The 72089-nt window shown below is 44.3% G+C and overlaps 2 protein-coding genes across 2 annotated transcripts in view; one reads left to right on the top strand and one right to left on the bottom strand.

Annotated features, from left to right (window-relative positions):
- Positions 1-30320: 30320 nt before the first annotated feature.
- LOC143942086 (uncharacterized) lies at positions 30321-41965 on the top strand. Its single transcript, XM_077463388.1, has 4 exons — positions 30321-30644; positions 33822-34124; positions 38367-38484; positions 41554-41965. Exons 1-4 carry the CDS (start codon positions 30416-30418, stop codon positions 41558-41560), a joined length of 657 nt encoding a protein of 218 aa, XP_077319514.1. The 5' UTR covers positions 30321-30415; the 3' UTR covers positions 41561-41965.
- A 25187-nt stretch (positions 41966-67152) lies between these two features.
- LOC143942087 (uncharacterized) overlaps positions 67153-72089 on the bottom strand; it is a 15533-nt gene continuing 10596 nt past the window's right edge. Inside the window, exons 3-4 of the mRNA XM_077463389.1 lie at positions 68392-68688; positions 67153-67633 (exon numbers count right to left, since the gene is read on the bottom strand). Of these exons, the coding sequence (XP_077319515.1) occupies positions 67623-67633; positions 68392-68688 (308 nt within the window). The 3' untranslated portion in view covers positions 67153-67622. The remainder of the gene's footprint in view (positions 67634-68391; positions 68689-72089) is intronic.

Below are 72089 nucleotides of genomic sequence, written 5' to 3' on the forward strand. Positions count from 1 at the left end.
TAAAAAACCCTTTTCAGATAATCATTCTGAGAGGAGGTTTCTACACCTTTAACCACCTCAATACAGTGCACTTACACCTCCTTCCTGACCAGACCAATTTTCAGCTTTCAGCGCTCTCACAGTTTGAATGACAATTACTCATGCAACACTGTACCCATATGAAACTTGCATACTTTTTTCCACACAAATAGAGATTTCTTTTAGTGGTATTTAATCACTAGTGGGTTTTTTATTTTTTGTGCTATCAACTAAAAAAAACTGAAATTTTGTGAAAAAAATGCCCTTTTCTTAGTTTCTGTAATAAAATTTTGCTAATTAGTAATTTTTCTTCATAAATTTTGGCCAAAATGTATACTGCTACATATCTTTGGTAAAAATAACCCACATTATTGGATATTATTTGGTCTTTGTGAAAGTTATAGAGTCTACAAACTATGGTGCCAATCACTGAAAATGGATCACATCTGATCAGGCCTTCAGTACATCTGGTGTATCTCATTTCTTGAGACACTAACAAGCCAGAAAAGTACAAATACCCCCCAAATGACCCCTTTTTAGAAAGAAGACATTCCAAGGTATTAAGTAAGTAGCATGGTGAGTTTTTTTAAGTTGTCATTTTTTCCCACAATTCTTTGCAAAATGAAGATTTTTTTATTTCTTATTTTTTTTACAAAATTGTCATATTATCAGGTTATTTCTCACACACGGCATATGCATACAACAAATTACTAGTGATGGACGAACGTTTCGCCCGGCGGTCGTTTCGCGGCGAATTTCCGACATTCGCGGTCCGCACGTTCGAACGCCTTTTTCCGTCGTTCGCCGCGGCGGACTTACGTGTTTAATGTATACAAGAACTTTAACCTTTGGTGACACGTTTATCATGTGATACAGGACAGCCAATTGAGACATGACAGCACATGGACACTTGGACATTCCCCCTAACCTATAAATACACCCGATCCGGTGGCCATTTTACATTCTTTCTTCTGTTACGATAGGGACAGGTTCCTGTGTGGAGTAGGGAGAGATAAACCACTAGCTATTTGGTACACAAAAGTTCTTTTCAGGACTGGTATAGGTGTTAGGTGTTGATAGGTTTGCTGTGCTGCTGATTCTTGCAGCAGCCTGAGTGTCTTTTGTTAGTTTAGAGAAAGGGAAAGGACGGTGTATGCTACAGGGACAGCCAGATTAGTCTTTCATCATCATCATCATCATCATCATCATTAGCTGTTACTATCAAGGTCCACAAAAGAGCTGTTCCAGTAACCACTAATCGTTCTCTTTTTTTGCCAATTTGTATAGGGACAGGAAGGAAGCAGTGTTGTCAGGCAGTGAGGGTAATTTTAAAGACTTGCTGTTATTATTAGTTCCACAAAGGTTCTTTTCAGGACTGGTATCAGTGGTACAGTAATAGGCTTGTACATGTATAATATTCTTTCTTCCAAATATAGAAAGGATATTATACTTGACTGCTGCCCTTCTGCTGCAGTCTGCTAAACATTCACAACTCACTTGTTCCACAAAAGTTCTTATAAGGACTGGTAACTTGGTATAGGGTGCTACGGTACATAGGCTTGAGTGCGGTACAGTCTGCTGTTCTGTAAGGACCGCTATCGGTCCACAATAGATAGGGTTGACGTGCACCACTGCTGACCGCTGCCCTATACTGCAGCAGTCCTTCAGCGGTATAGGGACTGACGTACAGTCTGCTAATCACTAACACACAACCTGCTTGTTCCACAAAAGTTCTTATAAGGACTGGTAACTTGGTATAGGGTGCTACGGTACATAGGCTTGAGTGCGGTACAGTCTGCTGTTCTGTAAGGACCGCTATCGGTCCACAATAGATAGGGTTGACGTGCACCACTGCTGACCGCTGCCCTATACTGCAGCAGTCCTTCAGCGGTATAGGGACTGACGTACAGTCTGCTAAACACTAATACACAACCTGCTTGGTCCACAAAAGTTCTTATAAGGACTGGTAACTTGGTATAGGGTGCTACGGTACATAGGCTTGAGTGCGGTACAGTCTGCTGTTCTGTAAGGACCGCTATCGGTCCACAATAGATAGGGTTGACGTGCACCACTGCTGACCGCTGCCCTATACTGCAGCAGTCCTTCAGCGGTATAGGGACTGACGTACAGTCTGCTAAACACTAATACACAACCTGCTTGGTCCACAAAAGTTCTTATAAGGACTGGTAACTTGGTATAGGGTGCTACGGTACATAGGCTTGAGTGCGGTACAGTCTGCTGTTCTGTAAGGACCGCTATAGGTCCACAATAGATAGGGTTGACGTGCACCACTGCTGACCGCTGCCCTATACTGCAGCAGTCCTTCAGCGGTATAGGGACTGACGTACAGTCTGCTCACTTCCTTGACCCAAAAAAGCACACCGTACTATATGCCCCTACCCTCCTCTTTGAAGAGGTTGAGCGGTGTCATATTTCTACTGGGGCTGCTTATGATATCCCTGTGCTGTGCTGACTTCCTCCTGGGGGTTCTTATTATGAAGGGATCACACTATCCCTGTGCTGTGCTGACTTCCTCCTGGGGGTTCTTATTATGAGGGGATCACACCATCCCTGTGCTGTGCTGACTTCCTCCTGGGGCTGCTTACGGTGCTGCTGTCAGTGCTGTATGTCACAGTGCTGCTGTCAGCGCTGTATGTCACGGTGCTGCTGTCAGCGCTGTATGTCACGGTGCTGCTGTCAGCGCTGTATGTCACGGTGCTGCTGTCAGCGCTGTATGTCACGGTGCTGCTGTCAGCGCTGTATGTCACGGTGCTGCTGTCAGCGCTGTATGTCACGGTGCTGCTGTCAGCGCTGTATGTCACGGTGCTGCTGTCAGTGCTCTGTATTACGGTGCTGCTGTCAGATGCCTCTATCACGGTGCATGTGTCATTCCGGTATGTCACGCTGCTGGTGATCATCTCCTGCACCCTCTTCTTTGCCTACCCTGGTCCCTGACCTTCCCTCTCCTCCATTGCCTTCATTAGCTCCATAGTCCTGAATTGTTAGAACAATTTCCCAAATAAAATAAAAATGCTTGTAGTTATCGATCCCAAATTCACCTCATACATGTATTATGTCATTGTCCAGATGGTGGGACTACGTTTTACCCCCTAATAATTACCACGTGGCCGCAAATTCGACATGAAGGTTTGCAAAGTTCGCCTCCCATTGAAGTCAATGGGGCCCGCGGCGAACGTTCGGTTTCGCGAACGTTTGGGTCCGTTCGCATTTCGCTTTCGCGAAACGTCCCGTCGGAAGTTCGTCCATCACTACAAATTACACCCCAAAATACATTCTGCTATTCTTCCCGAGTATGGTGATACCACATGTGTGAGACTTTTACACAGCCTGGCCACATACAGAGCACCAACATTGAAGTAGTACCTTCAGGCAAAAATGATACATCTCATTTCACAGCCACCTATTACACTTTTGAAGGCCCTGGAGAACCAGAACAATGGAATTGCTCATAAATGACCCCATTTTGGAAAGCAAACACCCCAACGCATAATCTGTGAGGCATAATGAGTCTTTTGAACGGTTCATTTTTTTCCAGAAGTTTTTGGAAAATGTGGAAAAAAATTAAAACGCATTTTTTTTTACACAAAGTTGTCAATTTATAAGATATTTCTAACACATAGCATGTATATAGCAAAAATGACACCCCAAAACACATTCTGCTACTCTTCCCGAGTATGGTGATACCACATGTGTAGGACTTTTACACAGCCTGGTCACATAGAGGGGCCGAACATTGAAGTAGTACCTTCAGGCGTTCTAGGAGCATAAATAACACATCTCATTTCATTCCTACCTATCACACTTTTGAAGGTCCTGGAGCACCAGGACAATGGAATTACCCCCAAAATGACCCCATTTTGGAAAGAAAACACCCCAACGTATATTTTATGAGGCATGGGCTGCAAATAGGTACTCGGGTACTCTTATGGGCTGCAGATAGGTACTCTGGTACTCTGATGGGCTGGTGACAGGTACTTGAGTACTCTGATGGCCTGGTGACAAGTACTTGAGTACTCTGATGGCCTGGTGACAGGTACTCGGGTACTGTGATGGCCTGGTGATAGGTAATCGGGTACTCTGATGGCCTGGTGACAGGTATTCGGGTACTCTGATGGCCTGGTGACAGGTACTCGGGTACTCTGATGGCCTGGTGACAGGTTCTCTGATGGCCTGGTGACTGGTATTTGGGCACTCTGAAGGGCGGTGATAGGCACTCACGTACTCATATGGACTGTGACAGGTACTCGGGTGCTCAGATGAACTGTGACAGGTATTCAGGTACTCAGATGGACTGGGACAGGTACTCGGGTACTCAGATGGACTGGGATAGGTACTCGGGTACTCAGATGGACTGGGACAGGTACTCAGGTACTCTGATGGGCTGGGACAGGTACTCGGGTACTCTGATGGGCTGTGACATGTACTCGGGTACTCTGATGGACTGTGACAGGTACTTGGGTACTCAGATGGGCTGCGACAGGTACTCAGGTACTCTGATGGGCTAGGACAGGTACTTGGGTACTCGGGTGGACTGTGACAGGTACTCGGGTACTCGGATGGACTGTGACAGGTACTTGGGTACTCTGATGAGCTGTGATAGGTACTCGGGTACTCTGATGGACTGTGACAGGTACTCGGGTACTCAGATGAACTGTGACAGGTACTCAGGTACTCCGGTAAACTGTGACAGGCTTTCAGGTACTCAGATGGACTGGGACAGGTACTCAGGTACTCAGATGGACTGGGACAGGCACTCGGGCACTCAGATGGACTGGGACAGGTACTCGGGCACTCAGATGGACTGGGACAGGTACTCAGGTACTCTGATGGGCTGGGACAGGTACTCGGGTACTCTGATGGGCTGTGACAGGTACTCGGGTACTCTGATGGGCTGTGACAAGTACTCGGGTACTCTGATGGGCTGTGACAGGTACTCAGGTACTCTGATGGGCTGTGACAGATACTCGGGTACTCTGATGGGCTGTGACAGGTACTCGGGTACTCGGATGGACTGTGACAGGTACTCGGGTACTCGGATGGACTGTGACAGGTGCTTGGGCACTCTGATGAGCTATGACAGGTACTCGGGTACTCTGATGGACTGTGACAGGTACTCGGGTATTTTGATGGGCTGCGACGGGTAGTCGGATGGACTGTGACAGGTACTCAGGTACTTTGATGGACTGTGACAGGTACTCTAGTACTCTGATGGACTGTGACAAGTACTCGGGTACTTTGATGGGCTGTGACAGGTACTCGGATGGACTGTGACAGGTACCGAAGGAACAGGGATGCGCGGGCACGATTGCGCGCATTCCCTGTTTAAATGGGAGGATGTCATATGACGCCCTCCCGCCATGATAGGTGTGCCACCTGGCCGTCATTTGGAAGTCCCACTCATTTTTTTTCTCTATTGTTTGTTTCTACTGAGATATCTGCTGACATCATAGTGCAGTGATTACTACTGTTTGTATATCACCTCTGGGACTTTTAGAAACCAGAGGATGTTTCTGTCATGCTGCCCACATCCAGGGGTGCAAATACTGATCCTTTGATTTTTAAAAAATGCTGAGGACAGCTGGATCTAGATATCTCTCCTGGTTTTTGGAATAAGTGGCCATTTTCTGCTACAGTCCTAATTGGTTAAACATACAAATTAGGAATGGCAGCACGGGTATGCTAATTGGTGATTAATCATCTCTAGGCACTTGGCTCCAGGTATTTCAGGTGTACTGAAGGAACTATTTTCATATAAAACAACCCAGCAGTAGGGATGAGCCATGCTGTGAACTATTATATCAAGAATTGTAATTACATGCCATTGTTGAACAGTGGTAGAAAATTTGGACCTTTGGCGGTGGTGTGGTGGTGCCACAACACTGTAAGTCCTCACAGTTACTCTTGGTGGGCACTGGAACAGGCCCTGCTGTGAAATATTATATCAAAAATTGTAATTACATGCACCTGCTAAACAGGGGCTCAAAAATTGGGCCTTAGGCACTGGTGCCACAGCACTGCAACACCTCACAGAAACTCTAGTTGGAGAGCAGGAATGAGCCCTGCTGCACAGTATTGCATCAAAAATTGTAATTACATGCCCCTGTTAAACAGGGACTGAAAAATTGGGCCTTGGGCACTGGTGCTGGTGCCACGACACTGCAACCACTCACAAATATTGTAGTTGAGCGCAGCAACGAACCCTCCTGCAAAATATTGCATCAAAAATTGTAATTACACGCCCCTGTTAAACAGGGGCTGAAAAAATGGGCCTTAGGCACTGGTGCTGGTGCCACGGCACTGCAACCTCTCCCAGATACTCTTGTTGGAGTGCAGGAATGAGCCCTGCTGCAAAGTATTGCATCACAAATTGTAATTACAGGCCCCTGTTAAACAGGGACTGAAAAATTGGGCCTTGGGCACTGGTGCTGGTGCCACGGCACTGCAACCTCTCCCAGATACTCTTGTTGGAGTGCAGGAATGAGCCCTGCTGCAAAGTATTGCATCACAAATTGTAATTACATGCCCCTGTTAAGCAGGGGCTGAAAAATTGGGCCTTAGCCACTGGTGGCGGCGCCCAGAACCAAAAATGTTCTTCCAAGCTATCAGCAGGATTATTGAGGAGGAAGAGTATAGTCAGTCAGCATAACAGAATAGTCATTTAGCATCAGCATAGGCAGTCTTGAAGGGATGTGACATTTCAAAAAAAATTATTCGGTTACATCAGCTTCAGGTGCTTGGTAGCTGGTGGTGATCCAAGACTGATTCATCTTTATGAAGGTCAGTCGATCAACCGAGTCGGTGGACAGACACACCCTGTGATCGGTTACAATCCACCAGCAGCACTGAAGGTGCGTTCCGAAAGAACACTGGATGCAGGACCCGCCAGTAGTTCAATTGCATACTGTGCAAGCTCTGCCCCGTGATCCATCCTCAAGACCCAGTAACCCAGAGGATTTTCGGTGGGAAAGGTGTCCAAGTCTGACCTTGCCCCTAGGTATTCCTGCACCATGTAAATCAGACGCTGGTGATGGTTGCTGAAACCTATCATACCTTGGGGCTTCGGACTAAAAAATTGTCTGAACGCATCGGTCAGACGGCCACCTTCTCCACCGCTCCTTCTGTGACTGACCGAAGCCTCAGCAACACGTTGTCCAGGATCAGGAATTTGTAACCTCCCAGTCTCTGGGAACGCGTTGCACAGACCTTTCTGCAAGGCCTCCCGGAAATGTCTCATCCTCTGCTCCCTCTGCGATGACAAGATAAAGTCTGCAACCTTACCCTTGTACCGTGGATCAAGGAGAGTTGCCAGCCAATAATGATCCCTCTCTTTGATCCGAAGAATATGAGGATCCTTCCGCAGGATTTGCAGGATCAGGGAGGCCAAGCAGTGTAGGTTAGCTGAGGCATTCGGTCCAGAGTCACTAAGGGTGACATGATCCGCAGCCACCTCCTCCCAGCCATGTATAAGTCCATCGGTTTCTTGGGACTGTAAATCATCCCTACAAGACTGCTGCTGATGCTGAGTGCCAGCCTCCACCTTCATGCTGACACAATCCTCCTCCTCCTCTTCCTGTGTGATCACCAGGACAGCAGGAACACTGTCTGGATAAAGGGGGCCTTGAGAGGCAAGGAAGTCCTCCTCTTCCTGCCTCTGTTCTGCCTCAAGTGCCCTGTCCATTATTCCACACAGAGTGTGCTCCAACAGGTGGACAAGAGGTACAGTGCCACTGATGCATGCACTGTCACTGGTCACCATCCTCATGGCCTCCTCAAATGGTGATAGGACAGTGCATGCATCCCTGATCATGGCCCACTGGCGTGGGGAAAAAAACTGAGCTCCTCTGACCCTGTCCTGGTGCCGTAGTCGCACAGGTACTGTCACAGATAAGGCGGTTCTTGGTCAGGTTCAATTCCTTTTGGAGCTCAACCAGCTGAGAACTGGCAATATATGACCACCGGAAATGAACACAGACTTTCCTGGCCTGCCTCAGGACATCCTCTAAGCCTGGGTACCTGCCCAAGAACCACTACACCACCAAGTTAAGGATGTTAGCCCCACAGGGCACATGGGTCAGTTGTCCCTGTCGGAGGCGGAGAGAAGGTTGGTGCCATTGTCGCAAACCACCATTCCTGGCTTAAGCTGGTGTGGTGTTAACCACCTCTCAACCTGCCCCTGCAGAGCTGACAGAATACAGTATCTGCCCCAGTGTTGCTCCTGTCCCCCAAGCACACCAGCGCAAGCACAGCATGGCACCTTTTTGCCTGCGTACTTGCGTAGCCCCTTGAATGCCTACGGAGCACCGCTGGTTCCGAGGACAAAGCACAGGAAGAGGCCATGGAGGAAGAAGGAGAGGAGGGGGTGGAGGAGAGAGGTGTGTCATAACCAGTAGTAGCATTTTGGAGGCGTGGTGGTGGAACAACCTCCAACACTACTGCACCTTGTCCTGCATCCTTCCCAGCTGCCAGAAGAGTCACCCAACGTGGCGTGAAAGATAGGTAACTTCCCTGTCCATGCCTGCTGGGCCATTAGTAAGTGGTAATATGCACCTAACCACTGACCGCCCTGTCCAGCGAGGCATGGACATTGCCTTCCACATGCCGGTAGAGAGCCAGAATCGCCTTCTGTGAGAAAAAGGTTTGGGAACCCCCCACTGAGGAACTGCACATTGCACAAACTCACGGAAGGGGGCCGAGTCTACCAACTGAAAAGGTAGCAGTTGAAGTGCTAGCAATTTAGCCAAGCTAACATTCAACCACTGGGCATGTGGATGGCTGGGAGTGAACTTCTTTCGACGGTCCAGCAGTTGGGGTAGGGAAATTTGCCTGGTACAATCAGACATCGGTGTACTGCTAGCAGAGTGCCCGCAAGTACTTGGCTGTGACACACCTAATTCTACATCTTCATTCCTCTCAGTGCAGGTTTCAGAGAGGACTGAAGGTATAGTGGGGTTGGAGATCCCAGCTGATGAGGAGCAAGGAGAGGGCCGCTTTGTTCTTTGGTGTGGGTCTTTAAGGTATGCTTGCTAATGAACTGCATATGTCTGGTCAAGCATGTGGTGCCCAAGCGGCTGATGTTTTGGCCACGCGAGATACGCTTGAGACATATGTTGCAAATGACAGCGGTGCGATCTGATGCACTTGTCTCAAAAAAGGCCCACACCAAAGAACTTTTGGAATAATGTGCAGAGGCAGCGCCCTACACAGGCAGAGCTCTGCGGTGTGATTCAGTCATTGTGCTGCCCTTAAGCTGGCCACTGGAGGGCACCCTGCCTCGTTGGAGATGTCCCTCCTCCTCCTCTCTCCTATCAGGCACCCACGTGGAGTCAGTGACCTCATCCCCTCCCCCTCTTCATCACTGGAGCAAACCTGGCAGTATATTGCAGCAGGTGGAACATAAATGCCACATTGCTGTCATTCTTGGGCATCCCCTCTCTCTGGGATCACGCTACTGCCTCCCTCTAGCTGGGTATCATCATCAGAGCCTTCAAACTCTGAGCATCCTCCTGGAGCATGTACCCAACACTGTGCTCAAACAGTTCGGGGGACTCCTCAGGGGGACATGGTGGGTCTAGGGAAAGAGTGACTGATGCCATTGAGACGAGGGAAGAAGCTGCGTTGGCAGCTGCTTTGCCAGTACCCTGAGCCTGGGTGAGAGAGGATGAGGAGGATGAGGAGGGCTTGGTCATCCACTCTACCAAGTCTTCGGCATGTTGAGGCTCAACAAGTCTAGCTGCCGAAAATAAGGACAAGCGTGTCCCATGGCCATGTGCTGGTGACGATGCACCGTGTCCATGACAAGCACTATTGCCTCTAGACACAGAGCCTGCTTTCCTTCTTTTATTGTCTCATGACTGTCTGCCTCTCCTTGTTGGACTTCCAGACATACTAATGGCCTGCAGGGAGATGAGAACACCAGCAAATGGGGTAGCTTTAGGTGCACACTAAGCAGATGACACAGTACGCCGACTGTAAGTACTGCAGCTGCCTGCCTGTGGTATAGGATCTGAAGAACATGAGTAATTGGGGTAGCTTCGGGTGTACACTGTGCAGGGGGCACAATACACCGACTGTAACTGCTTTAGCTGCCTGTGGTATAGGACTAGAACAACATGAGCAATTGGGGTACATTCAGGTGTACACTGTGAAGATGGCACAATGTCACACCTTCAGGCATGTAAACTGAAGGAGTAACATCTATAAAGACTTCCTGAAACCAAGGATGGAATTATGTCCCTACAACAGGGCAGTTCCTAAATGTTCACATCTCTCACTCTGTTCTTGGGAAATAATATTTGCCTATCCATGGTGACTGTATTGTCTTGATGCTACCTGTGTGAATATAAATGCTGGAGTATTTTAGAATTGAAGACGTGGCATTAATATCCTACAAAATGTCTTCAACAGGGCAAGTCTAGTTGAATGTAACTAACTACTACTAAATACTCTGATTTGTTAGTATTTTTTTCACTCATACTGTACATTTGTTCCTCGTGACCATTTGTAATCAATATCTAAAGGAAACTGATACACTTGCTTTTATAAACTGTTTGCTTGTCCACATCTTGAGTGGTATACAAGTTCCTGTCAATCTTTTTGCATGCTGTGGCTGTGGTTTGTCAGATGCGCCTCTTAAAGGGTCAAATGACTGAAGCATGAAGGGAAATGATAGCTGACCACCAGTTAACATCTTTCTAAGGTATCTCTGAGTCTGTGTGTGGAAGGGGGTGGAGGTATAATCTCATTACAGAGTGATATTTCTGAAGCATAATCAAGAGTTTGCAGTTTTCTAAGGTTTTATTTTCTGCAGCTCCTGTGCTCAGGGCCGCTGATAGGCCAGTACAACTGGCCCTGTTGTACCGGGCCTGGCCAGCAGGGGGGGCCCGGGAAACCTGTCCACAGAACTAATTAATATGAAAAAAATCCTCCAGCCACCATGACCAAACATCTGTCTGCTTCATCCTCCCCTTCGCCCCCCCCCCCCCCCCCCCCGTTACTTTTTGAGTTTTTTTTTATTTTTTTATTTTGAGCTCAGTATCTGCAGATGGCGACAGGGGGAGGGACTATTTTTTCTATTTCGGGCGTGGAAGAATGTCTCTTCCGCACCCGCTCCTCATGCTGGCTCAAGTCCCGGCCAGCATGTCGTTTCCTGGCGCCACGGCGTGATTCCTCTCCCTCTGCTCTGAAGCAGTGAAGCGAGCGGGGCCGCCAGTGGCAGAAGAAAAAAAGAAGCAGCTGGCATGACTGGAGTAGTTTATGGACACCGGCACTCTAGGCAGCAGCAGGATCAGGGAAAAAGTGACTCCTGGGGCCAGGTGTGTGGATTCGATATCTACTAATACTAATAATTATAATAATAATAATACTAATACTGCAGCAGCATATATATATATATATATATATAATGTATGTATATGTATATGTATGTATATGTATGTATATGTATGTATATGTGGATATATATATATGTGGATATATGTGTGTATGTATATATATGTATGTGTATATATATATATATATATATATATATATGTATATCTATGAATGTATATGTGTGTATATATATATATATATATATATATATATATATGTGTATATATATATGTGTATATATATATATATGTGTGTGTGTGTTTTTGTTTTTTTTTCAAAATAGTTTTTATTTTTTTGTTTTTTTTAAAAGTAAAAACCGCAGAGGTGACCAAATACCACCACAAGAAAAATAAATATCACTTGTAGACAAGCCTGCACTTTTTTTCAAGGCGAGGTCTGGGGAGGGGCCAGGGGTGGGGCTAAAGGAGGGACCAGGGGCAGGGCCAAGCGTGGAACTGAAGGGGGCCCCGTCAGGTAGGCTGTACGGGGCCCCATGATTTCAGTCAGCGGCCCTGCCTGTGCTATTTAGCATGAGACTTGTGTACTTACTGCTGATCTCTGAAGGTAAGGCAAAATAAAAAAAAGCACGATTTTTTTAAATACATATAATTAGTACTGTATATAGTAAGTTTGCTTCGGTTTTAGGTAAATGTCAGTGGTCTCAGTCACTTTGTATATCTCAAAGACTGTGTTCTGCTCACTTTCATGTTTTTTTCTGCGTTGTATTAAACTCCATGATATTATAATTTTTATGTATTATGCCAAAATCTAGTGACCATCCAGTGACAAAACCCTCTATTTCTTGCATGTTCTCTTAGTCAGTGTTATTAATTTGCATAGACAGGGCTTAGGAAAGTCATTGTCTTTTTACGCTTCAAAAGACTGAAAAAAACATCCTCTGCAATTAGCTGAAGTGAAATTGCATTGGGTTAAAATTCTGCGTCTTGTTGAAGAGTTAAGCTGCCTGTGGATAGTGACCATGCTGTCTAGACAGACTGGTTCTAAGGCGGTGTGTCAATGCCTAAACCAGAATTTGAAAGAGAACAAATAACTGTCTCATCTCACCCATCATTTTTAGCGAGGATTAAAATTGAACTATAGGCAAAACTTTTTCACTTTGGATAAAACAAGGAAGAGTTATAACCCCTGTCAGTTTATTTTTTGCCATCTGTGTCCCATTGGGGAGATTTCCCTTCACTTCATTTCTCATAGCCAAACAGTAGAGGAAATCCAAATTAAGGGGATCCCTTGGGGACCCCCAGGTCACCAGAACTAGTGTGCTCATTAGAAGATTTCCCCTCTATTGCTTTTTTTGGGGACAACCCAAAATGTGGGCTTTTCTTTACTTTTACTTTCAATGATAATGATAAACAGGACTAAAGAGAGGGTAAATCTCCCTAACAGAGGCACAGACAGCAATAAAACCCTCAGGCCGCGTACACACGCGGGGACTGTTCGCTCAACTTTGTTCGTCAAACAGTTTCAGCGGACAGTCCGCTCAAAATTAGCATGGACGGACTTGGCCACACACGACGAACGAACAGTCCGCTGAAACCGTGCGCGATGACGTGAACGGCACGTACGACGGGACTAGAAAACGACGTCCTATACACTGCAATGCAACCTTCGGCGTATAAATTCTTTCTGAGCATGCGCGGAACTTTGTTTGACGAACAAGCCTACACACGAGCGGACTGTCCGCTCAAACCAAGTTTCAGCGGACAGTTTTTCGGGATTTCCGAAAAACTTTGTTCGTCAAACTGTCCGCTGAAACTGTCCGCTGAAGCCCACACACGAGCGGACTGTCCGCTGAAACACTGTTCAGCGGACAAAGTTGAGCAAACAGTCCCCGCGTGTGTACGCGGCCTCATAGGTGTTCTCAGTGGTGGCTGGTTACTCAAAATTATTGGGGGGGAGCAAACAAACTGAAAAATTCTGAAAAAAAACCCATCGATTTCAGCCTCACTGTACCATCAATTGCAGCCACTGTGCCATCAATCACAGCCACTGTGCCATCAAACGCAGCCACTGTGCCATTCAATTTCCGCCACTGAGCCATCAAAATCAGCCACTGTGCCCATCAATTGCCACCACTGTACCATCAAACGCAGCCACTGTGCCATTAAATGCAGCCACTGTGCCATCAAACACAGCCACTGTGCCAATCAATTGCGGCCACTGTGCCATTAAACACAACCACTGTGCCATCAAACACAGCCACTGTGCCCATCAAACGCAGCCACTGTGCCATCAAACGCAGCCACTGTGCCATATCAAATGCTCCCACTGTGCCATCACATGATGCCACTGTGCCATCAAACACAACCACTGTACCATCAAACACTGCCACTTTGCCCATCAATTGCTGCCACTGTGCTATCAAACGCAGCCACTGTGCCCATCAAACACAGCTACTGTGTCATCAAAGGCAGCCACTGTGCCATATCAAATGCTCCCACTGTGCCATCAAATGCTGCCACTTGACCATCAAATGCTGCCACTGTGCCCCATCAAATACAGCTACTGTGCCCATCTTATGCAGCCACTGTGCCTCATCAAATGCAGCCACCGTGCAGCATTGAATGAAGCCTCACTGTGCCCCATCAAATGCAGCCTCACTGTGTCCCATCATATGCAGCCTCACTGTTTCCCATCAAATGCAGCTTCACTGTGTCCCATCATATGCAGCCTCACTGTGCCCCATCATATGCAGCCTCACTGTGCCCCATCATATGCAGCCTCACTGTGTCCCATCATATGCAGCTCCACTGTGTCCCATCATATGCAGCCTCACTGTACTCCATCATATGCAGCCTCACTGTGTCCCATCATATGCAGCCTCACTGTGTCCCATCATATGCAGCCTCACTGTACTCCATCATATGCAGCCTCACTGTGTCCCATCATATGCAGCCTCACTGTGTCCCATCATATGCAGCCCCACTGTGTCCCATCATATGCAGCCCCACTGTGTCCCATCATATGCAGCCTCACTGTACTCCATCATATGCAGCCTCACTGTGTCCCATCATATGCAGCCTCACTGTGTTCCATCAAATGCAGCCTCACTGCATCCCATCATATGCAGCCTCACTGTGTCCCATCATATGCAGCCTCACTGTGTCCCATCATATGCAGCCTCACTGTGTCCCATCAAATGCAGCCTCACTGCATCCCATCATATGCAGCCTCACTGTGTCCCATCATATGCAGAAAAAAAGATTACAGTGCACATATACAAAAATTACATTTATCCTGCAAGGCTAGTTAAAAACACCTGAATATATTCAAAAAAAACGGGGGTTTGGTCACACTATATGGTCATATAGTGCTAAGCCCACTTACTGCAACAAAGAACCCCAAATTAGTGGGTCCTACGCTATCCATAGAATGGGAGATCCTGCTTCTCTGAACCATGGGAGCCATACACTCATCTAAATGGGAGAATTAAAAAGGACAGCTACTGTGCCCATCTTATGCAGCTACTGTGCCCCCATCAAATTCAGCCACTGTGCCCATCATATGCAGCCTCACTGTGCCCCATCATATGCAACCTCACTGTGCCCCATCAAATACAGCCTCACTGTGCCTCATCATATGCAGCCTCACTGTGTCCCATCATATGCAGCCTCACTGTGCCCCACTAGGTATGCGTTCTACGGAGCTGCCAACATCACTTCCAGTGTCCCTGTTACTGGAAGTAACCTCTTAACTAGAAGAACAAAGCTCTCGCCCGCAGTAATACCAATCAATCACCTCACTAATCAATCACCACTCTCTGTTAAGCAGACAGCACCTAAATTTGCCTGTTTGCTTCTCTGTTAAGCAGAAAAGCCAAAAACAATGTACACTCTCTAGCACCTACTGTACCTAGGAGGGTGCTACACACTTGATATGTACTTCAAGCTCTGCACTTCAGCAATTGCACAAAGTGAACCTACATAGCAAACTACACTGAAAAGCACCTAACAGGCTGCAGGTGACCATGTCTCTCCAGCTCTCCTTCCAATCAGCAACACGCACTCTCTACCACTCCTTCTGGCAGTTATGTCCTCTCTTCTCAAGCTCTCTTACCTTCCCCCCTGTTCTCCATCCCACAGCTTATATATATATAAAAGAGCCTTGCTAAAGGCCAAAAAGCGCTGCTAAAATGACATTGAAGCACAGCTAAAACTAGAGGCACTTCAACATCATATACACAAGTATACAGGCTCAGAAATGTTTACTGTCAAAAGTTGTATGTGTACAATAACGTATTACCTGCCTTTTGTGACATTCTATGTGGTCCACATTGTAGATAGAAAATGGGTCTTTTCTTGAATACCAACATGTATGTTTATTGCCTATTATGGCCACCATTGTACTGTACCCTTCCTGCACCCCTTTTGAAAATTCAATAAAACTTATATTTATATATAAAAACAGTGGTGCTTTAATGCAATCACGGCCACGCTGTCAGCGTGAAAGGGGTCTAACACATTCTCATCCAGTCCCTGTCAACTCTTCTCTACCTTTAACTCTCTATTTTGTCCTCCACTGCCTCCACCCACTAACTCACTCACTGCCCAGGAGATCGCCAATCACTTAAAAAATAAGATTGACACAATTCATGAGGAGATCTCCAATATGCAGGGATATCCCCCACTTAACACCCAATGTCCACAGGTACAATCGTTACTTCCCTCATTCAACTCTGCTAGTAGTAACGAGGTTGCTACATTTCTTTCTAACACCCATCTAACCACCCTCAACACTAAAATCAACTAACACTATTCTGTACTATTCCACTTGGACCTCTCTGCTGCCTTTGACACAGTGGACCACCTCCTCAACAAAAAAACTCCACTCCCTTGGTCTCCATGACTGTACTCTTTACTGGTTCTCATCCTACCTATCCCACTGCACCTTCAGTGTCACTTACAACTCTACTTCCTCCTCTCCTCTTCCTTTCTCATTCGGGGCCCCCCAAGCTTCTGTTTTTGGACTTCTCCTTTTCTCAATTTACACCTCCTCTGTGGATCAGTTGATTGCCTTCCATGGCTTTCAATGTCATCTCTATGCTGACTATACCCAAATCTATCTCTCCACCTCACGCCGTCAGTCTCCTCACGCACCACCAACCTACTAATAGATGTATCAGCCTGGATGTTGCATTACTTCCTCAAACTCAATTCAAAACCAAGTTCATAATATTTTCTCCCCCACGTGCTTCTTCCCCTGATTTCTCTGTCAAAATCAATGGCTCAACTAGCAACCCGTCCCCCAAGCCAAGGTCCTAGGTGTAATCCTAAACTCTGAACTCTCCTTTCGGTGCCACATTCAATCGTTGTCTAAAGCTTGCCTCCTCAACTTCCGCAACACCTCCAAGATATGCCCCTTCCTAACCAATCACACCACAAAGCTTCTAATCCACTCTGGTCATCTCTCAATACGTAAATTATGAATTTACAAATTTTCGAATTTCGAATTTCCAAATCTTAGAATTTAAAATTTACGGATTTTCATATTTGCGGATTTTTGAATTCACGAATTTATGAATTTCAGTCATAACGAATGACCTGATAAAATAACAAATAAAATGAAAACAAACATTTTTTTCGGCAGTGCACATGTCTACTCCCTGGTCATCTCTCACCTTAACTACTGCAACTCCTTCCTCATTGGCTTACCTTTATATAGGCTATCCCTCTTCAGTCCATCATGAACGCTGCTACTAGGCTCATCCACCTTACAAACTGCTCTGCCAATCCCTCCATTGGCTGTCATTCCACCAGCAAATTAAATTCAAGATACTAACAATAACGGACAAAGCCATCCCCAACTTGGCTCCCAGCTACATAACTAACCTGGTCTCAAAATACCAACCAAATTGTTTACTTCATTCCTCCCAAGACCTCCTGCTCTCTAGCTCCCTTGCCACCTCATCCCATGCTCACCTCCAGGACTTCTCCCGAGCCCCTCCCATCCTCTGGAATGCTCTTCCCCAATCTATCTATCTCCTACTTTGTCCACTTTCAGACGATCCCTGAAAACTCATCTTTTCAGAAAAGCCTATCTGGCCCACACCTAACAAATGTACATTTTTTTTCTCCATCAGTTCATTCCCCCACAGTTATTACCTCTTGTATCTCTTGACCTTCTCACTTAGATTGTAATTAAACTCTAACTAGCAGGGCTCCCTAATTCCTTCTGTATTAAAGTGTATTGTAGTTGTACTGTCTACCCTCAAGTTGTAAAGGGCTGCATAAACCGGTGGAGCTATATAAATTCTGTATACTAATAATAATCCCTCTCCACTTTATCCAAAACTAAAAACAAAAAAGTTTTGATTTAGGTATACTTTAATTGACTCCCTTGATTGCAAGTAACAGACAGCAAACGTTACTTGTAATTCAGCAGTGTGAAAAATTCCTGTGGATGTGCAACCAATGTTACACAACATTTTCATAGTAATCCCTCTTAGTTCAGGGGAACTACCCCAAGATATAATGTACTTTATATGTAAACCTAATCAATAAACTCTCATATAAACTTTAACATGTTACTTGACCAGTGTAGTCTAAAGGTCCCCTTACTCTCACCCTGTTATCCATTCTACTCCAACCCTCTACCTTATCCCTGAAAGATGAGACCACACCTTACTTTGGAGTAAAATGGCCATAACTGCCTTTATTAACACAAGTCAAAACACTCCAATCAAAAAAAACAAAAACAAATATATATATATATATATATATATATATATAAAAAATATATATATATATATATATATATATATATATATATATATATATATATATATATACAACCATCAAGTATAACAAACAAATTGCATATAAATAACATGCCCAGCCTGGTGATATCTGACGGTGACCCATAACTTTACCAAACTACCAACTTACTGCGGTACCCGTTTTAACTTGATTAGGCCCCCCAGCTGTGACTGCTCGGAGACAACTTCCGGCAGTGATAGCCATAACAGTATTCCATCCAACGTTCTGGAATACACCGGAGGGACCCATACTAGTGATGGGCCCCCCACCCCTTTCAGATGACCTCTGATTTACCGCCAACCGTCAAAGACCACCAGACAAACACCGCCACAGCCCAAAAGGGTGAATTCCCTCAACCTTGAGGGCAAGCCCACACCCGCAGGGCCTTCTGAATACCGTCCTGTAACCCCAGGGACCACAGGTCAATCCCAACATCTGAGAGGTGCACCCCATTCTTCCTCAGGTACAGACCCACGTTACACTCCAGCTCCCGATGCCGAATGACGATGCCGCCATTTTGAACCACAAACCTCCCCACCACTTTGTTGACTCTAATATGGGTCTTGTTAATGCTCTCAACGGATCTAGCCCACCTCCACACCGTCCTGGCCATGATGTCCGACCAGATCAAAATAGTACCCGGGAACAGGAACCTTAGTCTTATGAAATCGGATTTTATGTCCATGATCGGGTCCCTGACCCGCATGAACCACTAGAATATCCGGGGGCCTGTCCCTTCCTGCGTATCTTTCCACCTCTCCCAACACTCTCTCCCACTTCATCCCTGGGATCCCCAACCACCTTAAACAAGCTTCCCTCCTAGAAATACCCAGTTGCCTGCCATCTGGACTTTGGTCTCCTCTCCTGGCCCCCCAACACACGTAGGAGTGCCCTACGATTCAGGCGAAGTGTGCCGCACCTCCATCTGAAAAGAAAACACCAAAACAGCATAACTTAAGCAGGATACGAACACCACACTATTTCTCCTTTCTTTTTTTTTTTTAAATTACAGTTCCCAACAGAAGGACCCCCCCATCTTGTTGTGTTTTTTATTTTTTTTAAAGAAACCAAACCTAATCCACTGCCAACTATGGCCTCACATAAGTACGGAATCGGCGAGATTCCCATCGGTCGATCCGACGGATGGCCGCCTCATCCAGCTCACACCTGGCAGCCTCCGTGGTTGCCCCGATGTGGAAGGAGTGCGATGCATAGTCCTTGCTATCCAAACCCACATCCCGTAAACACTTCCTGAAAACTGACACAAACTGGTACCTGGACAGAAAGGACCCATCCTCGTTCCGCAGGAAAGCCCACTCCCCCCCGCCTCACCCCCCTGAAGTCCCAAACCGCCACCACCAGGCATACCCTGGATCCAGGGAGCGCAAACATGGTCACCAACGTCCCCTTGCCCTGCAGGACCGTTTTTGGCCTGCGCAACCAGAGCCCAACCCAGTCTGCCCCCAACAACCCCCTGGCTGCACTTTTTGATGGGCTCACCAATTCCCCAATCCTGAAAGCCCCATAAAACACCAGCGAAAATGCCGCTGTGAACAGCCGCACCTTGTAGCCTGATGTACAGATTGCGCTCACCCAGGCACACATCGCCTGGAGATTCGTAAATGTGACCGACCGCCTTGCATCCTTCTTCCTGTTCTGCTTCCGATACCCCTTCAAAGCCTGACATACCCAAAAGTCCTTGGTCCAATCCTCCACCCTCAACAACTTAAATAGGAAAGTCAAACCCGCCAGTTTCCGTTCCATGGCGGATACCGACAGCCCTTTTTCAATATTCCTGGTCACAAAGGAGTACCAGCAGACGCCTATCGGATCCCCGATCACTTACCCCTGCTTCACTAACCAATCCCGACCACTCTGTCCACACCTTCGAGTAAGCCGACCACATGGATGCACTAACTGACTGGTGGATCCATCCCGCGGTGATTCCAATGGCAGCTTCCAAATCCAGTCTGGGCAAGGGACCCCCGTCGCCTCTGCGCCCAGTGCCAGCTCCCTGAACTTGTCCCACTGAAAATGAGACAGGGAGTCAGCCAATGCATTGTCCACCCCCAGGATGTGAACGGCATAAGTTAACACGTTTAACTGTAAACACTGAAACACTAATGACCGGAGGTGATGAAGCTGACATGCAGTTAACAACCTGTACAACACCCATGTTGTCGCAATTTATGCATAGTTTCAAATTCCTGCACTCTTCCCCCCAGAGCTCCAAAGCCAGTACCACTGGGAAAAGTTCCAGCAGAACCAGATTTTCCAGAAAACCTGCTGCCCCCCAAGACTGCGGCCAAGGCCCCATGCTCCATCTGCCCTTAAAGAATGCTCCGTAACCTGTAGAGCCTGCCGTATCCGTGACCAGGTCTACATCAAAATTGCTGACCAGGCCGGCCATCCACATGGCCCTACGATTGTAGGAGGCCAAGAACTCATGCCACACCCATAAGTCCTCCCTATGTTTGTGCCGCAGCCACACAAAATGAGTCGTAACTTTGACCCCCACTGTGGCTGCCCACAGCCGCCGGCAGAAAATCCTCCCCATGGGGATGATCCTACAAGCGAAGTTCAGCTTACCCAGGAGCGACTGTAAGGTCCACAACGGCACCTTACGCCGCCCCTGGATCTCCCTGATCTCCCGCTGCAACTCCTCCAATTTGTTCCTAGGCAACCGGCATTCCATCCCCCCCGAGTCAATCACTATACCTAGGAAACTCAGTTCAGACGTTGGACCTTCCGTTTTATCTGCCGCTAAGGGGACCCCAAGCCTGCCTGCGATGTGCTGCAACGTGGACAGAAGAATTGCACACATAGCGGAGGCAGGTAGGCCCACGCAGAGAAAGTCATCCAAATAGTGGATAACCAACTCCAGGTCCGAAACATCCCTCACCACTTATTCCAAAAAGGAGCTAAATGCCTCAAAATAGGAGCATGAAATTGAGCAACCCATAGGCAGACACTTATCCACGTAATATTGACCGTGTCAGTGGCACCCCAATAGTCAAAAGCTATCCGGATGGACCGGGAGCAGCCGGAACGCTGATTCAATCGAACGACGTGTAGGACACCGTGCACGCCTCTGGGTCAATAAAGTCATTGACCGAGCCCCCTTTTGGAAAGGACAGGTGATGGATCAGGCGAAATTTTGCCACCTCCTTCTTGGGGACTACCCCCAATGGGAGCACCACCAAATTGGGCCAAGGCTTTTCCACGAACAGCCCCCCCATCCGCCCGAAGGCCACCTCCTCCCCCAGCTTGCCATCCACCACCCTTGGATGTTGTAGAGCCGACTTCAAGTTATCCGTTACCGGCGGCACCTCTGCCAGTGAACAGGGTATCCTAAAGCCGTCCCAAAACCCTGCCACCAGCAAACGAACCGCTTCTATATACTTAGAAAAGGGAGCATCCTTTCCAGTGTTACCAGCGTCCTCCCTTTTCTGAGCAGAGTCTCCAGCCGGCTTCCCCTTCCTGAAACATCTGGACAGCATGTGCGCTCCCCCACACCCGGAGTACTCATGCTTAAACTTGCATGCCCCCCAAACTTGCAGGCGCCTTCATTAAATTGCCAGCATACCCCCCATTTTTTTCCGGCCGGCAGTCCTGAGGCAGGTGCAGAAGAAACTGAGGCGGGGCCCGCGCCGACGACATAAGCCTCATCCAGAGGCTGATGTCATTGTGATCCCAGCGCAATTCAGGTCGCACCGCCTTGCGCTGCCTGAATTGCTCGTCATACCAGAGCCACGCAACCCCCCCGTACACTCTATGGGCCTCCCCGATGGCGTCCATATAACAGAATAATGCCGAGCAGTGCTCGGGGTTCTTCTCTCCTATGATGCTCGCCAAAATGACCTGCAACCAATTCGAAAAAGTGTGCAGTATCAACCGATACCGCCGCTTTTCCTCGTCCTCCTTCTTGGAATAATCGGGCTTCACCCTATCCAAGTTGAACTTCTCCAATGGGAGAAGCAAGAAGATATTCACATACTCACCTTGGCAATCTTCTCACGCACCTCCTGCTTCCAGTGCGACCCCAGCGGGCCCTCGAAGAACACGTAGGCCTCACACCGCGCTGTGTCGGGCAGCCTAACTATGTCTGACCTTGCGGCCACTTCCTTGACCCCCTTGGCCACTACCGTCTGCGCCACCCCGGTACTGGCGCAGACGGTAGTGCGGCCCCGGGAACCCCCCGTGAACCCCGACCACAGGAACTGACCACGGGGTGACCTGACTTGGCTGCCCTTGCCCCCGCTCGAATCTCCCCACTAATGCCCCCAGCCCCTCGAGAAAATCCTGCATCTGTGTAGCAGACTCCGTCACAGCAGGGGCATTCACGCTGTCTGCTGCCCCCCCCCCCCACGCCCGCCTGGACTACCCCCAACAAACCCTGCAAAGCTTTAGTCAAAGAAATGGAATCATGTGACTCACCAGGCTATCCAAGAACTCTCCCCACAGCCGGACCGATGTCTTCCCTCGCTGGCACCTGTGGTTCTTCATCGTCTGAGATCTCCCCTTACAAACTCTCCCGTCCCAGGTAGGCGGGGGTGTAAGCCCCCTGGGGGAAGAGACCCCGTAGGCCGATGCCACTGCCCGCAACGGTGCCGCCACCCCTCCGGCTGAAAACTCCATGGCAGACTGACGGTGCGCAACAGACCTGCCAGCCCCTGGAGATGGGCGCCCCTTCCTGCCTTTGCTGCTGAACTGCCTGCAGGTGGTCCCCGGCCCCTCACAGGCTGCATAGCTCCCATACTTCCGCCAGTCACCTCATCCACCACAGCTCCATCCCTCTTGGCCATCCCTCCAGTGCTGCTGGGCCCTGTTAAAGCCGCCCCCTCTCCTTTCTGTCTCTCCTCACCTGCGGGGAGTGTCACGTACCTGGTGGTGAGAGCCCGGAGTGCAGGGAGCGGCCTCTCGTAAGCCTCTGGCTCGAGACCCCCTGGGAGTGAGAACAGGGGTTCTGGAGGGCAGAGGGCACAAGTGCCAAGTCCGTGTAGGAGGGCCTGGTCCAGGAACTGGCGTCAGACAGTAGTGGAAGAAGACAGGTGACTTCTGGAACGGCTGGGGGTCAGCAGCTGGCAGCGAGCAGGTGGGCACACCGGGAGAGCTGACAGGCAGGCGGTAGGCAGCGGTGGTCACAGAACACGGACTGGAACAGCAGGCAGAAGCTGGGTAAACACAAGCCGGGTCGTCAACGGGCTGGCAGCAGAGGTACCGAAGGAGCAGGCAGAAGAATAGTCAGGAGGTCCGAAGGTCAGGGCTGGCAGCAGGCAGGATAATCAGGAACAAGCCGAGGTGGATCAGAGACAGGAACAATCAGGTAATCGGAGGCAACTCTCAGGAACGCTGTAGACAGGACAGCAACGGGCCACTAGAATGAATCACTTAAGAAGCCTTCTGGGCGCCAAGGGCGGTCGCACGGCACGTCCGTTCGCGCCCACGTCAACCGTGCAACCGACCGTGACCCCGCGCACCCGCGTGCGCACGTTTGCAACCCTGCGCACCCGCGTGCGCCCGATCGTGCCTGCTCGCACCCGCGTGCGTCCGTTCGCGTTAACGCGCGCCCGGGAAGACCTATCAGCGCTCAACGGACCAACATTGTGGGTAAGTCTTCCACGGGCTGCTGGGACTCGGGACCGACCATGACATTGCCCCCCCCCAAGGGGCAGCCTCCGGATGCCCAATTGGGCCATTTTACCAGGATGGGCCCTTCTGAAGGCGAGAATCAATCTTCTGGCATGAAGGTTGGATTCAGGTTCCCAAGAATTCTCTTCGGGTCCGTACCCTTTCCACTTTACCAGAAATTGGACTTGATTCCGTCTACGCCTGCAGTCCAAGATAGACTCCACCTCGTACTCGATTTCACCGTCGACTACCACAGGTTCAGGTGGGACAATTCTCCGACTGACGAAGGGGTCCGGGACGGCTGGCTTGAGTAACGCCACATGGAATACGGGGTGAATCCGGAATGACTCAGGCAATTTTAGTTCAAAAGCTACATCGTTAATCTTTTTTACAATAGGGAAGGGACCCACGAACCTTGGCCCCAACTTCTTAGTAGGGCAGGCCATCTTCAAGTTCAATGTGGAGAGCCACACCTGGTCCCCAACCTTAAGTTCAAGTTCCCCCCTTCTCTTCCTGTCGAAAATTTCCTTATTACGTCTTTGGGTCTTTGCCATGGTCTCCTGCAAAAGCTTGTTATTGGCACTAAAGAAGTCGATATTCTCCTGGACTGCTGGTACCGGGCTTTCAGGCAGGTCTTGGGACAAGAATGAGGGATGGAAGCCGTAGTTGGCGAAGAATGGAGACTGACTAGTGGCAGAGTGGATGGAGTTGTTATAGGCGAACTCCGCTAACGGGAGCAAGGAAGTCCAGTTGTCCTGGGAAAAGGACGAGAAACAGCGTAAGTATTGCTCCAGCGTCTGGTTCGTCCGTTCTGTTTGCCCATTGGTCTGTGGATGGTAGGCCGACGAAAGACAGAGATCAATCTTCAAAGCCCTGCAGAGCGCTCTCCAAAACTTGGACGTGAACTGCACGCCCCGATCTGAGATAATGTTTGCGGGGACACCGTGCAGCCTCACGATCTCTTTAATAAAAACCTCAGCGGTCTCTGCAGCGGACGGGGTGCCCTTCATCGGCAGGAAGTGGGCCATCTTGGTTAGCCTATCCACCACCACGAAGATTGTGGAGTGGGCTTCTGATGGGGGAAGCTCTACGATGAAATCCATCGAAATCATTCGCCAAGGCCTCTCTGGAACAGGTAATGGTTTCATCAGACCCCAGGCCCTGGACTTGCTGCTTTTATTACGGATGCAAATGGCACAAGCCTCCACATACCTCTTGCAGTCGGATCTCAGCTGGGGCCACCAAAAGGTGCGCTGGACCAACTCGGTGGTCTTGAGGGCACCGAAATGGCCGGCCAACGGGTGGTCATGACATGCACTGAGGACTGGCACCCGAGCCTCCTGGGGGACAAAAATTTTGTCTTCATGCCAGAGAAGTTCATCTTGGGTCAAGAGTGTGACATTAGGTGGAGGAGTAGCACCAACGGAAACTTGCTTGATCAGGGACAACAAATCGGCCTGAAGAAGAAGAAAGTTCCCTGAGGTCAGGATGGTATCCGGATGTGGAGAGGTCTCTGGTTCATTGTACATTCGGGACAGGGCGTCCGGTTTGGTGTTCTTGGAACCCGGGCGATAAGTTATGTGGAACAGAAACCTGGAAAAGAAAAGAGCCCATCTGGCCTGGCGTGGTTTCAACCTCTTGGCGGACTTCAAGTATTCCAGGTTTCTGTGATCCGTGTAGATGAGGATTGGATGTGTAGCTCCCTCCAGTAGGTAACGCCATTCCTCGAGGGCCGCTTTAATGGCCAATAGCTCTCGATCTCCGACATCATAATTTGCCTCAGCTTCAGTTAGCTTGCGGGAGAAGAATGCTACTGGGTGCAAGCGGGCCCTAGGCCCATGTCTCTGGGAGAGAATCGCCCCAACCGCGATCTCAGAGGCATCAACCTCTAAGATATAGGGCCGGGTTGGATCAGGGTGTTTGAGGATGGAAGCCGACACAAATAAGTCCTTCAGGGTAGAGAAGGCTTCCTGAGCCTCTGGAGACCATTGAAATTTCAGGCTCTGCCTGGTCAGTCTGGTGATGGGGGCTATAATAGTAGAAAACCCCTTAATAAATTTCCTATAGAAATTTGCGAATCCCACGAAACGCTGGACCCCTTTTCTGTCGGTGGGAGCAGGCCAATCTCGGATAGCGGAGACCTTCTGAGGGTCCATCTCGATACCATCTACAGAAATTATCAGCCCCAGGAATTGAATACTAGATTGTTCAAATGTACATTTCTCCGGCTTGGCGTATAACCCATGCAAACGAAGTCGGGATAGTACCTTCCTGACATGCTCCCGGTGTTCTGCCAGAGAAGAGGAAAAGATCAGGATGTCGTCCAAGTAGGTAATGACGAACAGGTCTAGATAGTCCCTAAAAATATCATTGATAAAGTGCTGGAACGTGGCGGGAGCGTTACATAAGCCGAAGGGCATGACGAGGTACTCGAAGTGCCCGAAGCGAGTACGAAAAGCAGTCTTCCACTCGTCGCCATCACGGATGCGAACCAGATTGTAAGCCCCTCTGAGATCTAATTTTGAAAATACTGCCGCTGACCCCAGTCTCTGAAACAGCTCCGGCACAAGTGGTAGGGGATAACGGTTCTTGATCGTTATTTTATTAAGGGCCCGGTAGTCCACACAGGGGCGCAGGGTCTGGTCCTTTTTTTCTACGAAAAAGATCCCTGCTCCCGCCGGTGAAGTGGAGGGACGAATAAATCCCTTCCTGAGATTATCGTCCAGATAGGACTTCAAGGTCACCAACTCAGTCTCTGATAGCGGAAAGATCCTCCCAAAGGGAATTTCTGCCCCAGGAAGTAATTCAATGGGACAGTCGTATGGCCTGTGAGGGGGTAAGGTCTCTGCACCCTTCTTGCTAAACACATCTAGATAATCATGGTAGGCAGCAGGTACAACTTGGCGGGTTTCTTCGTCAACTTCCAGACAGAGCAAAGAAGAGGAAGAGGCCTGGTCGGTTCCCGACAGACAGTGTTGGAGGCAGTAAGGTGATGGAAATCTCAGCTCCCCGGTGGTCCAGTCAACAAGGGGGTTATGTGCCCTCAGCCAGGGCATGCCGAGAATGATAGGGAAGAGAGGAGAAGTGATAATGTCCAGACAGAGTAATTCTTGATGGGTTCCGGCAATAGTGGTTAACAGGGGCTGAGTCTGCTGGGTAACAGGTCCAGACTTGAGGGTGGAACCATCGGCCAGATGTATAGAAAGTCCCCTTGCCCTAGGCCGAAGTGGGATGTTATGTTTAGAGGCAAAGGTTAAGTCCATAAAGCCACTGCAAGCACCCGAGTCAATAATGGCGTTGGTCTGGACGTTCCCTCCTGGTAGCTGCAAGGAAATGGACACAGTCAAATGGGAGGCAGCACTAGGACAGTCTAATGTAAGGGCAGGAGAAACGAAGAGGGACTTACGGAGCTTAGCAGGGCAATTGCGCACGAAGTGTCCAGACCCACCACAGTAAAGGCAGAGATTTCCTTCCCGGCGGCGCTGGCGTTCTTCAGGCGTTAAGGAAGGCCGGAGTAAGCCCAGCTGCATGGGCTCCGGGAGGTCTTGACTGGTCGTGGTGACAGCAGGAGGGGTGAAATGAGGAGAGCTGGGGACTCGAGGAAGCATCCATACCGGACGAGAAGTGGTTGAAGACCGCTCCAGGCGGCGTTCTCTCAGCCGTCTGTCAATCTGGATTGCCAGCTCCACTAAGGCTTCTAGAGTCTCTGGAATGCCCACTCGGGCGAGCTCATCCTTCAATGGTTCCGATAGGCCCATCCGGAATTGATAACGTAATGCTGCGTTATTCCAGTCCGTGTCAGAGCTCCAGCGTCGGAACTCTGACACGTAGTCCTCTACCGGCCGGCGACCTTGCTGCAGCGAATGCAGGGCAGCTTCAGCGGTGGCGGTTAGCTGTGGGTCTTCGTATAACCGCGACATGGCCTGGAAGAAAATGTCCAAGGTTTCAAGGGAGTGATCCTTCTTTTCAAGTAGACGGTGGGCCCAAGACTGAGGTTCACCGGTTAGCAAGGAGATCACATAGCCCACCTTGGTGGCCTCGAGGGAGAAGGTCCTCGGCTGTAGAGCAAAGAACAGTTCGCATGAATTCCGAAAAGACCGGAATTTCCCTCGATCTCCGGAGAATCTCTCGGGTGTAGGCACCCTGGGTTCGGGTGGCAACATAACTACGGCAGGAGGAGCAGAAGATCCGGAAGAAGCAGGAGAGGAGGCGGACAGGGCCTGGACCCGTTCCTCCAGTTGACTGTAGCCCTCCTGTAAACTCTTCACTGCTTGAGTGAGGCCTGCGAGGTGGTGGCAAAGTTCGTCCATTGGAGACGCTCCCTGCGTGGGCTCGGACATGGCTGTCCTGTACTGTCACGTACCTGGTGGTGAGAGCCCGGAGTGCAGGGAGCGGCCTCTCGTAAGCCTCTGGCTCGAGACCCCCTGGGAGTGAGAACAGGGGTTCTGGAGGGCAGAGGGCACAAGTGCCAAGTCCGTGTAGGAGGGCCTGGTCCAGGAACTGGCGTCAGACAGTAGTGGAAGAAGACAGGTGACTTCTGGAACGGCTGGGGGTCAGCAGCTGGCAGCGAGCAGGTGGGCACACCGGGAGAGCTGACAGGCAGGCGGTAGGCAGCGGTGGTCACAGAACACGGACTGGAACAGCAGGCAGAAGCTGGGTAAACACAAGCCGGGTCGTCAACGGGCTGGCAGCAGAGGTACCGAAGGAGCAGGCAGAAGAATAGTCAGGAGGTCCGAAGGTCAGGGCTGGCAGCAGGCAGGATAATCAGGAACAAGCCGAGGTGGATCAGAGACAGGAACAATCAGGTAATCGGAGGCAACTCTCAGGAACGCTGTAGACAGGACAGCAACGGGCCACTAGAATGAATCACTTAAGAAGCCTTCTGGGCGCCAAGGGCGGTCGCACGGCACGTCCGTTCGCGCCCACGTCAACCGTGCAACCGACCGTGACCCCGCGCACCCGCGTGCGCACGTTTGCAACCCTGCGCACCCGCGTGCGCCCGATCGTGCCTGCTCGCACCCGCGTGCGTCCGTTCGCGTTAACGCGCGCCCGGGAAGACCTATCAGCGCTCAACGGACCAACATTGTGGGTAAGTCTTCCACGGGCTGCTGGGACTCGGGACCGACCATGACAGGGAGCCAGCGTCATGTGCGCCTGTGGCCCCGCCTCCCGACACAGGCCAGCGGTTTGTGGACCGCCCCAGGCCTGTACTGTCCCTCTGTGTCCTCTTCGCTGGGGGGATCGATCGGTCCTCCCCTAGGCTCCTCATGATACAAGGTGGCCGAGCAGCAGGCCCAGGAGAAAAACACGCTGGAGGCCGAGACCACCGCGTGCGCTGCTTCAGTTGCTTCAGTTTGCTTCAGTGCGCATGTGCCGATGATGTCAGTACATGCAAATACAGGGGATATCTCCTAAACCCTGCAGGTTTAGGAGATATCCTGGGTAACTACAGGTAAGCCCAATTATAGGCTTATCTGTCCTTTCGGAAAAAGTGGTTGTAAAGGCGTTTTACAACCACTTTAAACAGTGCATTGAGATCGGGTTGTAAGTTAGAGACTCCATGTAAGGATGTTCTTCCACTACATAGTTTGGTGTCATCTGCAAACACTGAAATTTTACTTTTACTCCCAATCTCTATATCACCTACAGTATAAATAGTTTGTATGTAAGGGTCCCAACAATAAACCTTGTGGTACACTGCTGATAACCTTAGACCATTCAGAGTATGAATCAGTAACCAATGCTCCCTGAATACGGTCCTTTGGACATTTTTCTATCCATTTGAAACTGTAGGCTTTACTGTACACAGTAGCCATATATGAAACGCTTTTGCAAAATCCAAGTATAATATATTCACAACCAGTTTTTGCTTACCTCTGCCCCTTGTTTCTGCCTCCACCTTGTCTCAGCAGCCAGCAGCAGAGAGGAGGACAGAACTTCCCTGCCACATTCTGTGCTTTTTCTGCCAGGCCCTGTGCCCCCTACAGATCTAGCACTCCCTGGTCTCTGCCTCCCCTGGTCTCACCATTCAGTTGGCTCCAACCCTCCTCTGGTCATCTTCCAGACCCTTCAATTTCTGTTTCTCTGCTCCATCCCCAGCTTCTTCCCGGCAGCAGCACAAGGTAATGGGGGTGCACTGTGATGTAAGGGAGGGCAGGGGACTCTTGACTTCTGATGGTGGGGCGCTCTTGACATCTGATGGTGGGGGGTGTGGCGCTCTGGACAGCTAGTCTTATAACTGGCACTTTGAGGGCAACCATAATGCCAATGCAGCCTGCAATGAATTGGAGTTTGACACCCCTGATCTACACCATTTAAGAATGCCATTTAAATATCAACAAAAATAAATAGTTTTATATGTGTTGCATTTTCACTGTCCTGGAAAATTACTTTTACCTACAAAATAGGAACATGTGGGAGGTTTTATTCTATAGGATATTGGAGAAGAATGATTGTGTGCAATGTATATTAAACCAAAGGTTCACTTTGTTATTACAGCTGTTGGGATATTTCTATATCAGCCCCAGGACATCATCTTTGTACCTGCCAGTGACACTGCGGATATCTTCTGCATCTCTAATAATACAAATGTATTAAATGACATGGGAAGAATTTTCTGGTATCGGAAGACAAGGAGAGATGGGAATATGCTGACAAGAGTGGCATCGTGTGCGACTATGAGCGAACAAACCTATTCCTGTAGAGTGGTCACAAATGGCTATACTATAACATTATCCAACATTCAGCCTGAGGACTCCGGAATGTATTACTGTTTATGTTTTCATATAAGAGCATTGTTCTTTGCTAATGGAACAATGTTAATCGCTGGAGGTAAACCGTGCTCTGTTTCATTAAAATGTAATATTATCTAAGACATCTAAGGCTATTCATATATCTCTATCCTATTCTTTGTCTATTTTCAGCTATTTTTTTGTACAAGCTTGGGTCGGAGGCAGGAGAAGGATTAATAGAAGAGTAGGGTAGGAGCTTAAATATGGAGTTTTGTATTTTACTATCAACTCTTTCCTTCCTAGGCTCTAAATTAACAAAAAAGTCCAAAACCAGGAGCAATTACACCTAGAAAGGTTCTATAGGAGGCCAGGAATTCTGATGGACAGATAGTGGCGATGGCTGATGCAACACATTTTATTTTGGGTTCATTGATCCTTTAAAGTGTAACTATATCCTAAATGTTTGTTTTTTTTTTTTTCATTTATTGATGGTGTAGGGATTGATTTCTCTCCTGATGGCACAATTTAAAGTGAGAGAAAATCTCTCCAAACTGTTTTGGTGCCAACCCCCAACAGTCTGCATTTTCCATCACATTTTGTCCCAGAGACAATGGTCACCAGGACCATCAGAGAAGGTGAATCTCCGATGCAAGTCCGGCACTACCACTAGGCGAACTAGGCAGTTGTCTAGGGTGCACTGCCACCTAGGGTGCAGCCTCGATCACTAGAGTCTGTCAGGAGGAGGGGGTGCCTGGAGCTTGCCAGTGCCTCTTTATTCATAGTCTGGGGTGTGGAGGGCGTGCACAGCACACGACCACTGCCAGCCTCCTCAGCTCCACTCACACACACACACAGAGCAGCATATTCATGGGTGTTCTGCTCCATTACCAGTCTGACTTCCCTTCCTGGGCCATTTTTCCAAGTTTATTGATGGGGAGGAGTGAGGGAAGTGTTGGAATCCCTTCCTTATAATGGGGGGAGCCACCCCGCTTACTCCCCCAGCCCCGCTTACTCCCCCAGACTTGACAGGTTACTGCAATCTTTGCACACACCCTCCTGCCTCTACTCTCACTGAGCCCCGGGACAGCACAACACAAAGGCATTGGTCCTGCCCACCACCACACGGAGCGCCCACCCCTGCTATCGATTGGCCATGGGACAACAAGCACACGACTTAGTAATTGGCTGCTCTAACAGACTGCTTATTGTATTCTCCTGTGATAGAACTCTGTCACACTGCCCACCACTTGTCACACTGCCCCCCCCACCTGGTACACCTGTTACACTGGCCCTCCACCTGTCATACTGCCCCCCCCCCACATTTTACACCTGTTACACTGGCCCCCCACCTGTCACACTGCCCCCCCACCTGTTACACCTGTTACACTGGCCCTCCACCTGTCATACTGCCCCCCCACATTTTACACCTGTTACACTGGCCCCCCACCTGTCACACTGCCCCCCCACCTGTTACATCTGTTACACTGGCCCCCCACCTGTCACACTGCCCCCCCACCTGTTACACCTGTTACACTGGCCCTCCACCTGTCATACTGCCCCCCCCCCCACATTTTACACCTGTTACACTGGCCCTCCACCTGTCATACTGCCCCCCACATGTTACACCTGTCACACTGCCCCCCACCTGTCACACTTCCCCCCCACCTGTCACACTGCCCCCCACCTGTCACACTGACCCCCCCACCTGTCACACTTCCCCCCGCCAATCACACTGCACCCGCACCTGTTACACCTGTTACACTGGCCCTCCACCTGTCTTACTGCCCCCCCCACATTTTACACCTGTTACACTGGCCCCCCACCTGTCACACTGCCCTCCCACCTGTTACACCTGTTACACTGGCCCTCCACCTATCATACTGCCCCCCCCCACATTTTACACCTGTTACACTGCCCCCCCACCTGTCACACTGCCCCTCCACCTGCCACACTGCCCCCACACCTGTCACGCTGCACCCCACCGGTCATACTGCCCCCCACATTTTACACCTGTTACACTGGCTCCCCACCTGTCACACTGCCCTCCACCTGACACACTGTTAGATATGGCTATCCCTTTGCTCTGTGGGGACATCTCTTTGCTGGTCTGGGCTGTCTCTTTAGTTTGGGTTTTCTCTTTGCTGGATTTGACTGTCTCTTTGCTGTATGGGAATGTCTCTTTACTATATGTGGATGTTTCTTTGCTGGATTGGGCTGTTTTTTGTTTGTTTTTTTATTGACTTTTTTTGTTGGATTGGGCTGTCTCTTTGGCATCTTATGGCACATATTTTTGCAAATTAAAAGAAATTTAGCAGTTTCATGTTTTCATGTTTAGATGTTTTAATATTTTCATATTAAATTATTTAATATTTCATATTTTCATTTTAAGTTTTTTTAAAAATGTACGAGTTTACTTTTTTTTTTTGTTGGGGGGGGGGGGGTGCAAGTAGCTGGTCTTGCCTAGGGAACAAAATAGTCTAGCATTAGTCCTGGCCCTGCTCCAATGACAGCAGGTTCTGTGCAAACCCCTTCAGTTGGCTCGCCTATCTGATAGACTCGAAAGGCAGTCACAAGGCTGTTGCTTACCTGCTCTATCCAAATCAAAACAGAATGTGTTAACTGGTTGGACTTTACATTTATAACATTCATACTCAGGGCAGGACTTAGGGTGGTGGGGGCCCCTGGGCTTGAGTCACTTTCAGGCCCTACTTTCTATACATTATCGTATTTATCGGCTTATAACTCGCAACGGCGTATAACACGCACCCCAAGTTTTGGAGGGCATTTTAAGGGAAAAAAAATTACATTTAAATGCCCATCATTGCAGCCTGGCAGTGTCATTTTCAGCCTTGTCAGTGTAACCTTGTAATTTGCAGCCTTGTCATTGCAGTCTTGAAGTTTAAAAATGGTGCCGTATCTCGGCGGGTCTCGGGTCCTCTCGTCGGCTCTTGGGTCCTCTCAGTGACTCTCAGGTCCTCTTGCAGTCCCGAGAGGAGCCGAGAGTAGTGTACACGGCTCAGCTCACAGTCGCGCCCAGTCCCTGTGTTATGTCCATCATAGGTCAAGACTGGGTGTGACTGTGGGCGGAGCTGAGCCGAGTACACTCGGCTATGTATCTTGGCGGGGCCCCCTATCGGGCGGGGCCCATGGGCTTGAGCCCAGTCAAGCCCAATGGTAAGTCCTGCCCTGTTCATACTATAACATTTAAATGACCTAATAAATGTATAGTTTCAACAGATCATTCAGTAACTGGATATTTATGATCTCACATTTTCAGATAATTCCGATGCCAACACTATTGGTTATCTCCTGATTACTGCACAGCAACCTACTCCTAACAGTACTATCCAGCTGGCTTGTATAGCGAGAACGTCTCTTGATAAAGGCCATGTGACCTGGAACATCTCTGGAACGTATCACATGGGCAGAAGAGCCTCTATGAAGCTCCATGATGGTACATGGATGTTACTGAACCTCCTTTCCCTTTCCAGAGACACCTGGGATTATGGAGACCATGTGACCTGTGAAGTCTGGTTCAGCTCTTCTCCTGTCCAGATCCATGGGACAATACCACATATAGGTAATAAGGGCCCTTGTTTTTTTCAGTATAAGCAATATAATTTAAGAGAATTGAGAGAAATGCATTTCTAGACAGTATCTTTAGTCCCTTGACTATCTTAAAGAGGAAGTAAACCCTTCCAAACAACTTGGACCTATAGGTAAGCCTAGATTAAGGCTTACCTGTAGGTCCAAGCAATATCTCCTAAACCTATATGGTTTAGGAGATATTTGCCCGAAAATGGGCACCGCTGTCTACGGCGCATGCGCCGTAGACAGCGGCGCGCATGCGCACTAAATGCGGCAAATCCAAGAATGGATTTGCCAAATTTGTCGACTCCCGTGCGCATGCGCGGGAGTGAGGTCATCGCGGCTTCGCCGTATGACAGCGGCGGAGCTGCGAGGCGCGACTCCCGTGCGCATGCGCGGGAGTGACGTCATCGCGGTTGCGCCGCTGTGATTCGTCGGAGCTGCGAGACGCCACAAGCAACATGGATGCGGCGGACTACAGGGATCAGCGGCTACTTCGCTGGCTCCTGTGTCAGGTAAGTGACACATAATGAGCTACTATGCGATGCATAGTAGTCCATTATGCTTTACCTTTGCAGGGAAAAAAGGAGGAAGTAAAGCCATCAGGGTTTACTTCCTCTTTAAGCTTGCCATAGACGGTTCAAATCTTGGTCAGTTCGCAGGGACTGGCCGAGACTCAAACCATGTATGGGCAATCTGATTGTACCAAAGTTGATTGATCGATAAACTTGGTACAAGTGCTACGCTTGTCTTACTCCACTCAAATGTGAGTTTAAATAATTAAAACTGGGGTTTTAACTAACTTACTACACTCAGAGTGGCGCCGCTCTCTCTCTCTTTCTTTACCCATGCATATAGAGTTGCTTCTGCTCTTGTTATTTTTAAATGAAAAAAAAAAAATGTAGGCCTTTAAAAGTTTCACTGTCCTACAGTTATCTTCAGCCTTTGTAGGAACAGATTCAATGTTGTTTACTTACTATAAAAGCTAAATTTACAAAGTGCACAAGTCAATTATTAGTTTGCCAAATTGTTATTATGAATAGACCTGGCTGGAGGGACTAGGCTCTTCTTCTGCAGATGGGGCTCACGTAAGTGTTATGCCGCGTACACACGATCGGAATTTTGGCCAGCAAAAGACCGATGAGAGCTATTCATCTGAAAATGCGACCGTGTGTATGCTCCATCGGAATATAGCTGTCTGAATTCCCACCAGCAAAAATTTTAGAGCATGTTCTCAATTTTCCCGATGGAAAAACTTTCTATCGGAAATTCCGATCGTGTGTATGCAATTCCGACACGCCAAAACTCACACATGCTCAGATTCAACTACGAGACAGAATCTATTGGCTACTGGGTATTGAACTTCCTTTTTCTAGTCCCGTCGTACGTGTTGTATGCCACCGTGTTCTTGGCGGTCGGAATTTGGTGTGACCGTGTGTATGCAAGATAGCTTGAGCGGAATTCCGTCGGAATTCTGTCGGAAAAACCATCAGACCTTTTTCCGACCATAATTCCGATCGTGTGTACGCAGCATCATGGGAGGCTGGTCCAACGGATATTCCGACGGAAACAGTTCGATGGAGACCACACACAGTCGGAATATCCGACAAAACGGTCCGATAGGACACATTCCGACGGAATCTCCGACCGTGTGTACAAGGGCTTAGACATTAATTAGGGTTATCTAAGGATTAAGAGATGATTTTATTTTAAATGTATTTATTGTTGATCCAGGGAATATCTAATTGCCTTTTAGGGGATCAGGAGGACACTTTTTTTCCCCACTGGAGCAAATTGAAGCATGCTGTGTAAGGTTCTTTTTTTGCCTTTCTCTGGATCATATGTGGGTACAGGGTTCTGTATATGGTGCTTTCTATGTATTTATTATTATTTTTAATGGTTGAACTAGATGGACAATACTTTGACTTGCACATACCATTAATTTATGAACTGCAACTGCAGAATTCCACCTTAGCAAAAGATTCATAGTGACCACAGATAATTACACCAGAAGAGCAACTCTCACGGTGTAATTTGCAAAGCCATCATGATAGCATTAAAGCTTGTTCATGCAAAGGCAGGCGGGGCTACCATGGCCACTGCACCCCCTAGCCCAATGTCTCTGGCTTGCCTTTCCAGTCTACAATCGTGATAGCAATGTAGTCACTAATTTAGTGTATAGTCAAGTGAAAAAAAAATCTATATACCCCTGTTTCCCCTGAAAATAAGACCTAGTGTGATTGTTGGTGATGGCTGCAATATAAGCCCTACCCCCCAAATAATCCCTAGTTAAAGTCCTTGTAGGCCTTATTTACAGGGTAGGACTTATTTTCGGGGAAACAGGGTAGGGCTTATTTGGGGGTAGGGCTTATATTGCAGACATCACCGACAATCACACTAGGTCTTATTTTCGGGGAAACAGGGTAGTAGCAAATACAGTGCCTTGCAAAAGTGTTCACCCCCCCCCCCCTTGGCATTTTTCTTGTTTTGTTGCCTCACAACCTGGAATTAACATGGATTGTTTGAGGATTTCCATCATTTCATTTACAGAACATTTCCACAACTTTGAAGATGTTTTTTCTTTTTATTGTGAAGCAAACTACAAATAGGACAAACTAACAGAAAAAGTCAATGTGCAAAACTATTCACCCCCTAAAGTCAATACTTTGTAGAGCCACCTTTTGCGGCTATCACAGCTCCAAGTCACTTTGGATAAGTCTCTATGAGTCTTGCCACATCTTACCACTGGGATTTTTGCCCATTCCTCCTTGAAATACTGTTCCAGCTCGTTTAAGTTGGATGGTTTGCGCTTGTGAACAGCAATCTTTAAGTCTGACCACAGATTTTCTATTGGATTGAGGTCTGGGCGTTGACTAGGCCATTCCAACACATTTACATGTTTCCCTTTAAACCACTCAAGTGTTGCTTTAGCAGTGTGTTTGGGGTCATTGTCCTGCTGGAAGGTGAACTTTCATCCTAGCCTCAAATCACACACAGAGTGGTACAGGTTTTGTTCAAGGATATCCCTGTATTTAGCATCATCCATCTTTCCCTCAACTCTGACCAGTTTCCCAGTCCCGGCTGCTAAAAAAACATCCCCACAGCATGATGCTACCACCACCAAGTTTCACAGTGGGGATGATGTTCTTTGGGTGGTGTGATGTGTTGGGTTTGCACCAGGCATAGCGTTTTCTTTGATGGCCAAAAAGTTCAATTTTAGTCTCATCAGACCAGATCACCTTCCTCCGTACATTTTGGGAGTCCCCCACATGTCTTTTCACAAACTCAAAACGTACCATTTTGTTTTTTGCTGAAAGTAATGTCTTTCTTCTGGCCACTCTGCCATAAAGCCCAACTCTATGGAGCGTACGGCTTATTGTCGTCCTATGTACAGATACTCCAGTCTCTGCTGTGGAACTCTGCAGCTCCTCCAGGGTTACCTTAGGTCTCTGTGCTGCCTCTCTGATTAATGCCCTACTTGCCCGGTCCGTGAGTTTTGGTGTGTCGGCCGTCTCTTGGCAGGTTTGCTGTTGTACCATGTTCTTTCCATTTGGTTATGATAGATGTGATGGTGCTCCTAGGGATCATCAAAGATTTGGATATTTTTTTATAACCTAACCCTGACTTGTACTTCTCAACAACATTGTCCCTTACTTGTTTGGAGAGTTCCTTGGTCTTCATGGCAGTGTTTGGTTAGTGGTGCCTCTTGCTTAGGTGTTGCAGCCTCTGGGGCCTTTCAAAAAGTTGTGTATTTGTAATGACAGATCATGTGACACTTAGATTGCACACAGGGGGACATCATTTCACTAATTATGTGACTTCTGAAAGTAATTGGTTGCACCAGAGCTTTTTATGGGTTTCATAACAAAGGGGGTGAATACATACGCACATGCCAATTATCAGTTTTTTATTTCTGAAAAATAGATTTATGTATATATTTTTCAAATTTTACTTTTTATATATTTTTCAAATTTTTTTCCTGATTCCCATACCGAAGATGGCGGCGGCAGCACCTGAGAGCCGACTGAGAGATCGGCTGTGGGTGCCGACATCGCGGGCGCGCTGGGCGGGTAAGTGTCCATATTTTAAAAGTCAGCAGCTGCAGTATTTGTAGCTGCTGACTTAAAAAAATAAAAATAAAAAACGCGGAACTCCCGCTTTAAGCATAATCTGTTTATTTGTAATGTTTGTAGTTACTGATTTGTCTAATATTATCTCTACATCTGTCTTTCAGCTACGGTCCATGGAAAGTTCTTCTCTAATTGTCCTTCATATCTAAGATATGTCGCAAGTTCCATCGTTCTGTTGATTTTTTTCCTTACTATTCACCTCTCCTCAGTGTATATAAAGAGGTAATATACACCACTGCTATCCTCAGTTTCCTTAAGGCCCGATTCACACCTATGAAGGTTGCACTTTGCATATTGCAGGTGCAGTTTGCATATTTCAATACACATTTTTAATAAATTGAAGTCTGTGGAACCAAAATCCAGAAAAAAGCCCCTGGCCCTTTCCATAAAATGCACAAATGTGAACTACATCCATAGGAAACCATGTTAAATGGACTGTAGTGTGTTTCTGCAAAACTGAAAACACGCTAAAAAATGCATAGGTGTGAACCAGGCCTAAGTGACCCCTTTACTGCTTAAAAAATAAATAAAACAGACCCTGTAAAAGAAGACGTATTTACCTGTCCTTCTACCTGATCATTGGATCATAACTTTCTTGGAAAGCTGCAGCCACCAGCAGAACCGTCACATCTGACACTTTGGGAAGTTTTGGATGCCTGTCTTGTTTTTACTACACAAACTGTTGTTTTATCCACTGGCCCCTTCATCACTAGAGAATAGAGCTGCACACGTATGGGAAAAATGAGAATCACTATTTTTTTGCTTAGAATAAAGATCACCACTCTTGCGGTGTAACATCATCTTTCACATTATACAAAGAAATTGGGCTATATTTTACTATTTCGTTTTTGTTTTTTTTTTATTTAATTTAAGTGTATTTTTTTCCCCAAAAATTACTTTAAAAGACCACTGTGCAAATACAATGTGACATAAAAATATTTAACAACCACCATTTTATTCTCTAGGGTCTCTGATAAAAATATATATAATGTTTGGAGGTTCTAAGTTATTTTCTAGCAAAAAAAAATCAGATTTTAACTTGAAAACAACAAGTGTCAGAAAAAGGTTTAGTCTTTAACTTCCTTCATTTACAGACCAAAGTTCATTCCTTTGATCTAAAGAACAAAATGTTACAATGTTTATAGTTAGCTCAGCAAATGTGAAACTTATCAGACAGTCTTTTTTTTTTTTTTGACAGCTGTCGGCTTGAGCAGAGAACTCAGCATAGAATCAGGGAAATTATTTGTTAAGATAGCGAGGGGGAAAGAAGCATAATCTCGATTCTTAACAATTAATCGTGCAGCTCTACTAGAGAATACACTCGTGACATAAAGATCAATGGATCAAAGTGCAGCGGGGGGATGCAGACATCCGACTCAGCCAGAAGTGTATTGAATGCAAATATTCTGCCTGAGACTGTAAATTTGCAAGAGAAGAGAGAGACCTAAGGAATGGGGGGGGGGGGGGGGGGGGGCAGGTTAGTATCAAATGTTTTCCTTAGCAGGGTCTGTCCCTATAAAGTAAAACTGTAATTGTTTTTGGTAAACTTAAGTTTACATTTTTATGTGTGTTTTTAGATGATGAACATATATTATTTTATGATTTATATACATTTTGTTTCGTAAATAAACATTGTATTGTCAGAAACCATGAAATCAGGCCGAGACAGAAATACAGTTAAATCCCACTTGTTTAATAATAAAAGTAAATAGAGCAAACATAGTCAAAACATAGCCAGAGTTCAGGAATTGGAACAGATAGTCGGACAAGCCAAACATAAGGGAGCCGGAGATGAGCGCAGTAAAACAGCAAGCAGGATCTGGAGCCATTAGGGATGTCAGCCAAGCAAATCTTTTAACAGGAATGCAGTAGAGCATCTCTGTGATGTTGACCAAGGCAAAGGCAGAGATCCTCTGGGCTGGATGGCTTAAGTAGGCAGGACTGACGAGCAGGATCATCAACAGCTGAGTAACTATGGAGAGAGATGAGAGCTGGCAATTAGCTGACAGCTGAGCAGTCAGCTCTCAGAGAAGGAAGGGCTGAGCCCAGCCCTGACATGAATAAAGCACTTACCATGGCTCAAGTTTCACAGAGCATTGTGGGCTTCCAAAGAGAAGGTGGGGCAAAACTTGTTTACCTTTAGGCTACCTTTCTTTGATTGAACCATATAAAGAAAATACGAGGGAGTGACAGAGATAAGGCAATGCGTTAGCTCATTTTATTATATAAGCTTTGGTGCTTGTGCTATTGAGTACTGAAAACGGTAGATAAGGATAATATGCAAACATGTAAAAAAGGAGCCCAGGGAGGGCACCACCTGCTGACTAAAAATGCTTTATACAGTATGACCAAACTATATCTATATATATATATATATATACACGCGCGCGCACACGCACACACACTATAAGTTAACCCCAAAGCTTATACTTTAGTATTGGATAAACTAGTGAGCAACTACCAGTGATCCAAGACAAGCAAAGTCTTAGGCGTTTAACTGATATTATACACATAGACACATCTATATCTACATACCCGCACAATCTCAACCTACCTTGCAACTCAACTGCATGGTGACTGTCACATGAAATTAAAAAATTTAAAGAAGAATGGAAGTTGGGGACAACCAGTGAACCTCACCTTTGACCTACCCCAACTTTTTAGAAGGACTTGGAGCATCGCTCCAAGTGTTGGCAATACCACTCCAGTGATCCACACTATTAGCGAACCAGCATCCAAAGTACACACCCAGGGTTGCAGTAACATAGACACAAAACACACCAGGGGATGTGCCCTAGATAACAGTTGATGCTGAGGCTATTTCATGGTTTATCTTACGTTCTGCTAATAGGATTGTGGAATCTTCACACTAATTTATGTTACCGCAACCCACCTTTTGGGGGGGGTAGTAAAGTGACATAGTGAAAGAACGGATAAGTGAAGAATTAAGGTTCCCCCAATTAGAACAATATCAATTTGGCCTCACAAGTCATACAGGCTCATATCTGACCTTTAGCTCTATCACATTACACATACTTGAGTTGTTTCCTAACATTTATAATTTGATAACAGATTCCAATGTAGACACAATACTGTACATCTTTCAGTTCTAAATACACACAGTGAGCAACACCTTTTGAAAATTGAACTGTATCAGAATTGCCTGTCTTAGGACCACAGAAGAGGCCTTGGGAGAGTGAGGGCCTAGGGAGAGATGAATCCATGATTTGACTTTTTTTTTGTCCTTCATTTATATGGACGTGTTATAATAAGTCACTATTTTGATTTCAGGAAGTAAAAGAAAAACAAATGATGGGGAACCCCAGAGACACATATGACTTCTCTGTTAATTCAGTTGAGGAATTCGACAACATACCCACCGACTACTCAAATGTGAAACTTTGGCACTAAGATATCCTTCAGGATCTTGACCCACCGGTTGATATATTGATAGATATTACAAAAATATATTTAATTTCATCAATTTATGAAATAAGTTTGGTGTAAACTGATTAATACATTAAAACATACAAATAATCACATGTATGCAAATAAAGTAAAATAAATAAAGAATGAATGAAATGTAGAGAAAAGACCACTGGGGTATTCTAAAATGCAATAAATAAGCCTGCAGAGACAGTTCCGCTGTACTATAATTAGTGGATGGGATGCAACCTGAATTTCTGAAGCAATAAATAAGGTTCTACTGATAAAATAAGAACTTTGGAGGAGTGAGAATGAGATTTGTTCATTAAATAAGACTATGTAGTTCCATACTTGTAGTACCCAAATGACACCACAAGGTGGCAGAAAATAATCAGTTATCAGAATGTAGCATTACCGTATATTCAGTTCCATACAGGCAGAACCCAAATATCAGCATGTAACATCAATATATAGTTCTAAGCTAGCTCACCACAAGGTGTCAGTTATCAGAATGAATCATTAAAGAGGAGGTCCGGCCGTTTTTTTTTTGTTTTTTTTAAAGTCAGCGGCTACAAACACTGTAGCTGCTGACTTTTAATAAGGTCACTTACCTGTCCAGGGAGCCTGCGATGTCGGCCTGGATCGGGTGCCAGCGCCACCATTCTAGCGAAGTGAAACAGGCAGTGGAACCTTGCGGCTTCACTGCCCATTTCCTACTGCACATGCATGAATCACGCGTCGCTTTGTGAATGGGCGGCTGTCACACAGGTCCCAGAAGAGAGCATGCCCTATTTCCCAGGAGGCAATGCAGGGACAAGGACGAGAGTGAGGAGCACCGCGGAATAGGAAGAGGCATATTAGGAACACTGTAATGTGACTCCTTTAATGCTTAAAAAATAAATAAAACAGACCCTGTAAAAGAAGACGTATTTACCTGTCCTTCTACCTGATCATTGGATCATAACTTTCTTGGAAAGCTGCAGCCACCAGCAGAACCGTCACATCTGGCACTTTGGGAAGTTTTGGATGCCTGTCTTGTTTTTACTACACAAACTGTTGTTTTATCCACTGGCCCCTTCATCACTAGAGAATAGAGCTGCACACGTATGGGAAAAATGAGAATCACTATTTTTTTGCTTAGAATAAAGATCACCACTCTTGTGGTGTAACATCATCTTTCACATTATACAAAGAAATTGGGCTATACTTTACTATTTCGTTTTTTTTTTTTTTATTTGTTAAAGTGTATTTTTTTCCCCAAAAATTGCTTTAAAAGACCACTGCGCAAATACAATGTGACATAAAATATTGCAACAACCACCATTTTATTCTCTAGGGTCTCTGATAAAAATATATATAATGTTTGGAGATTCTAAGTTATTTTCTAGCAAAAAAAATCTGATTTTAACTTGAAAACAACAAGTGTCAGAAAAAAGTTTAGTCTTTAAGTGAGTAAACTTCCTTCATTTACAGACCAAAGTTCATTCCTTTGATCTAAAGAACAAAATGTTACAATGTTTATAGTTAGCTCAGCAAATGTGAAACTTATCAGACAGTCTTTTTTTTTTTTTTTTTGACAGCTGTCGGCTTGAGCAGGGAACTCAGCATAGAATCAGGGAAATTATTTGTTAAGATAGCGAGGAGGAAAGAAGCATAATCTCGATTCTTAACAATTAATCGTGCAGCTCTACTAGAGAATACACTTGTGACATAAAGATCAATGGATCAAACCACAGAGTGCAGCGGGGGGACTGAGACATCCGACTCAGCCAGAAGTGTATTGAATGCAAATATTCTGCCTGAGACTGTAAATTTGCAAGAGAAGAGAGAGACCTAAGGAATGGGGGGGGGGGGGCAGGTTAGTATCAAATGTTTTCCTTAGCAGGGTCTGTCCCTATAAAGTAATACTGTAATTGTTTTGTTTTTAGATGATGAACATATATTATTTTATGGTTTCTACACATTTTGTTTCGCAAATAAACATTGTATTGTCAGAAACCATGAAATCAGGCCGAGACAGAAGTACAGTTAAATCCCACTTGTTTAATAATAAAAGCAAATAGAGCAAACATAGTCAAAACATAGCCAGAGTTCAGGAACTGGAACAGATAGTCAGACAAGCCAAACATAAGGGAGCCGGAGATGAGCGCAGTAAAACAGCAAGCAGGATCTGGAGCCATTAGGGATGTCAGCCAAGCAAATCTTTTAACAGGAATGCAGTAGAGCATCTCTGTGATGTTGACCAAGGCAAAGGCAGAGATCCTCTGGGCTGGATGGCTTAAGTAGGCAGGACTGACGAGCAGGATCATCAACAGCTGATTAACTATGGAGAGAGATGAGAGCTGGCAATTAGCTGACAGCTGAGCAGTCAGCTCTCAGAGAAGGAAGGGCTGAGCCCAGCCCTGACATGAATAAAGCACTTACCATGGCTCAAGTTTCACAGAGCATTGTGGTTTTCCAAAGAGAAGGTGTGGCAAAACTTGTTTACCTTTAGGCTACCTTTCTTTGATTGAACCATATAAAGAAAATACGAGGGAGTGACAGAGATAAGGGAATGCGTTAGCTCATTTTATTATATAAGCTTTGGTGCTTGTGCTATCGAGTACTGAAAATGGTAGATAAGGATAATATGCAAACATGTAAAAAAGGAGCCCAGGGACCACCTGCTGACTAAAAATGCTTTATACAGTATGACCAAACTATATCTATATATATATATATATATATATATATATATATATATATACACGCGCGCGCACACGCACACACACACACACACACTATAAGTTAACCCCAAAGCTTATACTTTAGTATTGGATAAACTAGTGAGCAGCTACCAGTGGTCCAAGACAAGCAAAGTCTTAGGCGTTTAACTGATATTATACACATAGACACATCTATATCTACATACCCGCACAATCTCAACCTACCTTGCAACTCAACTGCATGGTGACTGTCACATGAAATTAAAAAATTTAAAGAAGAATGGAAGTTGGGGACAACCAGTGAACCTCACCTTTGACCTACCCCAACTTTTTAGAAGGACTTGGAGCATCGCTCCAAGCGTTGGCAATACCACTCCAGTGATCCACACAATTAGGGAACCAGCATCCAAAGTACACACCCAGGGTTGCAGTAACATAGACACAAAACACACCAGGGGATGTGCCCTAGATAACAGTTGATGCTGCGGCTATTTCACAGTTTATCTTACGTTCTGCTAATAGGAGTGTGGAATCTTCACACTAATTTATGTTACCGCAACCCACCTTTTGGGGGGGGTAGTAAAGTGACATAGTGAAAGAACGGATAAGTGAAGAATTAAGGTTCCCCCAATTAGAACAATATCAATTTTGCCACACAAGTCATACAGGCTCATATCTGACCTTTAGCTCTATCACATTACACATACTTGAGTTGTTTCCTAACATTTATAATTTGATAACAGATTCCAATGTAGACACAATACTGTACATCTTTCAGTTCTAAATACACACAGTGAGCAACACCTTTTGAAAATTGAACTGTATCAGAATTGCCTGTCTTAGGACCACAGAAGAGGCCTTGGGAGAGTGAGGGCCTAGGGAGAGATGAATCCATGATTTGACTTTTTTTTTGTCCTTCATTTATATGGACGTGTTATAATAAGTCACTATTTTGATTTCAGGAAGTAAAAGAAAAACAAATGATGGGGAACCCCAGAGACACATATGACTTCTTTGTTAATTCAGTTGAGGAATTCGACAACATACCCACCGACTACTCAAATGTGAAACTTTGGCACTAAGATATCCTTCAGGACCTTGACCCACCGGTTGATATATTGATAGATATTAAAAAATATATTTAATTTCATCAATTTATGAAATAAGTTTGGTGTAAACTGATTAATACATTAAAACATACAAATAATCACATGTATGCAAATAAAGTAAAATAAATAAAGAATGAATGAAATGTAGAGAAAAGACCACTGGGGTATTCTAAAATGCAATAAATAAGCCTGCAGAGACAGTTCCGCTGTACTATAATTAGTGGATGGGATGCAACCTGAATTTCTGAAGCAATAAATAAGGTTCTACTGATAAAATAAGAACTTTGGAGGAGTGAGAATGAGATTTTTTCATTAAATAAGACTATGTAGTTCCATACTTGTAGTACCCAAATGACACCACAAGGTGGCAGAAAATAATCAGTTATCAGAATGTAGCATTACCGTATATTCAGTTCCATACAGGCAGTACTCAAATATCAGCATGTAACATCAATATATAGTTCTAAACTTGTAGTACCCCAAATGTCACCACAAGGTGTCAGCTATCAGAATTAATCATTAAAGGGGAGGTCCGGCCGTTTTTTTTTTGTTTTTTTTTTTTGTTTTTTTTACACTGTAGCTGCTGACTTTTAATAAGGTCACTTACCTGTCCAGGGAGCCTGCGATGTCGGCCTGGATCGGGTGCCAGCGCCACCATTCTAGCGAAGTGAAACAGGCAGTGGAACCTTGCGGCTTCACTGCCCATTTCCTACTGCACATGCATGAATCGCGCAGCGCTTTGTGAATGGGCGGCTGTCACACAGGTCCCAGAAGAGAGCATGCCCTATTTCCCAGGAGGCAATGCAGGGACAAGGACAAGAGTGAGGAGCACCGCGGAATAGGAAGAGGCATATTAGGAAGACTGCCTAGCAACAGCCATTTCGGGTAAGGAAAAAAAAAGTCAAATTAAAAAAAAAAATTTAATCAGTCTTTTAATGTTAAATTTGTTTTTAGGGTGGGCCTCCACTATTAGGACTATTCAGTTCCATGCTTGTAGTTCCCAAATGTTACCATAAGGTGGCCGAAAATTATCACTTAGCATGTAACACTAACTAGGAATATACATTTCCATACTTTTAGTAACCAAACATCGCCACAAGATTGCAGAAAATAATCAGTTATCAGAATGTAACATTGCATTAGGTTCCATACTTGTAGTACCCAAATGTTACCACAAAATGATCACTAACAGAATATTCAATACAATACGAGTAGTACCCAAATGTCACCACAAGGTGGCAGAAAATTGTCATTTTTCAGCATGTACCAATAAGAGTATACAGTTTACAGTTATATACAGTTTAATACGTGTAGTACCCAAATGTCACCACAAGGGTGCAAAAAAAATCAGTTATCAGAATGTAACATTACTGCAGGGCTCAAGTCCTGCAGGAACGCATGGAAACTGAGTTCCTGTACTTTTTCCACAACAGGAACTCAGTTCCCATTAGCAGCCGCGTCCTGCAAGACTTTGAAGTATGCAAGCTGTGTGGCAGGTGCTACACCATCAGCCACCGACACAGCTCGCAATATTAAGTGCCGCACACCAAGGGTGGACCGACCATTCATGGATTGCCAGTAGGGGGCCCCATGACAGCTTCCTCATCAATCTACCTGTCAATCAGAGCTAGCTGATGGGTAGATCAGGTCCCTGCTGCTAAGAGATTGTATTTAGTCAGACCTCTTGTGATGTGCTTCTCCCCGCCGGCCCCTCCTGATTTTCTGTCTCCTCACCCCCCCCCCCCCCCCCCCAGTCTCCTGCATACTTGCTCTGTGTGTCCCGCTAAATCCCCCCCTCCTCTATCTTCAGTGCCATATGATGAGAGAACCCAGAGGAGGAGCACAGCTATTCTGCTCACAGGACATGCAGGGAGAGAGGTGAGCCGAGGGAGGAACAGCAGTTAGGGGTGGTAAGCTGAGCACAATACCTGGCAAAGTTTAATGCCAGGAGGGAAGTTTATGTGGAAACATGTGAAGGGTTGTAATAGCAGTGAGTCTGTGTTGGAGCCCCTGCAGAGTTTGCAGCCCCCCCCCCCCAAGCTAACATACATCTCCTAAGCAGGAACACATCACTATCTCCCCAAACATTCTGTCCAGATAATGTGCAGTTAATTTATGACCTTTCTGTTTTACCCTGTGTTATCCAAACTCTTTTCAATGAAAAGTGTAAACTCACCACATAAGCACTCTATATACAAAATAACATTCCCCAATAAAGATCAGAAGGTGATGTTCACATTTATATGGAAGCACAATTGAATGAATGCTGATTATTCAGAGAATTACCGTATTTATGTTTATTGAGGACTTTTTCTTTATGTACTAATAGTTAAGCTTCATACACACAATACGAAAATTGGATGAAAAATACCACTTTTGAAGCGTTCGTGCATATGAGCGTATCATTTTTTTTTTTTTTTTTTTTTGGTGGGGGAGTGGATCTTGGGTGGGAGTTCCCACTCTTTTTTCCCCAGGACTTGACCCCTGCATTACTGTATATTCAGTTTCATATGTGCAGTACCCAAATATCACCACAAGGAGGCAGAAAATTATTATTTATCAGCATACAACAAATAATACAGTTTAATACTTTTAGTACCAAAATGTCACCATAAGGTGGCAAAAAAAAACAGTTATCAGCATGTAACACTATATTCAGTTCCATACTTGTAGTACCCAAATGTCACCACAAGGTGGCAAAAAATAAACAGTTATCAGAATGTAACACTATATACAGTTACATATTTATAGCACCCAAATATCTCCGCAAGCTGAAGAAAATTATCATTTTTCAGCATGTAACATTAAGAATGTTTAGTTTCATATATGTTGTACCTAAACATAGCCACTATGTGTTGTATTCTATTTTCTGGTCTGATAACCTTCTGCCTTCTCTTCCTCCTCATTCTAATTTCTTCTCTTCCTCATTCTGATTCCTCCTCCTCGTTGTTCTTATATGCAGATCCTCTAGTTATGAAACATAATTATAATTTACTATTACATTTTGATACGTAATTTTTTTCTGCCACCTTGTGGTGATATTTAGGTGCTACAACTAGAAAGCAGAATTCTAATGTAACCTTTACATCCTGATTGGTAGTAGTTTTTCCCACCTTGTAGTTATATTTGGGTATTACATGTAGAACACTGAATATTCTCATTCAAGATTTCTCCTCTGGAACATTTTTTTTTTTTTTTGGACTTGTTAGCCATAACATTACTTAAACCTTCCAGAATACTGAAAGAGTGTGAGGAGAGGAGAGCCGATCAGCGGCATCTCCACACAGGGGGACATCCAGGGATGTAATCAGGGCACTGATTATCAGTGCCCTGATTACAGTATAGTAAAACAGTGTCACCATACAGTGCCCACCAATGCCAGCAATCAGTGCCCACAAGTAATAACAATCAATGCCCATTAGTGATGTCAGTCAGTGCTGGCAGTCAGTGCTGCCTATCAGTGCTGCCTATCAGTGCTGCCCATCACTTCTGTTGATCAATGCCCATCAGTGTTGGCCATCAGTGCCACCCATCAGTGGCCACCAGTGCCGCCTATAAGTTCCCATAAGTGCCCACCAGTGCCGCCTATTAGTGCCCATCAGTGCCACGTAACAGTGCCTATCAGTGCTCATCAGTGCCCATAAGTGCAGCATGTTAGTGCCTCCTCATCAGTTCCACCTCATCAGTGCCCATAAGTGCCACCTCATCAATGCCCACCACTTCAGCCTATCAGTGCCCGTCGGTGCCGCCTCATCAGTGAAGGAAAAAAATAGCTTAGTTACAAAATGTACTAACAGAAAAAAAGTAAAAAAAAAAATATTTTTTTTCAAAATATTTGGTCTTTTTTTTTTCAACAATTTTGGTCTTTTTTTTGTAAAAAATAAAAAACCCAGCAGTGATTAAATACCAACAAAAGAAAGCTCCATTTGTGTGAAGAGAATGATAAAAAATGTGTTTGGGTACAGTGTAGCATGACCACGCAATTGTCATTCAAAGTGCGACAACGCTGAGAGCTGAAAAATGGCCTGGGCAGGAAGGGGGTTAAGTGCCTGGTTTGCAAGTGGTTAAACAGATACCAAATGCATCAGGCCTTAAAACTCCATTAAATGGCAAAAAATGACTACCCAAAATTATTTAATTGGTTTTATGTTTTTACATTATTTTTATTTTCATTTTTTAATAATTTTGTTTTCTAACCCTTTTTTTTCCATTTAAGTTTATTGCTATCACAAGGGACTAACAATCCCCCCTATGTGATAGCATTGGTCAGGCGACAGGTCCTCTTTATGAAGATATCAGGCAATTTTTATGCCTTGTACACACGGTCGGAGAATCTGTCGGAATGTGTCTTATCGGACCGTGTCGTCAGATAATCCGTCTGTGTGTGGTATGCATAGGACTGATTCCGTCCGAATCTCCGTCCAACCCAATTTTCAAACATGTTGGAAATATTTCCCGACCAACTGGGCCGAAATCCGATTATGTGTAGAGAATTTTGATCGGACCAAGTGCCACGCATTCTCAGATCAAATTCCTACATCAAAGCTTTTGGCTACTAGCCTGAATGTAGTCCCATCGTAACGAAATTACCTCATTACGTTCTGAAAGATCGGATTTTTCGACAACTTTGTCCGACCGTGTGTATGCAACAGTTTCGGACACAATCCGTCGGACAAAATCCGTCGGATTTGGTTGTGGAAATCTCCGACTGTGTGTACAGGGGCTAAGACCCCCGATTCTAGCTAACTGTGCTGAGGAGTGTGTTCTGATAAATAACCATGTGGATGCCACCTTGTGGTAATATTTGGGTACTGCATGTCATTTTTAATAAATGCAGCTGTAATTTCTTGCATCAGGGTTTAAAGTATCAATTTCAATTTTATTAATGTGTTCTATTCCCTAGCTAGCTATGAGGTCACACAGAGCCCCCCCCCCCCCCCCCCACCATTGGCTGAACATGTCGAACATTGTTCGATTTTCCTAAGTGTTAGCCCTTGTACACACGGTCGGAGATTTCGACAATCAAATCTGTCGGATTTTGTCCATCGGATTTTCGATGGATTTTGTCCGAAACTGTTGCATACACACGGTCGGACAAAGTTGTCGGAAAATCCGACGTGATGACGTTATTTCGTAAAACGGGACTACGTTCACGCTAGTAGCCAATAGCTTTGGTGTAGGAATTAGAAAACTTGGTCCGTCGGATACTCCGACGGAAACAGTCCGATGAAGACCACCCACAGTCGGAATATCAGTCCGATCGGACACATATCGACGGAATCTCTGACCGCGTGTACAAGGGCTTAAGACTAGGTATGAGGTTGGACATGCACAACCTTCATCTTAAGTAGAACTTTGTCAGGCCTGTACATGACTCCAGTAGTGTTGACATCCTTATAGTGACAGGGCCACCACAAGATCATAAGAAGCCTGGGAGAGAAGGCGGGTCACCGATTCACTTCTACACATCAACAAGCCTGTAAAAGAAAAATAATTATACTTACCTGTCTTTGGAATGTGCACTGAAATGCCACTGCTTCATCACTCCAGGCTTTATGTCCCTTTGGTGGTCAGTGTGCCCCTTACTGGTCATTATTTTCCCTGTGGTCAATTCACAGCCTTGCTTGTCTTTAAGCCCTTTTGGTATTTAGTGTTCCCATTGCTGGTCAACTTTCCCCTTTGCTGGTCAGTGTGCTCCCTTGTTGGTCAGTTTTCCCCCTTGATGATCAGTGAAACCTCTTGCTGGTCAACGTGCCCCCTTTTTACTGGTGGCCATTGGGAGCAATATTAATAACCCAAGAAACACTACTGCTTCCCACCATCTGGGTCTCAGGAGAGTGACATTTGGCTGGAAGGAAGCAAGCAAATGTTGGGCTAGATCAGGGGCGGACTGACCATTCGGCCACTCGGGTACTGCCCGAGGGCCCCAGGCCACTAGGGGGCCCATCAAGGTTGCCTGCCTCAGTAAAATCAGGGACAGTATGTAAAAATCTGTGTTTTTTCTACATCTGTCTCTGAAATGTCCCTTACCTTACTTTTGGTCAAAAAATCCTGATATTATAGCTGACCCACCTCTCCAGTACCTTCTCAGCCAATAGAAATATGTCTGTGTATACTGTGTACATGTATGTGTATACTGTGTGATTGTATACTGTGTGGCCCCATAACCTCTGATTGCCTGGGGGCCCCATAATCTCCTATTGCCCAGGAGCCCCATGAATTGTCAGTCCACCCTTGGGCTAGATATCACTTTGCTGGACACTGCCTACATAGAATAAAGCCAGTCAGTATGACATTCAGAGTGACTTGCTCCACAAGCTGTGTAAATTCCAGAAAATGTACCCTAGTTTGTAGACACTCTAACCTTTGCACAAACCAATAAATATATGCGTATTGAATTCTTTTATACCCGATATATGTGGCTGAATGTTTTTTGGCCTAAATGTATGACTAAAATTGAGTTTATTAATAAACAATGATTGGCAGAGTGTGCAGTAAACCTGGTCGGTCTAATCCAATATGTCATACGAAAGAAAAAAAACTAGTGCTCAAGGCACGGTGTGACCCCTCTGGATTTTTAGAAGGCAGACCAGGTATAGAGTAAAAATGTTTATTTAATAATCACAATTGATAAAATTACAATGTCAAAAAAATTGTCATCAACACTTCTTTCGGAGTGGTAGATTCCTCAGGCAGCGAGACCTTGCAGCAATCTCGAACACCAAGTCATTCCCCTTCTGGGCCTATATCCAATTAAAAAAAAATATTGACAGCCCCTGCGAACAGGGACAACTTTGGTAAAACCCCAATGGCCCTAGAATCACTATATACTGCCCCCCCCCCCTCCAGAGTCACTTGATTTCTGTGCTCTAGCCCACAATGTTTGGGGAATCCTATGCCTCCCTGCACTCGGAACAGGCTTATTGGGAAAATGAACTAGATAGGGAGGTAGAGGACACCAGTTGGGACCAAATTCATCTGTATATCAAGGGCTCCCTCAACGTACACACACAGGAAAATGGGTATAAGATTAAAATGAAATGGTATAGAATGCCTTAAGTTCTCCACAAGTTTATCCCTATGGTCTCGGACCAATGTTGGAGATGTAAGCAAGACCTACATACCCTTCTCCATATATGGTGGACATGCCCAATGATCTAGCCATATTGGAGAAGGGTCCATGCAGTAACAACCGAGATAAGCTCACTCCCCCTGGAGTTCACACCAGCACAATACCTCTTACACCTCTCAAAAATTTCCCATAAAAGATACTACAAATCAGTGGCCATGCATATGATAAATGCCACTAGGCTATGCTTACCGGTCCATTGGAAGTCCAAATTACCCCCTTCTATGAAGGAGTTTCACTCTGAATCAATGGCAAAGCAGCGTTAGAGGAGCTGATCCACGTCTCACAAGACAGAATGACGCACTTTTCCACTACATGGGCCCCCTGGCTTTGGGCAGCACAGTGGTGTAGTGGTTAGCACTCTCACCTAGCAGTACGAAGGGTCGCTGGTTCAAATCCCAACCACGACACTACCTGCCTGGAGTTTGCTTGTTCTCCCTGTGCCTGCGTGGGTTTCCTCCGGGTGCTCCAGTTTCCTCCCACAATCCAAAGACATGCAGGTAGGTTAATGGGCTTCTGTCCAAAATTGGCCCTAGTATAGGAATTGGGACCTAGGATAGTGGGCTCCTTGAGGGTAGAGACTGATGTGAGTGTGCAATGTACAGGGATAGGGACAATTGTAGACACTCACTCAGGTTGAACTGGATGGACTGGTGTCTTTATTCAACCTTACTAACTATGAAACTATGAAACTATGAATATCGGAAGTCACAACGACTGTCACAAACACTGTCACAAGAAAGCTCTTGACTTTAGTACTCCGGGGTTTATGCCCCTCTGGCGACATGGACCCGGAGAGCAATAGACCCTGTAGATTGTATGTAGTACTCGGCACCTGGAGAGGGTAGCTGGTGCCTTTTCCCACCCCCTCCCCACACAGCCCCTGGGTGGTCTGTGCCTCCCCTGGAAGAACACCTCCCTCAACTCCCCCCCTCCACACCCACCCTTCTATTCTATTCTTCCTTATATTCTTTCTTCCCCTACCCCCCCTTTCCTACATTGACTTACTTCCAGGAAAGAGCTGGAGTAGCGAGATGACCTAGAGTTGGACGCTACTCATCCCCAACAAAAGACTAATAGTACGACCAAGCATAGCCTTATGTTCCCTTACTAGCCCTCAATGCACAGTAACATCGATAACCTATAGAAGCACTGCAGTGTCATAGTCCTACTTGGGGAATGCATGCTGGAAAATGATGCCTAACATGTTTCGGACGGTGTTGGCATAATTTTCCAGCATGCATTCTTGCTAGCCTACCTTCGGTTCTAGGGCAGCTAAGTTTCATGCCTATGTTTTTGTATTGAGCATACTTGTTATTAACATTATATTTCTACATGCCAATTTTTTGGACATTGTAATTTTATCAATTGTGATTATTAAATAAAAAAATTTACGCTATACCTGGTCTGCCTTCTAAAAATCCAGAGGGGTCACACAGTGCCTTGAGCACTAGGTTTTTTTCTTTCGCAAAATTTAGTTTATTGTATTTTTTTATAGCAAAAAGTAGAAAATATAATTTTTTTTCTAATTTTACAGTCTTTTTTTCATTTATATTGCAAAAAATATAAACTGCAGAGGTGATCAAATACCACCACAAGAAAGCTCTATTTGTGATAAAAAAATTACACAAATTAAATTTGGGTACAGTATTGCATGATCGTGCAATTACCAGTTAAAGCAGGGCAGTGCCAAATTGTAAAAAGTGCTTTGGTCAGGAATGCGGTAAAACCTTCCGGGGCTGAAGTGGTTAAAGTGGATGATGCCTATAATTTATTCCCTTTTGGGGCTTTGTTATTCTCTTTGTAAAAGCCTGTTAAGGATTGTGGTTGTTCCCTTTCTGTGCTGCCAGTAGTTTCTGGCAGTAGAATTTACATTATTGGATATTTATTTCTGAATTGGGGAGTAGGGGTGCAGTTTGTAACTATAAGGGACCCCACATTATGATATCCTTTGGCTTAATCATACAATGTATTTGGCAATACGATGATATACTCTATAGACGATTTGATTACCTATATCATATATCATTCCAGATACTCATGCAATGTTCATATAGGAGCCTAGTTCCTTTACAATTGTGTGTGGACTGTCCCATCTGATCAGGAGGTAGCGGCTGTGTGAAGACCACATATAATATCTTTTGACTCCATTTATATATCCTTTTTTATACAGAACTTCAAGGTATGTGGCAATAGATCACTAGGCCACTATACTGAGAAATAAGATGTGATCTTGACTGACATTTATATTGCTCATTTGAGTCTATGACAGCATTTTACATTTCCCGAAGAAGCGGGCTATGCTGCGCGAAACCTGCATCAGAGTAATATCAAGTCTTATATCCCCCACGGATGTTGGGTTGGTGATAATCAACACTAAGAAGAACATATTTGTGTTCATTTTTTCGATGTCGTGTTTGTGGTACATATGTAAAATTTCATGTTTTTTCAATAATTTTATTCTGTATAATAAATATCTTTGATACTTTTTTTTACCCAACTGTTACCATTATAGTCCTTCTAGTTTAGCAGTTAGGGTCTTTGTGCAATTATTTTTACACTATTGAATATGAAAATATTTTCAGCTGCACAGAAAAACTTTCCTAATGACTAATTCTCATTTTCACACCTTATGATATTAACGGTGTAATTCTATTCATGGCTCCGGAAATAAGGTCTGCACAATGTGTCAATGTCCATTACAAACTGAAAATGTCTATCAGTAGGGCAATGTAGGCTGGTTTGATAGCTGTGCCCTTCTGCTGATACTGAAAGTTGAGTTTCGCCGTAAAAAAAAAAAAAAAAGTCAGCAGCTACAAGAAGTGTTACTTCGCAATTGTTACTTGGGGCTCGGACCTTTGGTTCATTCAGGTATTGGTGGTTGTATTCCTAATCTTTCATAACTTTCGTTAGTTTGGATTTGGAGATATATTTATTTCTCACTCTCTGTGTCACAAGACACTCCTAAATCCAACAAAACAATGCCACTGGCCCACCAGACTCTCTCTGGACTCCAGCAGGAATGCAGTCTGACACAGAAAAGCCCACGTGGGAATAAGGTACAAGCTCATTGGCCAGAAATAACACACTAACACTGCCCATCCAAAAATAGAATGAATCTGAATATATCCAAAAGAAATACGAATATGTTTGCATTCATCAATTATATTATTTCTTTATATTCTGCGAAAGAACAAAAATACAAAAACAAATTATCAAAATTTAATCAATTTGTTAAACTCATAAGGTTGAATCGTTTTTTCGTTCTTTTGAATTTTTGTATTTTTGTCCTTTCGGATTTTTTTTCTTTCGGGTTTTCGTTCTTTCTGACAATTCATTTTCATATGCATTCTTTAAAAGAGACAATTGTACAAGGACGGCCGCGCTTATGGAGTAGGTCACAGTCAAACAGCGATATATGTGAATGCTTGTGCCTCCCCCAGGCTCTGTTAATAATGTATTATTAATTTCAGTTCTTATGAAATATAACAATATACAAAATGCATATGTGAAAGTTGGACCTATTTAAATTAATCGCTATGAGGTTGCTGCCTCCCTAAGAACACAATCTGCTAACCAGGTTATGTTTAAAAATTGAATAATAGTTGTGGGCTATTGGCGCTACCTCAAACCCTATATTACCTTTTATCTTCCCTACAGACTCTGTGCAAACCAAATATGTGTTTGCTATAATGTCCCAATTTTTGTGTTTGTGTCCAACAGATTTTTTCTTGTTATCCTAGATTCAACCACGTGCCACTATAAACCATTTATATTGATTACCCTACAGTGGATAACCCCAAAAGAGATGGACACGTTCAATTATTCACCAACGTAGTCAATCAAAATCCCAAAGGGATAATTAATTAATTAGACCCTGAAGCACCCAAAACCACATATGAAAACCACCAAAAATTCAAGAGTACCAAGCAATATTCAAAATACTTTTGTGATACTAAATTTTTTTGTAATACTAAAAATATTTGTGATACTAGACAGAGACAAACACACTCTGTGTACAAAAAGCCCCTTATAGGGGAAAAAATGATAACACCTATAATTCTACTGCGCATGCGCAGTTCCTGTGCTGATAATTACTTTCACTGTGCGCAGTTTATATTTCCACTATAGTGCCCCAATAAATGCAAAAAGGGGGTATTGCAGTATGAAAATCAACAAAAGCAACCCAAAACATAAAAATTAAAAATAAAAATAAATAAAAGATAAACAAAATGTGCAGAGTAATTCTAACCCCCTTACGGATATATAAAAAAATACAAAAAACCTAGGAAAAATGTGAATAAGGTCAGAATATTAATTAATGTGTATATATAGTCCACAAAATAGTCTCTTATCAGGTATTGTCAACTGTGCGATTATTCTTTTTCAAACAACAGGAAGGTGACTTTTGTGATTAAGCCTGCTTATTGGTGACTTCCGTGCTCGTTCCCCCTCAAGGGTCCCCACTCACCGAATCCACGCACCCCCTAGGGGGTATATTGCCTGTAATCTGTGTTCCACTAGTTGAGGATTCTTCTGATTGACTCTGTCTTCAACTGGTCCTCCCCAGGGTTTTTTGGAAGCGATGAGAGAAGGAGGCTTTGTTGTCCACCAATGGGTCCTCAAAATAGAAAAAATCTGCTCATGGTGTAGTATTTTGATAACTGGCCACTTGAGGGAAGGAAAGCAGGCTACAAAAAAGCTTCTTCAAAAAATATATATGCCTTATTTATATGTATATATATAGCAGAGGACTGATAGCCACTTGAGATATGCTTTATTACAAAAAATGTATATAATTACAAAAAGGAGCTTTTACATATATTAAAAAATTATTTTGCAGCGCTTCGTACAAAAAGGTTCATTTACAAAAGAATCCCCTTATACCAAAGGTGTGATCTAAACCAATTGCACTGCAAGCCTGCAAATTTTATATACCGTATATACTCGAGTATAGGCCGACCCGAATATAAGCCGAGGCCCCCAATTTACCCCCAAAAAAACTGGCAAACTTATTGACTCGTGTATAAGCCGAGGGTGAGACATGCCTGTCCATCCCTGTGTGTCCGTCCATCCCTGTGTGTCCGTCCATCCCTGTGTGTCCGTCCATCCCTGTGTGTCCGTCCATCCATCCCTGTGTGTGTGTGTGTCCATCCATCCATCCATCCCTGTGTGTGTGTGTCTCCATCCATCCATCCATCCATCCCTGTGTGTGTGTGTGTCCATCCATCCATCCATCCCTGTGTGTGTGTGTCTCCATCCATCCATCCATCCATCCCTGTGTGTGTGTGTATCCATCCATGTGTGTGTGTGTGTGTGTGTGTGTGTGTGTGTGTGTGTGTGTGTGTGTGTGTGTGTGTGTGTGTGTGTGTGTGTGTCCAGCCTACCTGTGTCCCGAGCCTTTGTCCCGAGCCTCCGTCCCGTGCCTTGCCTCCTTGCCTCCGTGCCTTGCCTCCGCGCCTTGCCGCCGTGCCTTGCCGCCGTGCCTTGCCGCCGTCCCGTCCCGTCCCGTCCCGTGCCGTGCCGTGCCTTGCCTTGCCTCCGTCCCGTGCCCTCTTCGTCGGCGCCTCGGCGGCCATTGTAAAATTCAAAAGCTGCGCCGCCGCCTTCGCCTGTGATAGGCGGAACACTGAATTTCCCAGCAGCCTGTGTTCCGCCTATCACGTACATCGTATCATCCTCGTCCGTAGTACGAGGATGATACGATGTCCGTGATAGGCGGAACACAGGCTGCTGGGAAATTCAGTGTTCCGCCTATCACAGGCGAAGGCGGAGCTTTTGAATTATAGAATGGCCGCTGTCTGTCTGCTCGACACGCTGATCGAGCGGGCAGACAGCGATGACTCGAGTATAAGCCGAGGGGGGCACTTTCAGCCTCAAAAAAGAGGCTGAAAATCTCGGCTTATACTCGAGTATATACGGTATGTGTACCAGTAATGCAGCTCAAAAGAGTATGCCAATAAAAATGATGAAGTAAAAAATCTAAATAAAAGTCAGAAAAAATCAGAAAAAATTAAAAATAAAAATCAAATAAAAAGTATATATTTAAAAGCAGCGGTACAATCCTTTTTGTGCAAAACAGCACTATGCACAGTTATATGGAGCCTAAATCCCCAATTCTCTGTCCTCTTCCGAAAGTTCAGGGGGTACCGTTTTTTTTAGGCACTGCAGGCTACCCATATACTGGATACAAAGCTACTTATCTTCATCAAACAGTTAGCCTCCTTGCATAAACGGAAGCTTGAAACACTTTAGCTCCAGCCCGGTTCGCCAATCCACATGGGTAGTCACCCTGATCGAACGGCGTGCGCTCCAGCTGCGCTCCACCGGGTCAGGTGCACCGGAAGTGACGTGGTGTACGTAATGACGCTGTACGCGTTTCGTCATAGACGTCCTCAGCAGCGATATCACGTACACCCATACCCACGTCTTTGAAGGTACCTGTACCGCCCATTCCCAGCCTCCAGCCAATCGCTGGTCTGGGTGGGGCTACAGGTTTGTTTACATTTTGTGTTCCTCATTATATCAAGCGGGCCAATCCTTGTAACCATACTCCTAATTCTCATGTACCAAGAAAATGATGATTTCTGCCATCATAAGGGAACATATAAGAATAGTGGTAGATGTCATCTTAATACTCCTTACTTTCTACATAATGTTTTTAAGGAGAAAGAGGACCGGACTTACACGGGAAAAAAAGGGGGGGTTTTTAATAGGATCTTTGATGTATCGACGTAGTTCGTTTATTTTAATTTTATTTCACAAAAGGGGAATTTTCCCCTTTTTTCCTAAAAATATTTACTTTACAAATAGGTTCACAGTTACCCTCACGGATTGTTTATGAGCCAGCATGGAACCATCCCTGCTTTACTTTACTACAGAAGATGCTCATCCCGGGTATCCCAGTTGTTTGACCCGGTATCATTTTATAAATCTAGTAATGAACCGGAAAGGTACTGATTGCAATATTAGATTCCTTAAGGTTTCTTGAATTCTATTTTCCCGGTTTGTTATCCCATTCTAATAGTTTCACGGGGATTCCTATTTTTTATTTTATATCCCAGATATTACCTTGTAAAACTGATGTTAATCAGGGAATTTTTAAATTTTTATAAATTTTTTATATATTTTAAATATGAGCCTCTTATCAGTATTCGGAAAGTTCTTCCTGCTTGATGGCCATGTTTACCTCTTCATTTCCAGATAATAACCTATAGACCTCAGATGGGGGGCTCAGATCACCTGCTCTCATTATAATAAGTTATATTTATTTTCATAATATGATTATTCACATATCATTAGGATTTTAGGCCTCATCCCTTATTCCTATTCTATATTTCCGATGTTAAATGGTTGATATTCTACAAATATATATATATATATATATATATATATATATATATATATATGTATTATCAACAACATGCATATATATATATTATCATCAGTCTGTTTTTTATGTCTGACGCTGGAAATCATCTAAAAACACCTTTTTTGGTTCAGTCCATTAGATAATCGATTAAAAGAATATATCATATAATAAACAAAAAAGAAAAAAGAAGAAAATGGGAGACCATAAACATAAACATAAACAGCCATAAATAGATGTAATCTACATTTACATGTGCCACATTCTAGCAGATCAAGTCCACCTCCACATATCCGCATATAGTTTCATGTGTGCATATAGAGGGAACTCTAGAACTGTCTGGTAGAACCTGTTTTTTACAATAATGGTTGTTTTTCCTTTTGGAGGGGAGGGGCACCACATACATAAGTACGCCTTCCTCACATCATTTATATTTTGAGGGGCCCTGAACGAAAGTATATCCCACCTTCCTATCTATGGGTTTGCTATAAAGCAATTAAGATCTATATCGATATTTAACCCTTTGGGGGCCAAGGTGTTCAATCTATATATCCAGCTGGTCTCATTCTGAGATATAAGGGTGGTCATATTGTCTCCTCTCCAGTTTTGTTTTATGCAGTCAATACCATAAAAAACCATTTTAGAAGGATCTCTTTGATGGAAAAGATCAAAATGTCTGGATACATTATGATTAGGGAACCCCTTCTTGATATTGTTAACATGTTCCCTAACCCTAATGTATAATGGTCTGGTGGTTCTACCCACATATTGTAAATTGCATGGGCATTCCAACACGTATGTGACGTGTGTACTGCGACATGTAATGAGTTCTCTAATTTTGTATTCTATATGGTCTGTTTTGGATCTAAATGTTTTCCTCCTTCGAGGTTGGGGTTTGCTAGCCCTACAGGCCAAACATTTGTTACACTTATAAAACCCTTTCAATTCTTCCAAAAAAGTGCTATTCTTAGGGCCATCGATTACATTATGTGCTAGCATATTACGTAGTGTCGGCGCTCTCCTATAGATACATTTTGGTTTCTTTGGGAGGATTGTTGACAAAACTTTGTCTTCTTGGAGGATGGGCCAATATTTTTTCACTATTTTCTCTATTTCATAATACTGTACATTATATCCAGTAATAAATGCTAGGTCAAATTTCTGTTTTTCTTTTATGGTTTTCCTTATCAGGGTATTTCTATCTATATTCCCAACTTCATTTTTTATTTTAACCAACGGTTCATACTTATATCCCTTTTCAATGAATTGTGCGACCAGTTTGTCTGCTTGGGAAGAAAAATCCTCATTAGAGTTGCAGTTCCTTCAATTCTTAAAAGCTGTCCTTTTGGGATATTTGCTTTCCATTTTGGATGATGGCAGCTTGAAGTAGGGATATAGCTGTTTCTATCCGTTTCTTTGAAGAAGGTTTTTGTATGAAGGACGTCATTCTTCTTAAAGATTTCTAAATCAAGGAATTCTATCTTTTGTTTATCACATTTCCCACTGAAAGTGAGTCCATACTTGTTGTTATTCAAATTTGATAGAAATCTTTCAAATTCCTCTGGGGTTCCATCCCATAAAATCACCAAGTCATCGATATACCGCCGAAAGAATTTTAGCTGGGGTATATTCCTTGAGTATATATACTCCTCCTCCCACAGATTCATGAGCAGGTTGGCGACACTTGGTGCATACCGTGCACCCATAGCCACTCCTGTGGTCTGTACATAATAATGATGTCCATACCAAAAATAGTTACAGGCCATGGCCATCTTCAGGCCCTCTAAGATATACTGCACTTGTTCTTGTTTCATGTTCGTGTGTTCATGTAGTGCTCTTTCTACCCCTATTAGACCGTCCTCCTGCACAACACTTGTATATAGCGAATTTACGTCTATAGTTGCTAGTAGATATTCATCTGTGCCTTGGATGTTACTCAGAAGCTCTATAAGTTGGGCACTATCCCTAAGATAGGACTTGCCCTTCAATACCAACGGCTTCAGGAAGATATCTAGATATTCCCCCAATCTTGAGAAAACGGAATTTATACCACTGATAATTGGCCTTCCTGGTGGTTTATCTAATCTCTTATGTATTTTTGGATTGTAATACATAACGGGTGTTTTCGTTGAATTTGACACCAAATATTCGGCCTCTTTTTCATTAAGGATCCCCATTATCTGCCCTTTATTCACATAGGCTTTCAATTGATCTTCATATCTTAATTTGGGGTTGCCCTTCAGTTTTTTATATGTGTTCTCGACTTGTAATAGATTTTTCATTTCCTCTTGATAGTCATTCTTGTCCAGAATAACTAGGCCTCCTCCCTTGTCTGCCGGCCTTATCACTACTTCTTTATTGTCCCCCAGTTGTTTAATCGTTTTCCATATGTTATTTGATCTCTTGTTTTTACTATCTTTAAGTTTTCTCAAATCATTTTCTACCATTTTACTGAACGCTGTCAGACATTGATTTCCTGCTGTATTTGGATTGAACACTGATTTGTTTTTCAATTCTGTTTGGGTATATAATGGTACCGCTCTCACTTGGCTTTCTGTACTAATCGCAAAGTGTTTTTTTAAATCTAATTTTCTAATACATTTTTTGAGGTCTATAAATGTTTCAAATTTATTCAGGTGTTTTTCCGGGGCATATTTTAAACCTAAATCTAAAATTTTCATTTCGTCTTCACTAAATTCTACTTTACTTAGATTATATATCCCTTTTCCTATTAGGTTCTTCTTCTTTTCCTTGTTCTTTCCTCCTCGACATCCCCTATATTTTCCTCTCTTTCGCCATATCCTTGAATGTGTTCCGTTCTCCTCCTGTATTGGTTGTTCCAATTCCCTCTCGGAATCCATTGTCCCCTGGCCTCTCTGTAATCTTCCCTGTATTGTTCTCTCCTGTACGGGCCTTCTCTGAACTGTCTTCTCTCTACATTGCCTCCTCTCCATCTTGGGGTCCTGTAGGGCACCCTTGCAGTCCATCTGCCCGGTGGTCTGTCTCTGGGGCCGTTCCCGCGAAAATCCCCATAACCTCTCATTGGCTTCCTAGGTGGATGTCTATATTCTCTCCTATATTGAGTATCCTCCTGCGGGTATGTATTGTATGTGTATTCTCTTAAAGGGGAAAACTGGTTACGGGTAGGGATATTGTATCTAGGTGTTTCCTGTTCAGGCATTTCCTGATGGTCGCTACTTCTATTTTCCACCTTATAGTTCCCCTGATTAGGAGTTTTGAGTATGGGTCTTCTTCTAGGTGTTGTGTGTGTCTCCCTTTCTGTGCTGCCAGTAGTTTCTGGCAGTAGAATTGACATTATTGGATATTTATTTCTGAATTGGGGAGTAGGGGTGCAGTTTGTAACTATAAGGGACCCCACATTATGATATCCTTTGGCTTAATCATACAATGTATTTGGCAATACGATGATATACTCTATAGACGATTTGATTACCTATATCATATATCATTCCAGATACTCATGCAATGTTCATATAGGAGCCTAGTTCCTTTACAATTGTGTGTGGACTGTCCCATCTGATCAGGAGGTAGCGGCTGTGTGAAGACCACATATAATATCTTTTGACTCCATTTATATATCCTTTTTTATACAGAACTTCAAGGTATGTGGCAATAGATCACTAGGCCACTATACTGAGAAATAAGATGTGATCTTGACTGACATTTATATTGCTCATTTGAGTCTATGACAGCATTTTACATTTCCCGAAGAAGCGGGCTATGCTGCGCGAAACCTGCATCAGAGTAATATCAAGTCTTATATCCCCCACGGATGTTGGGTTGGTGATAATCAACACTAAGAAGAACATATTTGTGTTCATTTTTTCGATGTCGTGTTTGTGGTACATATGTAAAATTTCATGTTTTTTCAATAATTTTATTCTGTATAATAAATATCTTTGATACTTTTTTTTACCCAACTGTTACCATTATAGTCCTTCTAGTTTAGCAGTTAGGGTCTTTGTGCAATTATTTTTACACTATTGAATATGAAAATATTTTCAGCTGCACAGAAAAACTTTCCTAATGACTAATTCTCATTTTCACACCTTATGATATTACCGGTGTAATTCTATTCATGGCTCCGGTAATAAGGTCTGCACAATGTGTCAATGTCCATTACAAACTGAAAATGTCTATCAGTAGGGCAATGTAGGCTGGTTTGATAGCTGTGCCCTTCTGCTGATACTGAAAGTTGAGTTTCGCCGTAAAAAAAAAAAGTCAGCAGCTACAAGAAGTGTTACTTCGCAATTGTTACTTGGGGCTCGGACCTTTGGTTCATTCAGATATTGGTGGTTGTATTCCTAATCGTTCATAACTTTATTTAGTTTGGATTTGGAGATATATTTATTTCTCACTCTCTGTGTCACAAGACACTCCTAAATCCAACAAAACAATGCCACTGGCCCACCAGACTCTCTCTGGACTCCAGCAGGAATGCAGTCTGACACAGAAAAGCCCACGTGGGAATAAGGTACAAGCTCATTGGCCAGAAATAACACACTAACACTGCCCATCCAAAAATAGAATGAATCTGAATATATCCAAAAGAAATACGAATATGTTTGCATTCATCAATTATATTATTTCTTTATATTCTGCGAAAGAACAAAAATACAAAAACAAATTATCTAAATTTAATCAATTTGTTAAACTCATAAGGTTGAATCGTTTTTTCGTTCTTTTGAATTTTTGTATTTTTGTCCTTTCGGATTTTTTTTCTTTCGGGTTTTCGTTCTTTCTGACAATTCATTTTCATATGCATTCTTTAAAAGAGTTTGAGCATTGGGATGAATGACAGCAATAATAACACCCAACATTAGTGTCAGTGGCTGTAGTAATAACACACAGTACTGAGGTGAGTGGTAGTATTAATAATCCTCAGCATTGGTGTCATTGTCTGCAATAATAACCTCCACTACTGGTTTCCATGGCTACATTAATAACTCCCAGCATTGTGGTCAGTGTGGTCACAATAATAACCCCTAGCATTGGATTCAGTGGTTTCAATAATAACCTCTAGCATTAGTATCAGTTGATGCAATAATAACCCCCAACTATGGTGTGAGTGGCCCCAATAATAGCCCCCAGCATTCATGTCAAACCTCCCCCCCCCTACATTGGTGGTCAGTGGCATTGCCACTTTAGTGTCAGGGTACAGACTGCTCTGTATATAATGTACAATATGGTGTTGGGGTACAGACTGCTCTGTATATAATTTGCAGTATGGTGTCATGGTATAAGACCAGTCTGTATATAATGTGCAGTATGGTGTCATGGTATAAGACCAGTCTGTATATAATGTGCAGTATGGTGTCAGGGTGCAGACTGCTCTGTATATAATGTACAGTACGGTGTCAGGGTATAAGACCAATCTGTACCCTGCTGACCCCATACATTATATAGACTGCCTGTTTGCAGGACTTGCTCCCCTCAGTACCAATTCTTCTTCCGGGGATGCTTCTAGCATTGCCTCGCTATAGCAACAGTATCCATTTGTTGTTCTGCCCCTTGGCAACCTGCCAGATCTCCTATTTGCTCTCCTATTGCTCATGCACAGTCCACGAAAGGTGGAGTCATGACATCACCCCACACTCTACCTGTATAGTGTGCAGAGCTAGGAGTGGACCGCATCACTTCATAATGCAATAGGCCTGGAGTGCAGCCAGCAGACTCAAGTCCAGAGAAGGCACAGACCTTCCCACTGGGCTAGAGGGACTAACAATCCTGAAGACAGTGCTCAGAGATGGGGGAGAGGAGCCAGCTCCCCCACCTGTGCAAGTGGCTGGGGATTTTACCACCCCCTATCTTGGTCCCGAAAGGTGACTGCCTAAGCTGCCCTATGGTAGGGCTGGTCCTGCTTAGAGAAGAACTGTGAGCACTTTAGACTGTATTGTTGCAGCATGATTAGTAAAGCTGTTATCCATTCAAAAGCCTGGTCTGAAGTTATTTATAAAGGGGTGCATGGTGATACATGGTGGATCAAAGGAACAGGGCCTGTAAGCCACATACGGGGTGAAGAGGAAGGGACGGAGGGCCACCACGAAGGGTTAACTCAGCAAAAGAGTTGATGGGAAGTGTATAGCTGCTATGAGTAACCATGAATTGGTGGGAAAGTAATAGCAGCTAGACAGCGAAGATTGGTACCAGGCATTGGTGACATTGTGTAGCAAAATGGGACAGATAGTGCTACACAGAAGGAATCTGTATCTCTAAGCCCTTGTACACACGGTCGGAGATTCCGACGGAATGTGTCCGATCGGAGCGTTTTGTCGGATATTCCGACTGTGTGTGGTATGCATCGGACTGTTTCCGTCGGACCAAATTTTCCAACTTGCCGGAAATATTTTCCGACAAAATGCTTCGATCGGACATACTCCGATCATGTGTAGAGAATTCCGATCGGACAAAGTGCCACGCATGCTCAGATCAAATTCCTACACCAAAGCTATTGGCTACTAACGTCATCATGAAATAACGTCATCACGTTCTGAACGATCGGATTTTCCGACAACTTCGTCCGATCGTGTGTATACAACAGTTTTGGACAAAATCCGTCTGACAAAATCCGACGGACAAAATGCAACAGATTTGGTTGTCGGAATCTCCGACCGTGTGTACAAGGGCTAAGAAGGGGTTCTGCCTTAATGTCAACTTTCACTCAACACAGTAATAGAGGGGAAATCTTTCATTAGGGGCACTAGTTCTATTGACAACCAGAGATTCCCTCACTTTGGAGGGATTTCCCCTCACTTCCTGTTTTGTCTATGGGACAGGAAGTGAAGGAAAATGGGACACAGATGTTAACATAAAAAAAAAAAAAAAAAACTAACAGGGGATATTACTAACTAATTCTATCCAAAGTGGAAAAAGTTTTGCCTTTAGTTCTAATTTAAAGTTTGTTACCCATAGCAAAAAGCTAAATTTTCAGGAGAATCAAGTCTTGGAATATAGTGTATAGGATCTATCTAATCTCTTCCTGTAGTCAAACTAAAACACATGTGATTTGCACTTTCTTCTGTTTCCTGATAAATACTTAATTTCCTTTCTTTAAACTGACCATAACAAATATATCTAGACCTGTACATTGACAAACAATGGGACACATATCTCAAAATGTTTTAAGGGTTCCTTTATTTAAAGACTTTCAATGGAGAGGAAAGGCAAATATGAAATATATATGAAATATATAATAAATGTTTCTTCAGTCCAGCCAAATAATCCAGGAGCTTTATATACTATATCTTTTAGGGACTCTGCCCCTTCCTCCAGTGTCTTACGTGGCTTCTACTTTAAAAACAAATTCAGCAGAAGACCAAAATATATAAGATGTGTTGACTGGAAATTGTGGATTATCTACATACAGTATATATAGGTCAGCTCCTGTGGTGTTAGGAATCCCCACTCTTTCACCCCACTGAAAAATGCAGAGTAAATATATTTTAGAATGACTGAACAGCTTCTTGTCCATGGTCCAGAAGAAGATCCTAGTGCCATAGTTTTATTCTTCTATAGAGCCAGTTAGTATGATGTCCAAAACTTCTAGAAAATTAAGAGATTAGTTGTCCATGTCCATGTTTGCTGCCCATCAATGTTTTCTTTTAGGTATATCCTGAAATAAAAAAAAATAAAATAATAATAATAAAAAAATAAATATATTTATATTTATGAATATATAAATATATATATATATATATATATATATATATATATATATATATATATATATATATATGTGTGTGTATATATATATATATATATATATATATATATATATATATATATATATATATATATATATAAATGTCTATGAAATATAAAATATATTTAAAAAAGTTGACAGATTTTACCATTTAACTTGAATACACCATATTGGTTCTATTCTTGCATTCATCTATCTATATTGTCTAAATGGCAGACCCAATAGTCACCTTCTGTGCACCTAAGATAGGCAACTTTAATGAAGCTCCATTTACAAGATGTTGCCTACTGTTAAAGCTAATCTCAAACTCACTTCTAGAAAAAAAAAAAAATCTACATATCTGTCTATCTTTGACTCACCTAAAGCCTCATGTGACATTCTGGGCCCAAGCCTTCTCACTTCTTCTATATAAAGGAGTATCTGGTTCTCTTTGGGTTCATACTACTGCCTGCATGACATGGACTTTTTCTATTGGCTTTCCAACATCATGCTACTGAGCCTGTAGCTACACAGCCTTTGATGATTTCATATAAAATATTATAGCACTTTTGTACACTACTTTTTAGGGTCAGTTCACAGTTTTTGTAATTCACCCTTTAGCTGTTCGCAGTAAGGGCAATGCAAGCAATACATTTCTGCAGAAACTCTAAAGAGTATAGTATTATCACCTCTTTTTGGTATTTCCCAGGGGACCATGATAAGCGAAGAATTCAGCCAGATTTCACAGTTCACTTGACGTCCATAGTCCCAGGTGTCTCTAGAAAGTGAGAAAAGACCTAGGACAGTCCAAGTGCCCCCAGGTTCCTCCAAAGAGATCACATCGCCTTTGTGACGTGTTCCAGCGATATTCCAAGTCACATGACCTAAAGACATCCTGATTACACAAGCCAACTGGATGGTAGTGTAAGGAGGAGGAGAATACGGAGGAGCCAGGAGATAGATGGAACCATTGGGTATAGAAATGTCTGTAAATGTGAGTTTAAGTAAGATAAGTTAGTGCAATGCTGGTTTTATATTATATTTCATAAATATATTTACCGGTATATAGTACATTTTAAATTGTAGGCACTCTATAAGTATTTTTGTATATATTTTATTTTATCAATTTGTTGTAATTTGATCTGCTATTTAAAATACAAAGGTGAATGAGTAAAGGAAAGAACATACCGACCTTCACTCTTTTTAGCCCATATAGCTCTGAGTGAGGTTTCAGTTTAATAAATCAGTCATAAAGCAAGCAGCAACAGCTGAACTTATTATCAGGCCTTAATTATGGTCTACACTCTATGTTCTACTTTCTGTCCCTAAAACAATTGTCAGCATAATAAATAATACATTTTCATAACAAATAACTCTAGAATACCTGCAGCTACAGAGATCACTGATGACCTGTTTTAAAATGCCATTTACTGCTTGTACAAGTGGACCTCAACTCTGGAAGCCCAAAAAGGTAGGCAAAGGACTAGACACTAACATTGGGTGTTCGCCTGGTCACCGAATAGCAAACAATTTGACGTGTTCGTGGCAAATTCGAAAGCCGCAGAACACCCTTTAAAGTCTATAGGAGAAACCAAAAGTGCTAATTTTAAAGGCTTATATTCATGGTATTGTCATAAAAAGTGTTTGGGGACCTGGGTCCTGCCCCAGGAGACATGTATCAATGCAAAAAAAAGTTTTAAAAACCTCAGTTTTTTCGGGAGTAGTGATTTTAATAATGATTAAAGTGAAATAATAAAAAGTGAAATATTCCTTAAAATGTTGTACCTGGGGGGTGTCTATAGTATGCCTGTAAAGTGCTGCATGTTTCCTATGATTAGAACAGTCCGAGAGCAAAATGACATTTCTAAAGGAAAAATTGTCGGTCCCAGAGTTGTGACATATAGAGTCCGGCCATCGAAAAGTGTCTGCCCCGTACTGCGCAGGCGCAGCGCTTGCGCAGTATGGATCAGAAGGAGATTCGGAAAATCTCCAAAGATGAACGGCGCCTGCGCCGTGAGTCGAGGTGCAAGCCCCACCATCCAAGTGGACATAGGGCTGCACATATTAGAGGGCCCCTCGCAGGCTCGCTTTGCTCGCCACCTTTCGGGCATGGCCTCGCTTTGCTGGGCTCTTTTTATTCTAACTCTATGTCCACTTGGATGGTGGGGCTAGAACCTGGACTCACGGCGCAGGCGCCATTCATCTTCAGCTATTTTTGGAATCAGCTTGTCCTGTGTACTGCGCATGGAGGAAATTAAGGCAAAAGGCAAATCGTTCAAGTTACTGAGTAGGCATAATTAACATTCCTAGACATTTCTTATAACAGGAAAAAAGAAAAAGTTTTTTGGTGTGGGAGTACCAGGGATAGTTGCTTATGCTAATCCTCAAGGCGGATCCCACCCAAAAAAAATTGAAAATTGGACTATATCGGTACTATCAAAAAAAACAAATAACATTTAAAATATCATCTTATTTAATAGACATATAAAGAACACAAAGGACAAACATCACCCTTATTAAAATAAAAATTAGACATATCACAATAGTAGCGTCTTTAACAATTTCTCCGAAAAAATGGGGAATTCAAAAGCGCATAGGGATCTCCTCTACTAGTTTCGCGGTGTAAAGACCGCTTCCTTAGGAGGATATCTATACAAAATATAGTAATTAGTACAGAACAATTAACAAGCAACAGCAAAATATAATAAAACATAGTAGTCAACAATAAGTCATTTTATGCAAAGGGAACAAAAGAATCAGCTCACCCTGAATTCAGGAGGATGGGTTACACACAACGGAATTCCCATATATATCTCCCCCACGGCGGACATGGGGGATTGGCCCAACGGCTCTAAGGGAGGAGAGGAAAACCAACTCCTAGAAAGGTTTTTAAAAAATATATATATATAAAGTTGAATTAACTCACCAGAAAAAGGAGAAGATTCAATTTCCCAGTGTATTAATCATATGAATCTATCAATTAAATATCACTGAGTTGTATCTAATAACTTGACTATATAATGTGGTTCCATAAAAGTATCATGTGCAGTCAGGTCAGTATAGATGGATTGCCACCAATGCAGATCTGTAGATATAGGTAAGGCATATGCTATAATGAACCAAGTAGACAGCAATGGCATCTAGCTTAGGCATGTAAAGAGTAATTTACCTGGCAATAGGAACTATCGAAGTGAAAGTCTGTTAATCCGTCTGAAGCCTCCAGCACAGCCGCACGGTCTGCCCATTCAGTGGTCAGTATGGCCGCTTAAATAGGCTCCCCAACACACACGTGTCAGACGCTGCCGGAAGTTCCGCGGCGTCTGACGTCATGTGGTCAGTTCCTCCACACTGCGCATGTGCGGTATTGCTAACGCTAATGCCTAAGTGCGCAGGGGAATGCTGACGGGCCCATAGGTCCCAGCGTTAACCCCTGCAAGCCAGCGAGGAATAATGTTACCTGGCCGGCCAGGAGGAACACATGTCCGCCAGGGGGAAACAAAAGGGAAAGAAAAAATCTGCCGTGAGAGAAAAAAAAAAAAAACACCTACGTTCATCAAGGGTGAGCCAAACTTAAATATCAAATCAAATTATAAAATAAATAATACAAGTAATAAGTAAACATCACAATAACATTTAGATATCAGGGTTATTGTAGTACCCTGGTATAGAAGCAACTTCATTGTAAATTAGGCGAACCCTGCACAGAGAAGAAAAAGAAAGAAAAGGGAGAAAAAAATAAATAAATATATATATATACAGTCATAATTGAAATTTACAAAAAAGGTTTGTAAGAGATCGTTTCGTTCAGGCCCGGGGGATGGGTGGCATTGAGCCTTTCGATCCACAGAGTCTCCTTCTGTAGGATCTTACGGTCCCAATCACCCCCCCTCAGGCCCGGAGGTTGTTCCTATGCGCTTTTGAATTCCCCATTTTTTCTGAGAAATTGTTAAAGACGCTACTATTGTGATATGTATAATTTGTATTTTAATAATGGTGATGTTTGTCCTTTGTGTTCTTTATATGTCTATTAAACAAGATGATATTTTAAATGTTTTTTGTTTTTTTTTGATAGTACCGATATAGTCCAATTTTCAATTTTTTTGGGGTGGGATCCGCCTTGAGGATTAGCATAAGCAACTATGCCTGGTACTCCCACACCAAAAAACTTTTTCTTTTTTCCTGGATATAATGACTTGTGGATGATGGTACTAACTATTAATAATACTAACCAGAGGCGATACTCTTAATTTGTGAATTTCTTATAACAGGAAATCCTAAGATCAGGGCCTCTTTAAAAATGAATAAATATCTGAATGTCCATAGTCTCCTGTAATCTCCAATCTGATAGTATTTGCTCAGCTAATACATGAGAACTTGATTGAGCGTT

This window comes from Lithobates pipiens, unplaced genomic scaffold, assembly GCF_037356315.1.
Source record: "Lithobates pipiens isolate NorthernLeopardFrog02 unplaced genomic scaffold, aLitPip1_a1.2 Scaffold_30, whole genome shotgun sequence".
Classification (NCBI taxonomy): Eukaryota; Metazoa; Chordata; class Amphibia; order Anura; family Ranidae; genus Lithobates; species Lithobates pipiens.

Bases quoted from the DNA above. Each gene is read 5' to 3' on its own strand.
- LOC143942086 (XM_077463388.1), top strand. From the start codon at position 30,416: ATGGGAAGAATTTTCTGGTATCGGAAGACAAGGAGAGATGGGAATATG. The intron at 30,645-33,821 runs GTAAACCGTGCT...TCACATTTTCAG, and splicing joins AACAATGTTAATCGCTGGAG to ATAATTCCGATGCCAACACT. The intron at 34,125-38,366 runs GTAATAAGGGCC...TCTGTCTTTCAG, and splicing joins TGGGACAATACCACATATAG to CTACGGTCCATGGAAAGTTC.